The sequence below is a fragment of the Nicotiana sylvestris genome, chromosome 1 (assembly GCF_000393655.2).
Source record: "Nicotiana sylvestris chromosome 1, ASM39365v2, whole genome shotgun sequence".
In the NCBI taxonomy this organism is placed as follows: domain Eukaryota; kingdom Viridiplantae; phylum Streptophyta; class Magnoliopsida; order Solanales; family Solanaceae; genus Nicotiana; species Nicotiana sylvestris.
The window spans coordinates 76,444,227-76,516,315 of record NC_091057.1 but is presented as its reverse complement, the minus strand read 5'-3'; the positions used below and the strand labels follow the sequence as shown (position 1 = coordinate 76,516,315).

Here is a 72,089-nt window from a genome sequence, read left to right as displayed (position 1 = left end):
ATGCCAAACAGAGGGAGGTACCACCCATACGCCGTGGATAGGAGGAACGCCCCGAAACACAATCTACCTTGCAACGATCGGGAAATGGACCGAGGGCAACATCCTCGAGGAATCTTCAACAAAGCCAGATTCGATGAGGCATAGCCGGTAGGGGCGCCTCGCCCATCAGAGTACGATTTCAGCATTGCTATGCCGAACATTATGTTCACCGTAAGTGAAACCAGGAACGCCAAACGGCTCAGACCTATTCGACCGAATCCCCCTCAAAGGAACCATAACATGGCGCGGGAACTGCATGGCGCGCATGACCATGGGGTCAAAAATGGCCACCATCTCAGGTGGAAAACAGCCGTGCTACTCAATAAAAATCACTGCCGAGTACTGTCGAGCGATCATACTCGAACCCAGCCCCAAGGGAGGAAGGCGACCAGGAAGAATGAAGCAAATAAGTCGCGACGTATTGCTACGATAGTGGAGAAATGGCGGCACCCTCCAAGGACTCATAAAGCGGAAAGTAAAAATGCTCGTTACCAGGAAAAGGCGGATCCGGGGATACGTTCCAGAGGACACCCTTACATCTAGCAGAAAAGATGTTGAGACTTCGCTTCGGCCTCATACTGACGCATTGGTAACCTTCTCCCTCATTTGATCTATTTCAAATAAAACATATGCTCATAAATTTAGATGGTTCGATCAACACGTCACTGTTGTCGGCCAAGGATAATGTTGAGGATCGGACCGCTGGGTCAAAACACGACCACCTCTCGAATCTTTAACAAATTCCAGACGGCAATCGCTACAGCAAGGAGACAGACCATTCTCTCGATACCATCAAAGGAGACGCAAGGCACGGACATCTTATTCAGACGGCCACGAGCTCACCACATGAAGACAGCGCCTCCCCCACTTTGCTCGAGGGATGAAATTCCATGCAAGGGACGGAATTAAAACTGTGAGCAGAAAGCAGTACGTGGCAAGAGGAAATTCCTCATCATATGACGCATCACCGGTATCAATACCTCCACTCTCAAAATGATCAAAAGGTAAGCGAACCACATCTTCAACCAAGTCCAATTAAACAAGGTGGAGGGCTGTACTAGAATCCACGCTCCGAAACAGCAGGAACCTATCAAACCCCGGAACATCGCCTACACACCCGCGGTAAACAAAAATTACCTCCTTCTTTCGTTGTTTTTACTAACCTGTATGCAGACATCCATCCTGGGCATTCGGAAATGCTAGCTCTACCCGAGGATCCCAAGGCCTTAACAGGACCCGTCGCACTATTTCCCATCGGCCGGACTTCCGCCCCAAAGAGGGTCTCGCCATCGAGGTTCTTAGCGGAGTACCGTACCCCTTAAGGAGGACCTAGCAAGATCGTAAGCCCTCCTTCTGCAATCAAATGGTGGAGGACACCCCTTCCCCCCCCCCCCTTTCTGAAAGCTCCAACCGCTCAGAAGGGCCTGGGAACGACAGATCGAGTTTCAATAGGGAATTATGTACCAGACCAAACGATCCAAGGAGCCACGCCCGTGACGGGCCGAGCTCATAACAATGAAATGATATGTATTTATGCCAAGCAATAAAAGAATATCTTTCAGCATATCATACTCCGAAAGAGGAAATTTTAGTATACTCTCGACAAGGATCCCTCCACTAAATGCGTCCCGAAGTACTCAGAGACTTGACGTCTACAATTTGGCGCTCGCACGACCCCAGGGTCGAAACTCCAGGCTCATAAAGACCTAGCAAGGTAACTCTGAGTTCACGAATGACGACCTTTGAGCCCAAGCAAACTCGATGACACGGAGACCGTCGCCCATCGCCTTACACTAGGAAACCCGAGGCCATAAGACCCTGAGCGAGCAGACTCAGTATAACCAGATTTATTCTACATAGCAATACAAACTGTAAGACCTCAATAGGCATGACAAAACTGTAAGACCTAAACAGGCATGACAAACTGTAAGACCTCAACAGGCATCAACAATTTTGTAAGACCTTACTACAGGCATAAAACTCAAAATCCCAAAGTTTAGGCTATACGTCGCATTTGTAAGAATCCCGAAGGGCATACCCTCGGTCTAGATGCCTAAACTATCACTCGGGATAAAAAAAAAGGGTTATGGCCAAACGCATATGACTACGTCAAAATGGTTGATCCAGCCAAAATAACGTGACTCGGGGATACTTGACCGTCGCTAAACAAAAACGCAGGCCACTACTTCGAATATACTTCGAAAAGAACCGGTTAAAACAGGCTTCCCTCAACAGGAAAACGAGCTTTGACCATGTCAGCTCCAAATCACAAGGCTTTGACCTACTCATCCTACGAGCTAAAAACCTTCTGAGATGCTCGAACAACGTCGCTAACGACTTGAAATCGAGGTTCTTCTCGAACCGATGATGGGTCAGGCAAAATTATTTCAAAAAGACCGTAACGAGAGGAATACAAAGCCTACAAAATGCCTACGGGGAAAAGCATAAGAGCCATTCTCGCCAGCCAAATAAGCCTTTAGGCCGCACACTAAAAGGTCTCAATGACCGAACAGCGTAAGATCCATTGTCACCAACTTAAAAATTGACAACTTGAGGATTAAAAAGAGCTCGAGTCATAACCCGACTCGGAGACCAAATCCAAAATAGTTAACTATACAAGCCTTCGGGCCGCATATTAAAAGGTCTCAATGACCAAACAGCATAAGAGCCACTATCACCAGCTTGAAAATTGAAAAAACTTGAGGGCCAATTGAAGCTCGAGTCGCAATGTGACTCGTAGACTGGACCCAAAATAGTTGAAAAAACAAACGACCAAGGGCGAGAAATAAAAATCATCATTATCTGCCTATGCAGGCACAAAAAAACTTGAGAGTCAATCGAAGCTCGAGTCACAACTCGACTCGGAGATTGATCCCAAAATAGTGGAAACAACAAACGCCTGAGGGTGAGAAATAAAAACGATTATCATTCGCTCATGCAGGCATAATATACTGGAGGTCTGGTAAGCTTGAGTCACGGCCGGGCTCAAATATTTAGCCTAAACAGCTAGGCAAAGCACAGAGGCCCCAATGCCTAATTACGACAAAAGTCGCACTTAAAATCCTCCGGGCCTGCCTAATTAGCTCCGGACCCACAAGTTTCCTATAAAACATCGAAACCAGCCTGCCTGGCCAAAAGCAATGCAGAAAGGGAAACGAAAGAGATAAAGCTTCACGTTTTTCCTTATTTTATATATCCGAAAGGCGTGCTCTCCATCTACAAACATGTTCTGTAGATATCAAACACAAAATTGAAAAACGACGTAATCTACGCTCCGCTCTAAAAGGCTATGGCCTGCCAGCCCCAGATTCGCTCTCCGAGACGTCAGCAAGAAGTGACCGAGCATTGCGCTCGTCCGCCCTTGCACGAGCCAATTCCCCCGAGAGAACGAAGCCCCTAGCGCTAACCTCCTCGAGTACCTCTCTGTGGGATATATAATGAACATATTCGTCGATCCTCTTCTCACGATTGAGGGCTTGCTTCAACTCAGCCTAGGCATCAGCAACATCTTTCACATGAACCACCATCCTAGAATCAGACACTCCGGGAATAGCAAGCTCGGGCGATGCCCCCTCCTCGAAGGTACGGGCCCGTTGAGCCCCATTAAAAGCTCCACCACACTACTAGTACAAATCCCATTTATCACTATAGTCCCTCAGCTCGGAGGCCGACGACTCCTTCCCCTCTTTGGAATAGCACTGCCTCATCCGAAGGAACCGCCCGATACCTATAGCGGAAAAGCCGGTACAAAATAAAGGGGAAAATGTCATCTAATTTATACGAAGGCCAAGGAAAAGGCAGCGTGCGTGCATACCTTGGTATCTCGCTCCCCATCTGATATGGAAAATAGCTCGTCGCAGGTCGAATGGGTCACCAACCTCCGGACCCAGTCGGGCAGATCGAGAATTTCGCCTGGCGTCCATCAAGTTGCTGCAAAAAGGGAGAAGCACAATTACTCAACTAATTTTTCGCTATAAGCAAAATCTAAGAAAGCACCAGACACTCGACTCATGTGCATAATTCCATCCCTCAGGAAATGGCATAAGCTCCACAAGGATGATGTCAGTCATCCGGACCTGAACGGACCAACTGGCCCACTCTCGATCCCCATCTTCTTCGTCATCGACAACAAAGGGCGTGAACGAACGGCACTGCATGGTTAGCAGGCCTCTGTTATAAAAGGGCAGGTACAACTTGACAAAGTAACTGAGCGTGAATTCAAGCCCAGCCTTCTCCGCAAAGGACCTCATCATCAGCACCACTCTCCAAAACGATGGATGTATCTGCGCCAAAGAAACTTGATACTTCAAGCAAAAATCAAGCACGACCCTATCAAGGGGGACAAATGCGAGAGGATATTGGTATACGCTCAAGAATACATCAGTAGAGTCTGTATTGCTCTCATCCAAGGAAAGCACCTGCAGTGTTATGCCCTCGCTCCATCCGCAGTATCTCCTCACCATCTCCAGATGTTCCTCTTTTATCAAAGACATGATCTTCAGAGCAAACTCCCACGAATCCTAAGCGCCGAGAGTGGCACTCTCCACTCCCTGGCGGGTCGGCCCCAAAGTAGTTGCCATGGCTACGGCAGAATTGATAAACTAAAGCAAGAACGTGCGCCAATGCTTTTTGCGCCTGAAGAAATAAAGAACCCTATGCCAAGGCAGAAGGGTAGCTATCTAAAATACTGAGGCCTTTTAAAGAAGCTAAAGCCAGCCCACATATATGCGGGAAACAGCGACGATTCATCTATCCCGAGTGAGCCCCGGGAAGCCAACGATCTCAACACAGATTGATGGGGCGATACCCGACCGCAGAGGCATCTAACGACGAGAAGTCAGGTCTCAAGGAGTCAACCATATTTTCTCCAGTTTCGAGGTAGCATCAAACCTCGAGGATCTCCGCCAAAAAAGAAGTCAGGCTTTGGGAAGTGTTCAACGCCATCACCCGACTTAAGGTGGTACCCGATCTCATGGTTTCCTTTTCTAAAAGAAACATAAGCACACAAAGCTCTGATTACGAAGTCTCCAGGAAAGCTCGAGGCAGCACTTGAGTACAAGCAACCCCTCAATAGAAGTCTACCCGCTACGGTTTAAATAGCTATCTGCATCAAGTTCAAAAAAGACCCTCAGGTACCCAAAGCTAACCTTCACTCAGGTTACCACTATCGGAAGCTCCAATACTCAGCGTACTATCTCCATACAACTTGAAGGACCCGACAGCTTGAACCTATCAAGTCAATTCAGGCTCAGTCCAAGGTACGATGATGGGCTCGGAAAAGGGCCATGCCAATCAGCAGAGGATCGAAAAAACACTCGCATCCAAGTTAGATATCAGCGGTCAACAACAAAGAAAAACATTAAAAGTCCTCGAAGGGAACGGGATCATACAATAATAAGGCAAGAATCAAAATGCACAAGTCTTTGGGGCACCCCGTTTGCCACAGAAGCTCGCGCCACAGGTTGCATCATTGGTGTGACGTCACCAAAAGAAGCTTGAGGAGTTAGGTGTCAGAATCATTTCCCATCGCTTCGTTCTGGGAAATGTGGAGACTATTTGTATGTGGAAAAATCAGAGGACTTGATTTCTCGCTATCAAGCCACTTCGAAAGAATGCCTCAAGACCTCGAGGACGTAAAGCCACGACCGAGTTCCCTCCCTCGGGGATCGTCGGGGTCCAACTCGAAGAAGACGGAGGACGAGGCTAGAATAAAAGGAGAAGTTCCCTAGGCACACAGCTAAGTCTAACAGGGCCAGCCTATCTAGAGCCTACGCCGAAGTGTCGCGTCTAACCGTCACGTCTCCATACTTTACAATTAATGCTGATGTACCATAGTCGGGTTCACCTCCTATATAAAGGGAAACCACACCACCTTGTAAAGGGCTGATGTTGCTCCAACTATTCTACTCTAGTGCAATAATATCTCTCTCTCTCTCTTCTCTCTAACTTGTTCGTTCTCTCTAGCTCGGGGCCACTTTAGCATTTATGGCTTTGTTACTTGTTCTTCATCTATTACTCGATCTTGGCCATAAGGAGCCTTGTTTAATCATATCTTAATTGTTATACCATTACAGACTACCCTGATAGCTCGAGATCGAGCCCAGGTATCGACCCCGAGGCCCTTCATCGACCGGTCCGAAGCCAGGGCAGCAAGCCCCTCAGTTTGATTACTGCCTCGTTTTAGCTTGCATTTCATCATTAAACTTCATATTCTTAGCATAATCTGCTCTAACAACTAGCATAAATATAGATCACGTATTTTTAGAATCTCATTTACAAATTTACTTATTGTTACCATTTTCACGGTAAACAATGTGAAATATGGGGGAAAGGAGTTTGAGTTATGAAAGGTGGCCTAGTGCCAAGTATGATGTGATAATTGTGGCCCTAAGTGCTGATGAACTGATGTATGTGAAATAAAGATTGAAATAAGATGAATGATGAAAAATGAAAAAATGTCTTGATAAGACGGCCTAGTCGATCGGGCCGTGATCTGAAGCCATGCCGCACACATGGTGGTATTGTGCTAATATTGAAACTAGAAAGTGACAATGAAATTGTGATTGAGGTACATGTCTCAAATAAGATGGCCTAGCTGATCGAGTCAAGATCGGACTCTGTGCTAAGATTCACGGTGGAATATGTATATGTATATATTGGCACAAAAATTGTAATTGAAATTGGGAGTTGGTTATGATGTGCACATTGTGAACAATGATATTATGAACAGTGGTATTGTGAATTGTGGTGAATCAGTATTTAATATCTTCTATCCAAAAATAGTATTGTCTTCATATCCCGAGTTTCATTTTTTTACCATATGAACTTTCGTATATTGAAAAGTTGTTTTGTTTAAGTTGGACTTTGGATGTCATTGATTGTTACTTGTTGTTTACACAATTTTCTTTCCTTATATTGGCATTCTATTTTGAAATAGGACTTTTATCCATTCATACTAGTCCTATTCGACGACACTAATGTCCATTTTGCCGGGGATAATACATCTTTAAATGGACGTAGGTGGTTCCATAGCAGGCAGTGTTGGTCACAGCTAATGACGCATCTTTCTTTCAGCTGACTTGGTGAGCCCCACTTCATTTTGGGGTCTTGTATCGTTGTTTATCATGTACTTTTTATTTTGAGGTATAGCCAGACCCTTGTTGCCAGCATTTCCATATTACTCTTCAGTTGTATTTAGAGGCTCCATAGACAGGTTGTGGTACTCTTCAGTTGTATTTAGAGGCTCCATAGACAGATTGTGGGTAGTGTTTGATATTGGAAATTAAATTAAAAGTATTGGTGTTTGGCAAATATGTTTTTCATCATCATAACTATAAAAATTGTAATATTTTGGACATTATGGTTGAAACTGCTAATGGAAATAAAATGGAAGTTGTTAATGAAATATTTACAAAGTATGATTAATGGAGTTCACCTCCTCTTTATTCATGAATTAGTTTGGGTAGAATGAAACCTAATAGGCTTGTTCAGTCGAGTTTACTCGGTTGAGCGCCAGTCGCGCTCTTCGATTTTTGGGGCGTGACAAACTTGGTATCAGAGCCTAAAGTTTAAAGGTGTCCTAGGATGTCTCGGAGCAGTATCTAGTAGAGTTCTTCTTATCAGTGTGTTGTCGACCATATCTATAAGTTGGAGGCTATTCGGATATTTAGGAATTTCACCCTTCTTTGATACTCCAGATCGTACAGTAGAGCTCAAGATATGGAGCTAATTTCCTCGCTATGTCTTATTAGCAAGATGAGTAATTTTGATACCATAATCCACGAGTTTGAAGCAGAAAGGAGGGAATGACCTACCATTGAATCTGAGGGAGATTGCCCAAGAGTTTGTTAGGAGAATGGATCTAGCCATGGAGGGATTGGTAGAACTTGTTTCTAAAGGGAGTACCCTTATTCCTATTAATGTCATTGCACCACTAGATCATGTAGTATATCAGTATGTTACCAATGTATGTTACAAATGTGGAGTCTAGGGGCATCGATTAAGTTATTGCCCTATCAACCTAAAGTCACCAAGTAAGTCACTCCCTAGTACGCCATTATGAACAGCACAAACATTTTACTACTTGTATATGTACATCCATATTGAAGAGTTCTCACGGAACATGCTCTTAACAAGATGTTGAATCACAAAATATTGCATGCACCTACTCTTTGAAATAGACGCATTATTCGTGAATCCACTTTATTACAAATTCTCTTATTTACATCCTCTTGTGGAAATTAAGATCTATAATTATGTCCTTGAATAGAGTTATAACTCTCGGACTAATACTTTCCCACTTTATTTCCTAAATTCTCAACAAAGTTATATCCGATGAATTTCTTACAAAATCTTTTTATTTAAATGGACAACATCTGCTCATTTGTGCCTACGCATGCACCGTCATAAAGTTTACCTATGTGGTGTCAAGTTCCATGTAAAGCATCTCAGTGTTGCGATCCTTCTCGAGTCACTCTTTTTCTCACTAGTGTATATGGCTTCTATGGTTTGAACAATCATTCTACTCTATTGCAAGTATGATCATGAAACCTTCTCACTGTCTAGTAATATAAGAGCATACCTTGGATTTAGAACCTATCATATGAGTGCATGTCAATCGAAATGGTCACCCTGTGCATAAAGTCTCGCTGAAAATTGAGATCCTCACATCTTCTTCATAGGAAGATCTTGTGTCGCCATCTTAGTATAACTTTCGTGTCCACTTGGGACATCCCGTAGCAAGTAGCTCACTTTGTTCCTAGTATTGTGGTTGCCCATGATGTGGTCTTGTATTGCAGTTTGGAAGTTAGTATAGCAGAAGCATGTACAGCTCAAAACAAATGATTATTTTCTATTTATACCTCCACAACATGCGTTATTTGTGTTCCTTAGTTAGTGAATTCATTGTGCTAGTTTCCCAAAACTTTTTCGATAACCATGAGAGAATGTGTCCTTTTAGGTGTCACTATAACACTTCCTTTCTCATAAGGACCCTCAATAGGCTCTCCGTCAAGACCAAATGCACCTTTGGGGGTTATCATAGCACAACACATACTTCTCATGTTTTCTTGTCATTCATTAGCATCTGGGTATTTCTCAAGTCAAAATCCATGGAGGACTCATCATGAACATCTGCAAACCTTCCATGATTATTTTATACTTTCTCATTGGGTTCGATTGTCTTTACACACTCGACTTCTAGAATCATTGACTATGTCATTGTCATATGTGGGGAGTTTTGCTACCCTTGGTATTCCACCTTCCTAGATGGATAGGAGTGTTATTTGTCTTTCTCCCTAGAGCATCATGTTAACCAGTAGAACCCCTCTAACCAATACATGATTTCATCCTAATATTAAGATGTCCTAGCTATGTGGTTTCACTCGTGAAAGATTGAGATTAGATGCCTTAAGATTTTTGCACATATCATGAGCGTATTGATTTGGAAGACAAGTGGTCGTATCTTTAGTTCTCTCATATAGGATCAATTATCAGGAAGGGTTAAGCTATTTGAAATATGATAATCTCATAAGTATTCAACTTCTTTTCATCGTCATAGACTTGTGGCATATATTCCTTGTGCCAGTTAATGTTAGGAATGTAATTTAACTTCATGTGTTTTGAAACCCATATCGCATTCAAGGTGCCAGAATATTCTCATTCTTGATAACTAGATTTTCCCTACACTCCAGGAGATGACTAGGTCACGTACTTGAATATTCCTCCTTAATGATTCGCATTGCCAATGTACTAGTTACCCCTATGCCTCATTTGTCTGATAATTGATGTCGTCACCATGGTTAACCATGTCAGTATTGTTAGTAGTAATCTTCGTGTCTCTTAGCATATAACCTCATGAAATACTCTGCTCAGCACTTAAATGCATTCATGAATAATTCTAGCATGATCTTGAACTCTGTTGCTCCTCATTACATTAAATCTATTGGGTATTGAAGGTTCAAACATGTCAAAGAAGAAGAATCCTTGTGTGATCACATATATTCGATAGGTAATTTTTATGGTCAGTTTATGATAGCACATCTCAGAGTAATTGTTGAAGGTAATCAAAGGTTTAGCGTGGGTGATCGTGTAGAGATTTAGAGTTTAGGAAGTTGAATAGGTTATTCTAAATATTTTCCCCCTGAAGATATTATGTGAATTGATAATGAAGGTGATATCAGTGTATTTCACATTAGGCCGTGCTATGAGTATGATGTTTCCCCGTCGTTGTTCTCCATATATTTTGTGTTTTCATATGTCTATGTCCAAAATTATAGTTAGAAATCCCTTGTGCATCATTTCAGTGGAAATTACTGAAGGTGGAGGCAATTGATAGTTGGCCTATGAAAGGTATCAATTTGTCTTCCTTGTTAGGTAAGTTTGGGGGTGGAAATTACTTCCATGAATGTGTTATGGCGAAGTCTGTAAGTATAAGAGGCCACATTGAAGGCCGAGAGTATTGTGGAGATAAAGTATTTTCACTTGATTGTACAGAAATTGGTTTTAACGTGAAAGGTTCCTTCTAGGTATTATGATTTAGAAATGTGTAGTTCATGTCCATGTATCCTTATGGTAATGTAGTGCCTGTAATACTGAAAGTAGTATTATTGATATATACATTGTGATGCTTTGTCTAGTTGTGGATGTGTTGTTAGGACGGTTTTGATAATTCTCTGGCAGGTGGATAGGCCTAGTTATAAAGGAGACTCTGCCGAAATTTCTGAAGAATTTAGGAGTTAGTCAAAATTTAGGGGCTTGAGGTAGGTGAGAAAAGATATATATTATGTTAAGCGTTTAGGGCGGACTCTACTCCTCATTCGAGGACGAATGATCCTAACGGGGGGAGAATATAAGGCCCCGAAAAATTTTGCTAAGTAATTTAGGATTTCGTGGTGGCAGATAGGCTAATTACAATATTTTATGTGCTATTAACATGATGGACATCAATTGGATTTGGTAAATAAGTGTATAAGTCATATAATAAGTAATTTGGGATTCCAAATGAGTTGCACAAGTCCACAATTTGGACGAGCATATCTAAATATATATGAGCTTTTATGTGATGAACAACCTATCAAATGAAAGATTTTTGAGTCTAGTTTATAACTCTTCAAACCGTTCATCATTTGGACATTCCTACACAAAGTTAATGTCAAATTACCAAAGGCTGGATTTGTGATCAATTTTGCGATCGCAAAACGACTCTGTGAACCGCATACGCGTCTCATAGTGAAGCAGAGTCGGGCAAAAACTATGTTGTCGCATGTTGATTATGCTGTCTATTATGATATCACATAATGAAAATGCTACAAGTCTGCTGCCCACATATCGATTATGCTATAGCATAATTGCACCACATATTTGACTTCGGGGGTCATTTTTGGAAATTTTCATATCCGAACCCACTTTGATAAATAAGCTTTAGGGCTTCATTTGGGGCTATTTTATACTACATATAGAGAGAGGTGAGAGCATTTTAGAGAGAGAATGAGGAAGCCTAACATTATAACCATTCAATCTTTCATCAATCTTCAAGAATCAAGGAAACCAATCACGAGATCTTCATCTAAGAGGTAAGGTTCTGTACACTAGACATTAATTTCGAGTTTTGGGTATAAGATGGGTTATTGAGGTATGATTCTTGGGTGTAATAGTATTATGTATACATGCATGTACAAATTAGGTTTATGAGAAGATTGTTGAACACAAATAAGTAAACATTGGGTTGGTGAATGAAGGAAATCTTGTAGAAGATCTTTGAAATCAAGATGCACAACTAGTGTTAGATAAAATGCTCAAACATGCTGAAACCATCAATATCTTCCTAATTTGTGTTCGATTTTGTTATGTTTCAAAGGATATTGGGATTGCTAAAAATTTTGGAATGTTGTAGTAATTTAAGGAAAGCTTAAACAAGGTATGATGGCTAAACTTTCTCTCTTAGAATCGAATTCCATAAATGTTTTCATAAGTTCAAGCATGGTGGCTCAAAGTTCATAAATCTTATATTCCGAGTTATTATCCATAAACATGATTATTGCAAAATGATCATTATGAATAAATATATATATATATATATATATATATATTCACTAAGCATGAGTTGCATATTAAAATGTTACGGCTTGAGTCGTGTTTCAAATAAAAGCTAGTATACCAAATTGTGTGAGAAAACTCAATATGGTTGACACTCCTAATTTCTCTTATGTATACCAGATGTATTTGATTCATTGTGTCTAGTTGTTGGTAAGCTATAAAGATGTTTGAAATGAATTAAATGAATTTGGGAAATAGAGTGTGGCTAACGTACCGAGAACATAAATTATAAATTGTAAGGCCCAGGAAAAATTTTGCTAAGTAATTTAGGATTTCGAGGTGCCATGTAGGCTAATTATAATATTTTATGTGCTATTAATATGATGGATATCAATTGGATATAATAATAAGTGTATGAGGCACATTATAAGTCATATGGGGTCTAAGGAGAGTCATAAGTCTAATCAAGTTGGAAGATTACATGATAAGTCTAATGTTACAAATGTATACACACCAGGACAAATTTTGGACAAGCATATATAAATATACCTAAAGAGTTATGGGATGTAAAACCTATCAAATTAAAGATCTTCAAGTCTAGTTTCTAACTCTTCAAACCGTTCGTCATTCGGACACTCCTACCAGAAGTTATGACCAAATTACCAAAAGCAAAGCATAATTTTACACTACAGTGGCGCCTCATGTGGCTCGCCTGTGGGAAGGTACAGATAGCATTCAAAAACATTTTCTAAGCATATTTTTCACAACCGTGGCGCCCCACGCGGCGCGGCTGTGCAAAAAATCGGGCTTTTGTTATAAAACGACCTCATTTCGCCAAATAAATGCAATGAGTCATTTCTTTAGCTAAAACCGGATATTTTTAGAGTAAGAGAGTGCCCTAGAGTGGGAAAGTGTCCCTCGTCAATTTTTCTTCAATTCTTGCTCAAATCTTGAAAGATTAACAAGGAAAAACACACTAGATCTTCATCCTTGAGGTAAGATTCTACACCCTAACCCTTAATTTCGAATCTTAGCTAAAGATGAGTATTTATCAAGAAAGTTTGTGGGTATTGGAGTTGTTATCTTGCTTTCATGTGTTGTCAAACGATGTAGGAACATTGTTGAGCTAAAATGGTAAAGTATGGGTTGTGGGTTGATGAAATCCTCTATAAAAAGACCATAAAGATTTAACGCACACATAGTGTTTGATGAAATGCTCTAATGAGCTAGAATTATGATCATATTCCTAATTTTGCTTCAAATTGTAATATTTCCAAAATAGATTGAGGTTGCTAAGAATTCTGGAACATTGTAGAGTCTAAGGAGGCTCAATTGAGGTATGTATGGCTAAAACCCCATCTTTTAGAAATTGAGCTCCGTCGGTGTATGTGTAAATACGGTAAGATTAAAGTTGAATTGTTGTATTGATTTTTGTTTCACATGAATTTGGGGTTGCGACCTTATATGCGTGAAAGATGTATCTCAATATGATTAATGTGCTATTCTTGATAACTTGAAAAGGTGCAAGGAATATGAATCATGTATCAAAATGCTTAGACCTTAAATTGAGATTGAAGCTGAATATATTGTGCCATCTATGTATAGTCTCATCTATGCTTACAATTTTATTTGCTCTTGTGTGCACATATTATCCTAAATTACAAGTCTATCATTAAAAGTGGAAATGATGTGATAATTGTGGCCCTAAGTGCCAATGAGTTGATATGATAGATGTGAAATAAAGATTCAAATGAGATAATTAATGAGAAAGGAACAACACCTAGGTAAGGCGGCCTAGCCGATCGGGCCGTGATCGGACACCATGCCGCACACATGGTGGTAATGTGCTGATATTGAACTCCGGAAAAGGGAAATGAAATGGTGATTGAAGTATATGTCTCAAATGAGGCAACCTAGCCGATCGGGTCGTGATCGGACTCCGCTCAAGATAGCGGTGGTATTGTGAACAATGTTGAACAGTATGAAATGTTCCAAACTAAAGGCTATGGAAACATGATGTGAAAATTGTATGATTCTTTTACCTTGATAATGTTGTGATCGTTTAAAGCTTTTGAGTTATACTTGAGATTTCCTTATTTTTGTATGAAAGTTCTTTCTAACTAGATGGTGTTTAGTTATACATACTAGTACTATTTCATGGTACTAACGTCCCTTTTGCTTGGAGCGCTACATTTTTAAATGAATGTAGGTGGATTAATTGCGGATAGTGTCGATCGCGCGTAGCGGAGTACCTTTTTCTCAAAGTCTTGGTGATATCATTTCTCCTTCGAGGGATTATATTGCACATCTTTTGTTGTAGACTTCTACTTTTGAGGTATAGCCGGAGTTGCCATCACACTTGTCTTTTGTATCCTTAGAGGCTCCGTAGACGTATGTGTGGGTTATGTACGGGTGTTGGATTGGTCTATGAACTATGTTGTAATTATAACTCTTGCTTCTCTAAAGTGTAATCGTATGGAATCTTGGAAACTTAATTACGGTTTAAGGTTGTGTTATAAAATGAACCAACAATGTTGAATGTACTATCTTTACTATTGTCTAAATAAAAGGAAGCATGGTTTCCTTAATCATATCGAGTTGGGTAGAAAGTGTTCGATAAGGCTTGCTCAGTTGGGTTCACTCGATTGAGCACCGGTTGCGCCTCCCGAGGTTGGGGTGTGACAAACTTGGTATCAGAGCCTAAGGTTTTAAAGTGTCATAGGATGTCTCGGAGCCGCGTCTAGTAGAGTCCTTCTTATTGGTGTGTTGTCGATCACATCTATAAGCTGGAGGCTACACAGACATTTAGGAATTTTACCCTTCTTCAACACTCCAGATCGTGCGATAAAGCTTGACTATAAGATTGTTTTCTAACTCGTGCGTTGAGATTCAAGGTAAGTTTAAATGCTCTTTCGTATATTTCAAGTAGTGTTGTCATATGGAATGACTAATGGGAAAAAGCATGAATATTAAGGAGATGGCACATGTATCTTGTTGAACGAATGGTATGGGCATATAGGATAAGTACATTGTACCATGAGCATAATTTATTCGAGAAAAGTATTAAAAATGATTACCACCTCTAAAGAAACATTGAATTGATAAGTGATATGTAAGCTTGAATAGCACATGTGGGTAGTGTGAAAAGTATGTAAATGATCCTAAGGTGTGAAAGAAAATTAGTTATATAAGCACGTGATATATGGGAAACATGGCCAGGAGATCTGTGATGAGAGTGCAAGTCTCTCCTAGGAGACAAGAAGTTATGAAAGGAGAGTCAATTGAACCCACAATGAGAAGACCCCTGTGCTACGAACTTTATAAAAATCCAGAAGTGTACGAAGTGATATTACACTCCTAATGGATATTCACCTGAGGAATTGGAATCCCAAGCCTGTGTGGCTGAATAAGACAAGAGAACTTATGAGATTAATACCATGGCGACTTAAATCTCCCTAATAGTCGAACATATATATGAGGGATAGAGATATGAGATATATGTCTCTAAAGTTTCCAAAATTCAAGACTTGTGTCCAAATCTGGGACATTCGCCCCAAGTGGGGGAGGAAGGCCATAGTGAGGCCACTTAAATATAATGAAACAAGAGTAAAACCATGTAGCTATGATGTTTGAATATTTTGTTGAAGATATGCATAGACTAGAAAAGTGATAATGGATAACGTGATTATCTAAAAGGATATGCTAATGGTAGACCACTAGTACCCCCAAAAAGGTGGACGGTTAAGGAAGGTAAATTCTTCATACATGGCAATGTGAATGATAGGGTCAATGATCCTAGAAACTAAGAGTATGTTTGTAAAGGGATTTTATACTTGTTAGAGGGTTAGGAACAATGGAACCTAAGGAAGTACTATAGGTCAAATGTGGAAGGTTGCGATTTTTTAGAATGGGTTAATCATAGATTTGCGATTTAACCAAAGTTCCAAGACGTTAAGAAAGGCGGAACGAGTGGGAGAAATAAATGTGATGCTATAATAACCCAAGAGGGTGTTTGGGCTTGATGGAGAGCCTAAAAAAATCTAACAAGCAAATAACTGTTAAGTGACATGCGGATGAACACACTTTCCCACGGATATCCTCACAAGAGTTAAGAGGTGAGCATGATTAAATAACTAAGGGAAAAGACCACGTAACATATTGAAGAGTGCATGTCTATTCACTAGCTATGAAGAATGAGGTGAGAAGAAATGGGGAGAAAACCTATAAATTGAGATGGTCATGGTTACCATAAAATATCTTGTATTAGAATCGTGAACTCGCTTAGAGCATAAGTGTTAATAAAAGTTATAAAGGACTAACCGTAATGCAACCGACTTGGGTGATACCGAATATCAACTAAAGGATCTAGAGATAGTTCATGTCTACATACAATGGAAAGTGAGACTACTGGAGGTGAAGTTGTGGTATGATAAACCCACTAAACCAAGCACAATGATATTACAATTTCACGGGAGGTAGACAAGTGTGTGGCACAACAAGGCTATCAATTGTGCACTATGAGCAAAATAGAATGGGAATGAATGTTCAGTTAGAAAGAAAAGATGGTACCAGCATATTGTCTAGGCCAAAGGGCGATAAAAAAAATGGGAAAGACAACAAGGGTAAATGAAAGGTTCAAAATAGATTGAAAGAGGATGAACACTTGTTACAGACCAGACATGTTTAACATGGTAACTCTTAAACCACAATATCAGGGAACTCTATTGGTGGCTACAATATGGGGAAAGAGGTGAGTTACTCATCGAGGATAGAATCAGGTGGACTAAGTCTTACACTTAAGACTAAAATCAAAAGTCGTTGTTGAAGAATTGAGGAGGATCTCAAGTTTCAGAGAATGCCCTTCTCGGGCTAGTGACTCTTCCTAAATTGTATACATATAAAGGGTGTTGATATTTTTTTTTGGCGGTGTTTAACTGTAAAGAGGGATCATGAGAATATTCATAGGGGAAGTAGTGTGGTTTCTTAAATTCTATAAGGCAATATGGGAAGAAGAGGTTGGCTAAGAAAAGTTGGAGCACAATATTACCTTACATTTGATGCAATGTCGTGCAAGTTGATGTTATCAGGGTATGTGCGCAAATTAGCAGGTGTTATTCATTTGAGACAGAAGATCCTATGAAAAAAACTCATTCAGTTATGTCTTCTGTCGAGAATTTAGAAGAGTTAGTTGCAAGTATTCATATGAGATTGTAACCATATCAGGGAAATTATTTTAGAACTCAATTCGTGGGAGGTCCTATGTAAGAGAAATATGATAAAGATGTTCCACTAATGATGCAACATGTTAAGGTGATAGTTTATGCCTCTAGGCAACTCAAGAATCATGAAAAGAACTATCCAACTCATGACTTAGAGCTGGCGGCAGTGGTGTATGCGCTAAAGATTTGGCGATATTATTTGTTTGGGGTGCATGTGGATGTATTTACAGACCACAAGAGCCTTCAATATTTTTTCAAGCAGAAGGAGTTGAATCTGAGACAAAGAAGATGGCTAGAGTTACTCAAGGACTATGACATTGATATTCTCTATCACCCGGGAAAGGCTAATGTTGTAGCCAATGCTCTTAGTCGAAAATCTATGGGGAATATGGCTCATTTGGAGGCATATCAGAGGTCGTTGGCCAGGGAGGTTCACCAGTTAGCTAGTTTGGGAGTTCTCCTTGCGGACCCTAATGAAGGAGGAGTGATTGTGCAGAATAGGGCTGAATCATTGCTTGTGGCGGAAGTGAAAGAGAAGAAATTCAACGACCCATCGTTAGCACAACTGAAAGAGGGGATTCATAAACACAAGACCACAGTTTTTTCCTTTGGCATGGGTGATGGTACCCTACGATACCAAGGCCGCCTATGTGTTCCAATATTGATGGTCTTCGAGAAAGGATCATGGCAGAAGCTCACCCTTACAGGTATTCCGCGCACCCAAGACCTACAAAAATGTATCACGATATCAAGGAAGTTTATTGGTGGAACAACATGAGAAAGGGTGTGGCGGACATTATGGAAAAATGTCCGAATTGTCAGCAAGTGAATGTCGAACATCAAAGGCCTGGTGGATTGGCCCAAAGGATAGAAATTCCAATGTGGAAATGGGAGATGATTAACATGGATTCTGTGGTAGGGTTACCGCACAAGTTTGACTCAATTTGGGAAATCGTGGATCGACACACGAAATCAGTGCACTTTTTGCCAGTTAAATCTACTGACATAGCGGGATAACTTGCTTAGTTGTACATTAGGGAAATATCAAGTTGCATGGAACCCCATGTCCTATCATTTCTGATCGAGTGGCCCAGTTCACGACCAACCTTTGGAAGAAATTTTAGCAAGGTTTGGGTATGCAGGTAAATCTTAGTACACCTTTTCATCCATAAACTGACGAGCCAGCGAAGCGGACTATTCAGACGCTTGAGGACATGTTACGTGCTTGTGTTCTTGATTTTAAAGGTAGCTGGGATGATCATTTGTCACTTATAGAGTTTGCTTATAACAACAGCTTTCATGCTAGTATTCAGATGGCACCATTTGAAGCATTGTATAGTAGAGATGTAGGTCTCCCATTTGGTGGTTCGAGGTTGGAGAAGCGGAATTGATAGGGTCGGACCTTGTGCATCAGGCCATGGAGAAAGTCAAAAAGATTAAGGAAAGGTTGAAAACTGCTCAGAGTCACCAAAAGTCGTATTCGGACATTCGTCGCAGTGATTTGGAGTTCAAAGAAGATGATTGGGTATTTTTGAAGGTTTCCCCCATGAAGGGTATCATGCGGTTTGGAAAGAAAGGGAAATTGAGTCCGAGATATGTCGGGCCGTACAAAATCATTCAGAGGATTAGTCAGGTGGCATACAAGCTCGAGCTACCACCCGAGATGTCATTGGTACACTCAGTCTTCCATGTGTCCATGTTGAAGAAGGTAGTGGGAGATCCATCCACTATTGTTCCAGTTGAAACTATCGAGGTTAATGAGGAACTATCATATGAAGAAGTTCCAGTTGCCATTCTTGACAGGCAAGTCCGAAAATTGAGAAATAAGGAAATTGTCTCCGTAAAAGTGTTATGGCGGAACCAGCAGGTTGAGGAAGCCACTTGGGAATCCAAGGAAGAAATGAGAAATAAGTACCCACATTTGTTTGTATAGCCATGTAATAGCTTTTTATGCATTTGGTCCCTATGAACTCTTATCTTTTGATTTGATCTATGTAAAACTGTCTTGTTTTGGTTATGTGTTGCCTATGCGGCCATGGTTAGTGTTGTACAAGTTATGTTACGTTTATAGGATGTGTATATGCTATTAGGATATGTTTCTGGGGCTCTCTAGATGGATAGGCCCAGTTACAAGGTAAACTCTGCCGAAATTTCTAAAAAATTTGGGAGTTAGTCAATATTTGGGAGTTAAAGATGTGTGAGAAAACGGTTAGGTTATGATATGTATTTGGGGACAGACTCTACTCCTCATTCGAGGATGAATGATCCTAAGGGGGGAGAATGTAAGACCCTGGAAAAATTTTGCTAAGTAATTTAGGATTTCAAGGTGCCATGTAGGCTAATTATAATATTTTATGTGCTATTAACATGATGGGTATCAATTGGATATGATAATAAGTGTATGAGGCACATTATAAGTCATATGGGGTCTAAGGAGAGTCATAAGTCTAATCAACTTGGAAGATTACATGATAAGTCTAATGTTATAAATGTATACACACCAGGCCAAATTTTGGACAAGCATATATACATATACCTAAGGAGTTATGGGATGTAAAACCTATCAAATAAAAGATCTTCAAGTCTAGTTTCTAACTCTTCAAACTGTTCGTCATTCGGACAATCCTACTAGAAGTAATGACCAAATTACCAAAACCAGCGCAGAATTTTACACTTCCGCGGCGCCCCATGCGGCGCGCCTGTGGGGAGGTACAGAGAGCATTCAAAAACGTTTTCTAAACACATTTTTCACAACTGCGGCGCCCCACGCGGTGCGGCTGTGCAAAAAATCGGGCTTTTGTTATAAAACGACCTCATTTCGCCAAATAAATGCAGTGAGTCATTTCTTTAGCTAAAACTGGATATTTTTAGAGTGAGAGAGTGCCCTAGAGTGGGAAAGTGTCCCTCATCAATTTTTCTTCAATTCTTGCTCAAATCTTGAAAGATTAACAAGGAAAAACACACTAGGTCTTCATCCTTGAGGTAAGATTCTACACCCTAACCCTTAATTTTGATTCTTAGCTAAAGATGGGTATTTATCAAGAAAGTTTGTGGGTATTGGAGTTGTTATCACGCTTGCATGTGTTGTAAAAGGGTGTAGGAACATTGTTGAGCTAAAAATGGTAAAGTATGGGTTGTGGGTTGATAAAATCCTCTATAAAAGGACCATAAATATTTAATGCACACACAGTGTTTGATAAAATGCTCTAATGAGCTAGAATTATGATCATATTCCTAATTTTGGTTCAAATTGTTATATTTCCAAAATATATTGAGGTTACTAAGAATTCTGGAACATTGTAGAGTCTAAGGTAGCTCAATTGAGGTATGTATGGCTAAAACCCCATCTTTTAGAAATTGAGCTCCGTCGGTGTTTGTGTAAATACGGTAAGATTAAAGTTGAATTGTTGTATTGATTGTTGTTTCACATGAATTTAGGGTTGCGACCTAATATGCGTGAAAGATGTATCTCAATATGATTAATGTGATATTCTTGATAACTTGAAAAGGTGCAAAGAATATGAATCATGTATTGAAATTCTTAGACCTTAAATTGAGATTGAAGCTGCATATATTGTGTCATCTATTAAAGTCTCATCTATGCTTACAATTTTATTTGCTCTTGTGTGCACATATTATCCTAAATTACAAGCCTAACATTGAAAGTGGATGATGTGATAATTGTGGCCCTAAGTGCCAATTAGTTGACATGATAGATGTGAAATAAAGATTCAAATGAGATGATTAATGAGAAAGGAACAACACCTAGGTAAGGCGGCCTAGACGATCGGGCCATGATCGAACACTATGCCGCACACATGGTGGTAATGTGCTGATATTGAATTCCGAAAAAAGGGAAATGAAATGGTGATTGAAGTATATGTCTCAAATGAGACAACCTAGCCGATCGGGTCATGATCGGACTCCGCTCAATATGGCGGTGGTATTGTGAACAATGATGAACAGTATGAAATGTCCCAAACAAAAGGCCATGGAAACATGATGTGAAAATTATATGATTCTTTTACCTTGATAATGTTATGATCGTTTAAAGCTTTTGAGTTATACTTGTGATTTCCTTATTTTTGTATGAAACTTCTTTATAACTATATGGTGTTTAGTTATACATACTAGTACTATTCCATGGTACTAACGTCCATTTTGCCGGGGGCGCTACATCTTTAAATGAATGTAGGTGACTCTATTGCGGATAGTGCTGACCGTGCGTAGTGGTGTACCTTCTTCTCAAAGTCTTGGTGAGCCCCTTTCTCCTTCAAGGGGTTATATTGCACATCTTTTGTTGTAAACGTCCACTTTTGAGGTATAGTCGGAGCCTTGTTGCCGGCATTATTACACTTGTCTTTTGTATCCTTAGAGGCTCCATAGATGTATGTGTGGGTTATGTACGGGTGTTGGATGGATTTATAAATTATGTTGTAATTATAACTTTTGCTTCTCTAAAGTGTAATCGTATGGAATCTTGGAAACTTAACTACGGTTTAAGGTTGTGTTATTAAATGAACCTACAATGTTGAATGTACTATCTTTCCTATTATCCAAATAAACGGAAGCATGGTTTCCTTAATCATATCGAGTTGGGTAGAAAGTGTTCGATAAGGCTTGCTCAGTTGGGTTCACTTGATTGAGCGTCAGTCGCGCCTCCCGAGGTTGGGGCGTGGCATAAATTGTGCCTGCTGATGCCTATGACATGAGAAAATGTGAACAGATTATGAAATGAGACTTTACTTTACTTTCCGTAAATAACTTCAAAAATAAAGTGGCCTAAAGGCTTTGTACTCAATTTATGCCCAAAATGGCTGTTCGAGATAATGTTTTGCCTTATAAGTACATCCAATGTGATCCAAGTTGTTACATACTCCGATGTTGAAATTGTATATTGTCGTGATTGGAAAAGAGTAATTCAAGAATAATTTGTGTGATTGCTTGCTATGACTTTGATGTGTGTTTCTATTGTGGTTTGGTGTGCCCCTTCCTTTTGGAAGAATCCTTTGTGTTTAAAGTTCCATTGCTAATGAACTTGAGGTGTATGATTTCGGAAATATTATATATGACCATGATTCATGTTTCCCCTCATGTGTACTTGACATCTTGAATTGAATGGCTTGTTGTTGAAATTGATATTGATGTGAAATGTGGGGGAAATGAGTTTGAGTTATGAAAGGTGTCCTAGTGCCAAGTATGATGTGATAATTGTAGTCCCAAGTGCCGATGAACTGATGTATGTGAAATAAAGATTGGAATGAGATGAATGATGAAAAAGGAAAAAACGTCTTGGTAAGACGGCCTAGCCGATCGGGCCGTGATCGAGCGCCATGCCGCACACATGGTGGTATTGTGCTAATATTGAAACTGGAAAGTGACAATGAAATTGAGATTGAGGTACACGTCTTAAATAAGATAGCCTAGCCGATCGGGTCGAGATCGGACTCCGTGCTAAGATTTACGGTGGAATACATATATATATATATATATATATTTATTGGCACAAAAATAGTGATTGAAATTGGGAGTTGGTTATGATGTGCATATTCTGAACAATGATATTGTGAACAGTGGTATTGTAAATTGTGGTGAATCGGTATTAAATATTTTCTATCCAATAATAGTATTGTCTTCATATCCCGAGTTTCATTTTTTTACCATATGAACTTTCGTATGTTGAAAAATTGTTGTGTATAACTTGGCATGTGGATGTCATTGATTATTACTTGTTGTTTACACGATTGTCTTTCCTTATATTGGCATTCTATTTTGAAAGAGGACTTTAGCCATTCATACTAGTGCTATTCGACGGCGCTAACGTCCCTTTTGCCCGGGACGCTACATCTTTAAATGGATGTAGGTGGTTCCATAGCAGGCAGTGTTGGTCGCAGCTAGTGACGCATCTACCTTTCAGCTGACTTGGTAAAGCCCACTTCATTTCAGGGTCTTGTATCGATGTTTATCATGTACTTTTTATTTTGAGTATAGCCGAAGCCTTGTTGCCGGCATTTCCATATTACTCTTCAGTTGTATTTAGAGGCTCCGTAGATAGGTTATGGGTGGTGTTTAATATTGGAAATTAAATTAGAAGTATTGGTATTTGGAAAATATGTTTTTCATCATCATAACTTTAAATATTGTAATATTTTGGACATTATGGTTGAAACTACTAATGAAAATAAAATGGAGGTTGTTAATGAAATATTTACAAAGTATGATTAATGGAGTTCACCTCCTCTTTATTCATGAATTAGTTTGGGTAGTATATTGGTGATCCGTCTCATGTCTTGGATTTCAGCAAGGTTCGGTTAGATGGTGATTTGATATATGATGTGGAGCCAGTGGCTATTTTGGTGTGGCAGGTCTGAAAGTTAAGATCAAATGATATATAGCTTCAGTGAAAGTGCAGTAGAGAGGTTAGCCCGTGGAGGAGGCTACCTGGGAGACCGAGCGAGAGATGCGGAGCAGATATCCACACTTGTTTGAGGCTTTAGGTATGTTTCTTGTCTCATTCGAGGACGAACATTTGTTTAAGAGGGGGATGAGATAATGACATGGCCGGTCGTTTTATGAATTTCAGCCCCGTTTCCCCCATTTCTGCTTTTTATATCTTGTTCAGCTATGTTATGTGGCATCGGGTTGGTTGGTTCGGGTTCGGAGTGGTTTGGGAGAGGTATGAGGCATTTAGTCTCTTTTGAGTAAGCTTAAGATGGAAAAGTCAACCGGATGTTGACTTATATGAAATAAGTCTTGGATATGAATTCTGATGGTTCAGATAGCTTTGTTAGGTGATTTGGGACTTAGGAGCGTGATCGGAATGTATTTTGGAGGTCCGTGGAAGATTTAGGCTTGAATTGGCGAAATTAGAAATTTGGCATTTTCCGGTCGGCTGTGGAAATTTTGATATCGGGGTTGGAATGGAATTCCAGAAATTGGAGTAGGTCCGTTGCGTCATTTGTGATGTGTGTACAAAATTTCAGGTCATTCGGATGAGGTTTGATAGGTTTTTGCATCGTTTGCAAAATTTGGAAGTTTGGAAATCCTTAGGCTTGAATCCAATGGTGATTTGATGTTTTGATGTTGTTTTGAGTGTTCTGAAGGTTGGAACAATTTTGAATGATGTTATAGGATGTGCTGGCATGTTTGGTTGAGGTATCAAGGGTGTCGGGTGAGTTTCGGGTGGTTAATGGATCATTTTGGACTTTGGAAATGTAGCAAATTTCTGGTATTTTTGTTGTAGAGAAATCCTTCTTCGCGTTCGCGAGGGGGTCTCGCGTTCATGAAGGGGTGTTTAGTGAGACAGGTGAGTTGTTCTTCGTGTTCGCAATGTAGGTCCCGTATTCAAGAAGGTTCGTGAGAGTAAGGCTACGCGTTCGCGACCTGGGCATCGCGTTCGCGTAGAGTCAAGCTGTGAGGTCTTTGCGTTCGCGAAGAAAGGAATCTTGGTCTGAGTTAGTTTGTGCTTGGCGAATGTGAGGGCTCTACTGCATTCGCGATGAAGGGGAGCACCTGGGCAGAATGTATATAAAGCCATCCTCGTGATTTTTAGCCCATTTCTCACCATTTTTGAACGGCCTTGAAGCTTTTTGATAGGGATTGAAGAAGGATTCAAAGAGAAACATTTGGAGGTAAGATTTTTGAACTCAATACTCGATTCTCTGGTGATTTCTATCTAATTAGACATGAAATTAGTGGGATTTAAAGGCTAAAATTGGGGAATTAGGGCTTGGAATTGGAGAGTTTAAATTGGGGATTTGAGGGGCCATTTGAGATCCAATTTTGATGTTCTTGGTATGTATGCACTCGTGGGAGGATGAGGATACTTGTGATGTGATTTGTATCGAATTCCGAGATGTGGGCCCGGGGGTCGGGTTTGGCCAATTTTGGGATTTTGAATTAATTTGATAATTTTCGTATGGGTTTCATTCCTTTAGCGTATATTGATAGTTATATATTCATTTTGGTTAGATTCGGGGCATTTTGAGGTCGAATCGAGAGGCAAGGGCGTCGCAGGATAGAGGTTGGCTTGGCTTGACGTAATTAACGCTTCCAAACTTGGTTATGAGGGTTCGACACCCCGAACTATGTGTTCTATGATTACTATTGAGGTGACGCAAATGCCAAGTGACGGACGTGTGGGCGTGCACCATGAGAATTGTGGCTTGGATCATTCCATGGCATCACTTAGTAATTCTTTCTTGTTGATTTTCGTGTTTCTATTATGTGATTAAGTAAATGTGCTGTGAAAACAGGCTAGATATCCTGTTAGGGCTTCACGCTGGTATTGTTGAGATCCGAGTGGTCATTTCTTGCTGTCATATCATTACATTTATTGATATTCTATACTTAGCCTTGCTCATGCATATCATATCATGTCTCAGTCTCAGTTATAATTATCTGGCACATCATATCTTTGTTTCGGGCTAGTTCATGACATTGTGAGCCCGTGAGTGTGAGACTGAAGAGTAATGACTGAGTGAGGCCGAGATCCTAATTGTAAGTTGTCACACCTCCTTTTTTACCTACACCCTTGGAAGGGTGTATAATGGAGTTTTTTTCAATTTAAGTGACAATCGAAATGGGGTCATTTATTTAAAAATCAGAGTCGCCACCTGGGAGATTTATGGTATCCCAAGTCACCGGTTCAAATCCCGAATCGAGGAAAGAATGACTCTGTATTAATGTCTGCGAACACAGAAATCCGGGTAAGGAATTCTGTTAACCCGGGAGAAGGTATTAGGCATTCCCGAGTTCTGTGGTTCTAGCACGGTCGCTTTGATCATACTTGGCTTACTAAATTGTCCAATTACCCAATTTTAAAACCTATGTGCTTTTACCTTTTACAGCTTTTAATAGAGAAAAATTATCTTGAAATGAGTCACGTGTACGTGTACCCATCTGTTTGGCGCGTCAAAAATCATGTTATGTGAACGTGTCCACAATTAATAATGCTTTATTATTATTAAGAAAGTTTGGCCGAAGTTGTGCGAACGCATACTCTGGTTTTGTTTTTAAGATCATAATTATGTCACGCAGATGTGTACACAACCACGTTGGTATATTAAGTCGTTCCTAAAGCATATTAACTATGATTCAAAGATTTATAGTTTTCCTAAGGCTTGAGATTCTGGCAAAAGCATGGGTTACGAATTTATTGTACCTTTATACCGCCGGGCTTCATCTGTCTCTAGATCACCAAACTTAACCAAGGAACCTAGCAACGTGATGTAGTCCTTGTTAATTTGCTTTGTACACACAATCTTTGTATGCCACACAATATCTACATCTCTTCTTTATTGCCTAAATTTGCATAGTGGGAGATCAAATGATTGTAACCTATTGCATCTTTTTATAGCCGATCTTCTAATTTTTTTCAAGGAAGTAAGAGCCTTCTCCTTGAACTTGGATTTTATATAAAAATTAGCAATCATGGAATTCCACCGATATAAAAGGTTGGCTTTCCATTAATTCAAGAAGCTTCTCCATACTACTAAAATAAGCTCTTTCACCACAGCAATTGATGCAGATCCGAAATTGGACTACAAAAACGGAACCGTTGACAGTAAATAAACAACGATAGCAGCCTAAGGACAATGAACGCATGGGCGGAGAGAAATTTCACTTCAACCCAAACAAATACACGCATGAAGAGACAAATCAGAAGAGCTAATGGAGATGAAATTCGGATGTGCAAGCTAATCAACTTCTAATTTTGCCAAAGCAACTGAAATCTGAATGAGAGTGTTAATTATTTATGCTTAGAAACTATTACAAGCAAATCCGGCGCCTAAATTTGAACCTCCAGCAGCAAGCGAGCAAAAATACCAGTAAAAATTGATTCGAAACTAACGAACTTGAATCTCACGAGCAGTCAATAGACCTCGGCTAATCTCCATGTTTTCGGAACCAACAGTTAGAGTGAAAACTTGGAACACTTGTGTATCTTTCGAATTTGGAGCCAAACTGAAACTAAGGAGAATTGATTTTTTTTTTATTTTTTTATCTGTGAACGAAAGGACAGAGTGATAACCTTAGATAGAAACATGGTTGGTTCGTTGAAGTTCCTTAGCCATGGCTGTCCCCGGACTGTTAGCGATGAAATGGGGTAAAGAAAACAAGGAACAAGGTCGTTTTGGCCATGGCTGGTCGCCGGCGATCGGCAATGGCAGCAAGAAATGAGGGACGTTAAAGAATAAGGACTTGCTGCTGGGGATTTTTCTTCATAGGATAGGTCGTGAAGAGGATGAAATCAGGGGAGGTGGGGTCTCTTGGAGAAGACGAAGCAGGGGGGTTCTTTTTTTGGTCTACCCAGCCTTTTCCCTTTTTAGACTTTCATTTCTTCAGCCTTCTCCCCTATTTATTCTTTAGTCTTAGGCATTCTTTTATAGTATAGAGTCTAGGTTGTAGGGTTTTTGGTTAAGGGGTATGGTCCTAGGAATTATGGGCTTGGAAATTGTGGGCTAGGTCCAAAATTAGGCCTAAAAATGGGTTGCTCGAGCCCAAGTTCTATCATTTCCCTGCAAACGAGATTAAAAATACGGTCCCATTTATTAATTAATCCTACTATTCAAATAATTATTAAAATAAAACTAACCATTAAAACAAATCTATTTTGGTATTTTCAAATATCATATTAAAATAAAAATGCGATACTATTTTTTGTATATATTTTTTAAGATTAAAAATGACTACAAAACATTAAAGAACCAATTTTTTTGTAATTTTTGTTTTCTTGTAATAAAATAAAGTAAAAGAGTCAAAATTACTTAAAATATCTATATTATGCCTAAATTAAATATTTACGCGCTAAAATATAAAAAATCTTTGGGAGGGTCAAAAATCACATGTCTACAGCTGCCCCTCTTTGACTGAAAACGTGCAGAGTTTTCAGACAAAGACTGACTAGACAGGTTTTTGGCCCGACCCTTATTTGGGGAGGCTAAAACTGAGAGAGAGGGGAATGTGACCGAGCTCTGATATCTGAGCTGCCTACATATCCTTGGCTATAAAGGAATCAGGCCACGTGTAGTTCAGAGATGAGTGAAATGATGGAGTAAGCCTAGGTGGAGAGCCGGTCGAGGTGCCGTTGCGTCGAGGTTCTGGTCCGCAGTCCTGTTATTACATCAAAAATTAAAACATGAAAAAAACTAGCTAAGCCTATCAACTACGAGTTACAAGATTGCTATTTATAAGTCTTATGAAGCTTGATCTTGAGTCTTGAATGGTTCTTCATGCAGACTTTAGATTTGAACCTTGATGCTTGCTAGTTGCAGGTGCTAGTTCATCCTTCTTCAGCTTTTCGGATCAAAACCAGGTATGCAACGCTTGTGACCTCGGCCATGTCTTGAGCAACCCACATCTTTCATCAACTTCTGCATTTGGATTCACTTCTTGCCTTTCTTTTTTTTCTTTATTGTGACTAACTTCTGTTGATCATCTCGGACTGTTGACTCGCATTCTTGCCGCGAGATTCTTTGGTTGCTGACTTGAATTGCAATCTGAGATGATTTTCCTTTTCTTCAGGTGGACGCCTGACTATTGAACTCGAACTGTCTTCTCTTGTTACTTGACACTGTTTTCCCTTGCACCTTGAACCATTTTCCCCTGAAACTTGAACTGTCTTCCTTCGAAACTGCTTTCCCTAGAAACTTGAGTTGTCTCCCCTTGTTCTCCAGGTGGGCGCCTGATTACAACAAAATAGACAAAACAAAGAAATTTTTCTGCCCCAGTTTGCACTAGGAAGATTTGTGAGTTGTTAGCAAAATTGTAAACCACTTGTACTATTGATGCAATGATGAAATTAAACTAAAGAATAGACTAGGAAAACTGTAAACTAAGCTTGACTAAAGTAAAAACTGACCATATTATCCAGGCGGGGCCCCTGACTGCTAACTTGAAATGTATTCCCTGCTCTCCAGGTGGGCTCCTGACCGCTGAACTTGACATATATTCCCTGCTCTCCAGGCGAGCTCCTGACTGCTAACTTGAAATGTATTCCCTGCTCTCTAGGCGGGCTCCTGACTTCAACAAAATAGACAAAACAAAGAAAATTTTTTGCCCCGGTTTGGTGGCTGGGCACAGATGAAAGTGTAAAATGGATCACATTACCAAATATCAATAAGAACTTGAAAGCTAAAACTTGAATTGTACTCCCTTGTTCTCCAGGCGGGCTCCTGATTGCTGACTTGAAAGTATTCCCTGCTTTCCAGACGGGATCCTGATTGCTGACTTAAAAGTATTCCCTGTTTTCCAGGCGGGCTCCTGACTTCAACTTGAAAGTGCTCTCTGCTCTCCAGGCGGGCTCCTGACTTCAAGATAGACAAACAAAGAATTTGAAAGCTAAAATTTAAATTGTACTCCCTTGTTCTCCAAGCGGGCAAGTATTCCCTGCTCTCCAGGCGGGCTCCTGACTTCAACTTCAAATGTATTCCCTGCTCTCCAGGCGGCTCCTGACTTCAACATAGACAAAACAAAGAATTTGAAAGCTAAAACTTAAATTGTACTCCCTTGTTCTCCAGGCAGGCTCCTGACTACTGCGCTTGAAAGTATTCCTTGATCTCCAGGCGGGCTCCTGACTTCAACTTGAAATGTATTCCCGGCTCTCCAGGAGGGATCTTGATTGCTGACTTGAAATGTACTCCCTGCTCTCCAGGCGGGCTCCTGACTGCTGAACTTGAATGTCTTCTCCCTGTTCTCCAAGCGGGTACCTGATTTCAACAACATAGACAAGAACAAAGAAACTTTTTCTGCCCCAGTTTGGTAACTGGGCACATATGTGAGTGTTAAACTGAATCATATTACCAAATATTTCTAATAATTTGAAAACTAGGTCCCATTATACAGGGGGTCCTGACAACTCTTAACTAAACGACAATTTGAAATCTAAGTTATATCTTCTACATGTTTGACTTCTGCTAAATCTTGCTATCTAAGAGAATCTTTAAACTACTCCCCATTATCCAGGAGAGTCCTGAAAATCAAATGTCAAATTTTATCTTAAGGGTGACAACTTTCATGCCTGAATTATACTACCCTACAGCAGAGTTTACGCTAAATGTTGTTATCTAATCGAAATCTTAAAGCTAAGTGCCATTATTCAGTAGGGTCTTGGAAACTCCTAATTGAATCCTATCTCGAACATGCAAACTTCTAATCCAACTTATATTCCTTTGGGATACATTTATGCTAGATTATGCTATTTCTGAACTTTAAACTAGGTCCCATTTTCCAGGAGGGTCTTGAAAATCAAAAATCAAACCTGTTTGGTGACTGCCTTTCTCCACGGAGGGTTTCTTCGAAACAACCGAAATTTCCTGCCCCTGTTTCAATCAAAGAAAAAAAATCTTGTCAGTTTAAAATGTGGTGGTTGGTTTGTGGCCTTGACTTTGAGGGCGATTGCTCCTTCGCTTCCCATGATAACTGATTTCCATTCAAGGACCTTGCTTACTTATGGGCTAACCACTTTCTCTGTCATCCTTATCACAGAAAATACCCTTTCTCCGTTCAGACCAAATTCCCTTCATCGGTTGCATTGCTCATGAACTTACATTTACCAACCTTTGTGTTTCACCGAAAATACCTTTGATTCATTCACCCAACACCCTCCATCTGTTGCATCGTGCTCTTGTGTTGACATGTACTACACCTTTGTGTTTCTCATGAATCCCAAGGCGCGTTAATTTCCATCCACTTAGTGCGCATGCTGTTTTTTCCTTACTTAAATCACTGGCCTTGGCCTTGAAGTCCATTGTTCCCTCACTTGTCACGATAACTTTGATTTCTGCTTGGAATACCTCGCTTGTCACTGGTTAACCATTTCTTTGTTGATCTCATCACAGAGAATACCTTTGACCCATTCACCCAACATCCTCTATCTGTTGCATTGTTCAGGAATTGAAGTATACCAAACCTTTGTATTTCTTATGGATCCCAAAGCATGTTGATCGTTACCAACTCAGTGCGCTTGTTGTTCTTTCCTAACTTATGCCACTTTGATGTGCTGGCCAGATCCTGTTTTGTGCAATTGGAAAGCTGGTAGCGAATTTTGAAGTCATTTCTCACTTATTTTGACCAAACAGACTCAGGAAGAGGAAGTAAACAAGACAAATGGAACAGAGTAAAGGATAAGGGAAAGAGATGATTCCTAACAAGAAAACTACAAAGTAGAAACCTATCAGATGTGGATGCCAACTCTAATAACTATGACGTGCACTTGTAGCTTATTCTGTTGAGCAAGTCTGATGTTCAACTCCTGTTATACCCATAAACCGTGAAACTGGGCTTCAATGCTCCGATTATCCAATCCGATTCACAATCCTTATTCGACTTGTAGTGCCCGTAGGGTTTTCCCCATCAAACCTCTCTCATTTTGTTCTTTCTCTCACCTTACCGTCGCCTTACGGTGCCCGCGAGGGTTTTCACCAATAAGACTCTCTCATTTTCATTATATTTCTACTTAGACTAGAGTGTTGCCCCCGATATGAATTACCTCTCCTTGCTTGACTCGACATTTCTCGAAGACTGATCGGAAGGTCTTTCTTTGGACCGTAACGTGGGATTTTGGATAGGTTAAAAAAAAGGATATCAAAGGCTTAATACAATTCAAATGGGTTAGAATTACAACTTTCGAAATCAGGTTTCTCACAACAACCACAACTTCTGCCCCAGTTGATTGCATGGGGACTTTTGGATTCTTGTTTTGATGGGACCGAACCGTGAGGCTACCTACGTATCCTTAAAAGGAATCAGGTCGAACGTAGTTCATGTCATAGGAATTACTTTGTTTGTTGTGATTTTTCTTTTCTTTTCTCTTCTTTCCTTCTTTTTTCTTTTTGTTGTTGTTTTTCTCCTCTTTTTCCTTCTTTTTCTTTCTTTTTCTTCTCTTTCTCTTTTCTTGCTTTTTTTCTTTTCTCTTTCTTCTTCTTTTCCTTCTCTCTCTTTTCATTCTTTTTCTTTTCTCTTTTTCTTTTACTCATCTTTCACGCTTGCGTTTCTGATCTTTGCTACTGATTCCGAAAAAGGGGTATGAAAGAAAATAAATAAGGCTCAAAGGGGTAACGAAGGATAAAGTTTTTAGATAGCAGAACAAAATGTCTTCGTTATTCCAATCTCCAAAACATGCCAAGTGCAAACTATACAATTAAACAGACCAAGGAAAACATTTGTAACATCTTTTGATTGTACTAGACTTGATAACCATATCTACACATTCGCCTTCTACATCTGTTAAATACAAAGCGCCATTGGACAACACTCTCACTCTCATTACCACGAACAACCCCCTACAAATTTGGGGCAAACTTGCTGTTATCTTCACTTGACGCAGCATGATGGCTTTCAATAGTTTATTCTTATGTTCTATCTGCCCTAGTTTCACACAATTCGGCTTGAAGGGATCTCAAAATGCCTTCACTTATTTCCCTCAAATGTCCCTAAATCTTCAACATTGTTTCGTTGCTTCGTGCATAAACTGACTTTTAAAACCAGGCTGAGAATTACGCGTGCATGTCATGTCACTAGAGTCAATCAGGAAAAGAACTATAAAAAGAAAAGAGAACTAAATGAAAATGACTAGAAATTACAGAAAACAGAAAATTGCATTAAACAGATGGTGAAAGGGTTTGAACAACAAAACAAACAAACTAAACTGGAATAAACCTAAACAACACTAGACGGGCTACTATGACTAAACAAACTAGGCAAAACAAAAGGATAGAAGGGTTTGAGCCACAAGACAATGTCTAGATTACAACCCTAAAATAACCCGGACAACAGAAATGACAACAAAATAAACCACCAAAACTCCTCCCTGACTAACCAAGACAGGAGCGTCTTTCCAATTTCCAAGCTCGGCATCTTAGCCACTGAATTCCGCATCAACATTACTAGGACCTTCACAAACTTCCATCACGTTGTTCTTAACAAAATGCTTTTGGGTTCCCTTTGCTGGCTCGTTCTTAAGATCAACCTCTGATAGCACTGAAAACTTTGCAGCGCGTGGACCTTCGAGGATCTCAAAAGAATTTTCATATTCCTTTTCAAAACAAATCATACTCACCATATGCGTCTCATTACGAACAGGCGATGGACTTTGGCTAGTGTCTGCTGCATCTGGATTTTGCACGACAATGTCACCTGCATCAATAAGCTTCTGAATTGCTTTCTTCAGATTCCAACACTTCTTTATGTCATGCCCCGGGGCATCTGAGCAATATGCGCACCTTTGAGAAAAATTAAACTTCTTTGACAGAGGGTTTGGCATTTTTATATGAATCAGCTTCAACATGTCCAATTGCTTCAACTTTTGGAACAAACTGGCATATGATTCTCCAATAGGGGTGAAAGCCTTTTCTTTTTTCAGCAACCTCTCATTCTTAAATGTTTGATTGGGCCGGAAACCTGATCCAGGGGGTTTTCGGTAAGCTCGTGGGGATGGATAGGCATTTTGTGGAGCTGGGTACTAGGAAAATGATGTACGACTTTGGGAGTTCTGTGGAGAGAAGTGACATTGGGGAGGATCATCTAGTCCACAAGGATATCCACGGGGACGATGTCGAGGCTGGAAGTGTTGATCGGGAAAGCCCATCGGATCATCTTTTCTGTTTCTCTTTCTTCCACCCAAACTTACTGGGATGTTCTGAATGTCTTTCGAACAACTCATGATTTTGCCTGATTTGATTCCCTCTTCTACCATATCCCCCATTTTTAACACATCATTGAAAGGCCTTCCCAAGGCCGGGATCAAATGACTGAAGTAGGTGGGGCCCTGGTCTTTTAGGAAGAGCTCAACCATTTCTTCTTCCCCAATCGGGGTATTGACTCGAGCAGCCTGCTCCCTCCATCTGAGTCCAAATTCTCTAAAGTATTCCTCCGACTTCTTTTCCATTCTAGATAGGGAGGAGCAGTTTGGGGTAACGCCTGATCTGTACTGAAAGTATCGAACAAAATCTTGAGCCATGTCACCCAATGTAGGTTACTTACCAACATCTTGATGAATATACCAGTTCAAAGCTGCCCCAGTCAGGCTCTTACTAAAATATGTCATCAATAGGTCATCTTTCTCCCCAACGATTCTTATTTCACTACAATAGACCCTCAGGTGGGCTACCGGATCTCCACACCCATCATACAAGTTAAATTTTAGTACTTTGAACCCCGCGGGCAGGCGAACGTTAGGGGACACAGACAGCTCTTTGTAAGTCATGCTACCTTGGTCTTCCCTTCCTTGTTTGTTTTTCAAGGATTGTTCTATGCCTTTCAGCCTCCTAGGTATCCCATCTTTACTTTCTCTTCCTGTGAACCTTTCATTTTCAACATGCAACTTATCCTGAGGGCTCTGTTTGTATGAGTTGGGAACTTTGTGGGCAACCTCTGAGGGGTAATATTGGGCATCGTGAGCTTTGGGTGGGTGTTCATTGTTGGGGATGGTGGAAAAGACAGGAGGGCAATTTTTGGGAAAGGTAATTAGAAGATGATTGACGGAGCTACTAGGGTGGTTGGGAAAGCCATGGTAAGCCGGTGAATCTGGAGAGTATGGGGGATCATCTGGCACTGTGACCGGTGTTTGGGTAAGGGTAGTATTTAGGAAGCTAGGTGGTGGCGGGGGTGGTGCCTTCCCGGTCATCCAGGCCTGATACATGTCCACCATGTGTTGTCTTAACATCCTCACCTCTTCAACCAACTCATTGTCCTGTTCAACTAATTGCTTTTGAGCACCTGTATCAACCAACTCAGTTCTGTTGTTGTCTGCCATTGCCTTTTGACTTATGTTGTAGAGAAGAGTTACCACTTTAAAACCACAAACCAACCACCCCTATACTATGAATATAACAAAATGAAGCCATCACGTTAGCGTTAGGACATTTAACATAAGATAATCTCACTTTATGTGCAATGCACCTAGCCACAGTTATCGGTTCTGAAATGACTTCGAGGGTACAAAAGGTCAGTTGGCATCATCCCAATTTGTTCATTTCAATCCTCTCTATTCTTTGCTTTTCTAGCACTTGCTTGATCATTTTCCTTCCTCTTTTTCTAATTTCACTCTTTTCTTTCCTCTCATTTCTCACATCCCACAATTCCATCTCTTTTTCTCTCTCTCTTTTTCCTTTTTTCCTTTTTTCTTTTCATTTAACAGTAAAAAAAATGATTCGATCGAACTCTATGTAGGTTGCCTATGTATCATGACGCCACATGAATCAGATCTTTGCGTAGTTCGGGAAGATCGGGAATAAAGTAAACAAACTAACATTTTCATTTTCTTTTCTTTTCTTTTTTTTTTCTTTCTTTTGTAAAACAGATACTCTATGAGAAATTATCAAGGAAAAACCCTAAAAGAGAAAAAATAATTTTTTGATTTTCTTTTTTTTATGAAGGAAATCTAAGGAATAAACCACAGAAAAATATTTTGAATATTTATTTGATATCCTGACGCAAGATTTCAAAGCAAGCAATGAAAAAGATAAAACAGAATGTTTTTGGATTTCAATTTTGATTGCCTAGAGGAAAAATTCTAATGATAAACAAAAGATAAAGTATGCTTTTTTTTCTATATACAATATCCTAAAGTTCTAATGAAAATAAAAAGATTTTTTTTATTTTTCACTAATTTCCCAAACAAACACCTCAAAAGAATATCTTTTTGGATTTTGGAATTAACACCTTAACGAAAACTTTTAAAGATGTACTAAAAGAAAAATTCTCTTCTTTTTTTTTGAATTTTGGTCCTAATATACTAAAGAAAACACAAAAATAATTCATTTTAAGTCCTAGATATTAATTGCCTAATGGCAAAAACAACCTCAAATTTTTCCATTTGTAGAATTAGTATTCTAAAGAAAACTTATAACGGAAATATAAAATGCAACATTTCTTTTCTTTTGCTTTTTGATTTATAACACACTTTTTCAGATGCAAAATAGAAAATACAATGGTAATAAAAAACTCAACATTACTATACAAAACTAGAAAGTAAAAGACGACATAAAAAAAATCTCCTTAAGCAACTTCTGAATGTAGTGGCCCTGGGATATCTGTCATGCTCAAACTCTGGTAAATAAATCCACACCTGTACGAGAAAACTTTAAACCAACACTATGTGAGACAATAACATTCCCTACTAGACACATGCAAAACATGGTTGAGGCTATTTTTGCAAAATGACTCATTTGGCCAAAAGGTGGTTAGAAGTGCAAAATTTAGCTAAGACCCCGCAAAGCCAAGAACTTAAGATTTACTAGGAAGACCGGACCCTATGTGGGTTGCCTACGTATCCCGCCCCGAGAGACGAGAATCAGGTTCGCGTAGTTTGGGCAAATTGGATACGGGCGAGAATAATAAAAACCACTAATTCATAGAAATCACATTTTTCTTGCTTTTTCTTGGAAAATGACGAAACATGCAAAATCTTTTTGGATTTTCTTTTTCTCTCTTTTTTTGATTTCTGATTTTTGTAAAATGATGAAAAAGTGCAAAATCTTTTTTGAATTTTTCATTTTTTTTTTCTTTTGTCCTTTTTTCTTAAAAAAGTAACAAAAAACATAACTATACCCTACTTGCATTATTTTCACACTTCTTTCTCTTTTTTTTCTTTTCTTTCTTCTTTCTTTTTTCATTGTTTTTTTTCCTTTTTTCTTTTTTTCACTTTTTCATTTACCCTCAGTTATCATTGGTCCGCTAAATGACCCTTTTACCCTTGAATAAATGCAATATGTAGCACATAGGATGCATCAAGATGGTCTGTTATTTCGGACATACCTGTCCTAGACGGACCCAACCCTTGTATTGAGTCCTCAAAGTCAAATGCACATGATGCAAACAAACGTACCTACTAGGGATCCGGCATGAGGATGTGTTTTTTCTAGGTTTAAATCCTGGAGTTTTGGTCTAGACTTGGGGTACCCGAGCGGACAACTGGGGCCGAGGAGGGGGCGACGTACCGGGAGCACTGAAATCTACCCGGCCTTGTCGCTTGCCCAGCCTCGTTCAATTTGGTATAATTTCTACAGAAAACGCGGTCTACGCGAACGTATGCACCATTTTCAGAAGACTCAGAGGGGTGGCGTAAGAAGACAGTTATATACAACTCAAACAATATCAAAGCGGTAAACAGACAGCATTTAGCACAAAAGGTTCACATAATACAGCAATATAGACAATAAATAAAGCCAAGTAAAAATCATGTTAACAAGCTCGAATTCTTGAACCCTGAACCAGAGATTCTGGGTTCCTGTCCCCAGCAGAGTCGCCAGAGCTATCACACCTCCTTTTTACCCACACCCCTGTGAAGGGTGTATAATGGAGTTTTTTCCAATTTAAGTGACAATCGAAACGGGATCGTTTATTTAAAAATCAGAGTCGCCACCTGGGAGATTTATGGTGTCCCAAGTCACCGGTTCAAATCCCGAATTGAGGAAAGAATGACTCTGTATTAATGTCTGCGAACACAGAAATTCGGGTAAGGAATTCTGTTAACCCGGGAGAAGGTATTAGGCATTCCCGAGTTCCGTGGTTCTAGCACGATCGCTTTGATCATACTTGGCTTACTAAATTGTCCAATTACCCAATTTTAAAACCTATGTCCACAATTAATAATGCTTTATTATTATTAAGAAAGTTTGGCCAAAGTTGCGCGAACGCATACTCTGGTTTTGTTTTTAAGATCATAACTATGTCACGCGGACGTGTACACAACAACGATGGTATATTAAGTCATACCTAAAGCATATTAACTATATATCAAAGATTGATGGTTTTCCTAAAGCTTGAGATTCTAGCAAAAGCATGGGTTACGAAATTATTGTACCTTTATACCGCCGGGCTTCATCTGTCTCTAGATCACCAAACTTAACCAAGGAACCTAGCAACGTGATGTAGTCCTTGTTAATTTGCTTTGTACACGCAATCTTTGTATGCCCCACAATCTCTACATCTCTTCTTTATTGCCTAGATTTGCATAGTGGGAGATCAAATGATTGTAACCTATTGCATCTTTATGTAGCCGATCTTCTAATTTTTTTCAAGGAAGTAAGAGCCTTCTCCTTGAACTCGGATTTTATATAAAAATTAGCAATCATGGAATAAGTGATCCAGTCCACCGATATAAAAGGCTGGCTTTCCATTAATTCAAGAAGCTTCTCCATACTATTAAAATAAGCTCCTTCACCACAACAATTGATGAAGATCCGAAATTGGACTCCAAAAATGGAACCGTTGATAGTAAATAAACAACAATAGCTGCCTGAGGACAATGAACGCATGGGCGGCGACAAATTTCACTTCAACCCAAACAAATACACGTATGAATAGACAAATTAGAAGAGCTAATTGAGATGAAATCCGGATATGCAAGCTAATCAACTTCTAATTTTGCCAAAGCAACTAAAATCTGAATGAGAGTGTTAATTATTTATGCTCGGAAACTATTACAAGCAAATCCGGCGCCGGAATTCGAACCTCCAGCAGCAAGCGAGCAAAAACAGCAGTAAAAATTGATTCGAAACTAACGAACTTGAATCTCACGAGCAGTCAATAGACCTCGGCTAATCTCCATGTTTTCGGAACCAACAGTCAGAGTGAAAAATTGGAACACTTGTGTATCTTTCAAATTTGGAGCCAAACTGAAACTAAGGAGAATTGAAATTTTTTTATTTTTTTATATGTGAACGAAAGGACAGAGTGATAACCTTAGATAGAAACAAGGTTGGTTTGTCGAATTTCCTCATCCATGGCTGTCGTCGGAATGTTAGCGATGAAACGGGGTAAAGAAAACAAGGAACGAGGTCGTTTTGGCCATGGCTGGTCGCCGGCGATCAGCGATGGCAGCGAGAAATGAGGGATGTTAAAGAACAGGGACTTGCTGCTGGGGAATTTTATTCATAGGATAGGGCGTGAAGAGGATGAAATCAGGGGGTGGGGTCTCTTGGAGAAGACGAAGCGGGGGGTCCTTTTTTTGTCTACGCAACCTTTTCCCTTTTTAGCCTTTCGTTTCTTCAGCCTTCTCCCCTATTTATTATTTAGTCTTAGGCATTCTTTTATAGTGTAGATTCTAGGTTGTAGGGTTTTAGGTTAAGGGGTATGGACCTAGGAATTATGGGCTTGGAAATTGTGAGCTAGGTCCAAAATTAGGCCTAAAAATGGGTTGCTCGAGCCCAAGTTCTATCCTTTCCCTGCAAACGAAATTAAAAATACGGTCCCATTTATTAATTAATCCTACTATTCAAATAATTATTAAAATAAAACTAACCATTAAAACAAATCTATTTTTGGTATTTTGAAATATCATATTAAAATAAAAATGCGATACTATTTTTTGTATATTTGTTTTAAGAGTAAAAATGACTACAACATTAATGAACCTATTTTTTTGTAATTTTTGTTTTCTTGTAATAAAATAAAGTAAAAGAGTCAAAATTACTTAAAATATCTATATTATACCTAAATTAAATATTTATGCGCTAAAATATAAAAAATCTTGGGGAGTCAAAAATCACATGTCTACATGAGTGATAGTTGTGGGATTAGGTTGTACGTCGTAGTAGTTAAGTTGATGATTATGATAGTGCTTGGGCTGTAGGAGCCCCTCCAGAGTCTGTAACACACCCCCAGTGAGCGTAGTTGATGATATTGAGGGATGGATCTTCCCTGGACAAGGATCTTGTCCGAAGTATTTATACCTGGAGATGGATCTTCTCCATAGGGATGGAATGGCCTTCCTCGGTATTGGGTGACTACGGTCAGTGATACATATATATATATATATATATATATATTCCGGGATGGATCTTCCCAGGGCCAGAGGACCATATACAGTACCGAGTGGTTGAGCACTTGTGAGTAGAGGTACACGGAACATTGACCATGCTATCTATGCATTAGTATATAGAGATTTCCTGAGCTTTATACTTCGTACTGTTCAGACTGCATTTATTTACTATTGAGTTTTTACTTGAACTGCAAGTATGTCAACTTTTCTATACAATTTAATGGTATTACCTATTGAGGTTTGGTTCGTCGCTACCTGTCAGTCCGTAGTTTGGACTTGTTACTTACTGAGTTGGTGTACTCACATTACCCCATGTACCTTGTGTGCAGATCTAGGTATCTCGGGCCACGATAGCGGTTGCTGATCATTTCAGCGAGGTACCTGCCTGGCGATCGCAGTCCCGCCTTCGCCTTCCTTATCTTTCTCTTAGTGTATTTGTTAGCTATTCTCAGACTATGTTAGCCTTGTTTATTTTGAACAACTGTAGTATTTTGCTCATGACTTAGTGACACCTAAGGTCGAGCTTGTATTTTTTCTGTTTTGTTTTGACTTTTACTTGTACTTTTATCAGATTTCAGTTGGAAACATGGTTTTACTTAAGTTTTAAATGAAATATGGATTATTTGGAAATTAGTTGGCTAGCCTAGTTTCACGTTATGCGTCATCACGACCGGGTCGGTTTTGACTCGTGACACTTGAAGCATGATTAATAGACATAGAATGAGCGGATTTAGGGTCTATATCAGGTGGTTCAGGAGGGATTTGGTTTGATTAGCTTAAATTTGCCATGTCCACTGACTTAGGTTGGCCAGTTAAAGTTGAAGAAGAAGAAATATTTTTTTTTAGTGAGAGGTTGGAGAGAAATTTTTTACTTTCACCACATGTCATGTTTCCAACTTTCGTAGAGGCCGCTAATTCAGCTCTACCTATATTACGTCTTTATTTCTTTTGGGGTTTGCATGCCCGTCAATTAAACTTCTATTACTCTGTTAGATGCTCCATAGGGATTTTGGATTAGAGATTTACTACTTGAGTGCACATTAGATTTTATAAATTAATTATGGATTTAATTTGTTTTTATTATTAGTCCTATTTAATATGCGTTCGGATTTGTACGTATTTCTCATAGTGTTTATACAAAAGGATAAGAGTAAATGAGTTGGTTTGTAAGGCACGTTTGTTAGCTGGGTGTCAGTCACGTCTCGGGATAGTTTGGGACGTGACAAAGACCATCACGAAATCTTTGAAACTCATTTGCATATATCCATGCTTCCGAATTGAATCATTCTAAATAAATCAAGTCACACAGACTGTCAGACACAAAATTATTTCCACAAAACACGTGTAAAGCCCGATCGTACCAAGGAACCGATCGTTTCTATTACCATGCCCATCCAAACCATTACTAATATGACCCAACTCCTTCAAATTCCTCTTAACTTGTCTTTAAGATAAAACTTATCTTTCTATGTACCTTAATAAAAACACATCCCAAGTGATCCTAATATGAAACCACGTTGTCCTATGATGCATTAGCTACTTTATTTCCTTTTATGCACCCAGTAGTACCTCAAACCGATATGCTCGCTCCGAAGAGACCTTCTATGAAGTTGCTTCTTTAATCTCTATAACCCTACAATGTAGAATTAATAATAATGATATAAAAATATCGCAAGTCTCGAAACCATCGAAGGAATATTTCAGATCTTTAGCCACACCACAAAATCCGACAAATCCTTAAGTACCACATGCCGAAACTTAAACCTACAAGAACCTTTCTTGAGAGTCATCCACTCTTCTTTAATATCATATGCATAAAAAATACGCACCAAATGAGTTGTTCTCTATTAGCACATAAATACTTTAAGAAGCAATTTCACGACCCAAAACCCCATCAAGGCGTTATGGCACCTAATCTAACCCCCTAGGTAGGCCTAACAGTATAAATGTGATGACCCGATAGGTCATTTTGAGTAATAGCCTTTATTTCTATGTTCAAAGACCTCTCATAGTTTCATTTGGTGTTATATAACTTGTGTGAATGGTTCGTATCATTTTTCGGAAAGTTTTTATGTGAAATTTTAAAGAAAATGTGATTTTGACTTAAAATGTGGTTCGATTTGACCATAGTCAACATTTTGGTAAACGATCTCAGATCAATATTTTGGTGATTCTGGTAGATTTATATGACACTTTTGGAATTGAACTCATGTTCGCTTGGGGTCCCGGGTTACCCGGTGGCGTTTCGGCTCATTATGTAAAAATTGGCCAAAGTTGAGTTTCAAGTTTAAAATATTGAGTTTTGATGATCGATTCTTGATATTTGATGTTATTTTGATGATTTGAGTTAGCGAGCAAGTTTGTGTGATGTTAACACACTTGTGTGAATGTTTGGATTGGGGCCTGAAGGGATCTAATGAGTTTTGGATGTGTTTTGGATGTGTTTTGTGAAGTTTTTGAATGGTTGAGTATCAGCTGTTGCTGATGTGGGTTTGCAGATCTCGTATTTGCGAGGTCCTGCTCACAAATGTAAGCATCACTTTTGCGGTCAATGAATCACGTTTGTGAAATGGGCTGGGCTGGGCTGGGTGTCTTCGCATTTTCAAGGACAAGTTTGCTTTTATGGAAATTGTACCTTCGTATTTGCGAGCATCATGATTGCATTTGCGACCTGTGAGCGTTTAGGATAGCTTCCCAGTTGCAAAGTTTGCACTGCATTGGCGATGGTTGGGGGCTTCACAAATGCAAAGAAATTGTTGCCTTTGCGACTTCTAAGGGATTGTGGCACAGTTCGCATTATGGGCGTCGCAATTGCGAACAAGAATTCGCAATTGCGATACCTGCATCTAGGTAAAAGATGGAAAAATTGGGACATATCTCATTTTACACCATTTTCAACGCTAGACTCCATAGAGGCCATAGAGGCAATTTCTTTGGAGCTTTTCTTCCCAAATTCGTTGGTAAGAATATCTAACTAGTTTTCAATCAATTTCAACTCTTTTCATGATTTTTTAACATCAAGTCTTTGAATTCAAGTTAGAAAATAGGGGTTTTGGGTAGAATTTAGGAATTTTAAAAAATTACTATTTAGACCTTTAATTATGGTCGGATTTCGAAAGAAATCACATATTCGGGCTCGGGGATGAATGGGTAATCGAGATTTGGTCCGGATTTGACTTTTTGTTTACTTTTTCAAATATGATCAAAGTTGAACTTTTTTCATTCGTGGGTAGTTTTTCAAGCTTATTTTGAATTGTAGGCTTGTACTAACGGAAAAGTCGTGGTTGATTGTTGATTTGATTCCGAAAAGAGGTAAGTATCGTGGTTAACCTTGACTTTAAGGAATTAGGACGTCATTGGTCTATTTGCTACTTGACTTATATGTGGGCACAATGTATATGCAAGGTGACAAGTATATACGCATTGTCATGGGTTAAGCATGTGGGGCGGCTACTTAGTTGTTTGTCATAAATTACTCCATTCCTTCATTTATTCCATGTTACTACATGTTATATACTTTAATTATTACTTTCCTATACTTGTTAAATTCATTCTTTCATTCTTTATATGCCTTAATTTGCTATGTGTTTTCATGTATCTGTGTCTTCATTTATTAACCACCTTTACTTGCTTCATGTTTTTATATAATTTTAGATAGTCACTTCTACTTGTCTTATGTCTTTATATGATGACCCAGTAGGTCGTCTTGTGAATTGTAGTCACGTTCCCCTATTTATTTCTTATTTGAGGTAGCTGCTATGACGACCATAGACCTTGATTCTCTTTCCTTTTATTTTTTTCAGTACTGTTCTACTATTCAGACAGTTGTACTAAAGTTTTCTCTATGTTGAGATGTTGTAGTGCTTATGTACTCATTGAAACCAATTGTTAGGATCGTTGTAGTAGAGTTTTAATTACTTTTATCAGTGTTGAATCATACCAAACCAACTCAGATTGACCTCAAATTTTTCATGCAAGTCCAAAATAACACGATGGACCTATTCCAACTTTTAGAACCAAAATTCGAGCTCAATATCAACAAAGTCATCTCTTGACCAAACCTCTCAACCTTCCAAACCTTCAATTTTCCAACTATCACCAAAAAGCCTCCAAACCAACCTAGGGACCTCTAAATCAATATTCCGGACGTACAACTAAGTCCAAAATTACCATACAATGATATTGGAAGAATTAAAACTCCATTCTGGAGTCGTATACACAAAAGTCAAACTTTGGTAAACTCTCTCAACTTACGCCTTCAACTTTGGGACTAAGTGTCCCAATTCACTCCGAAACACCCTCGGAACCAAACCAACAACCCCACCAAGTCCCATAATATTAAATGAACATAGAAAAAGCAATAAATAGGGGAACGGGGCTACAATACACAAAACAACTAGCCGGGTCATTACATTCTCTCCCTCTTAAGCAAATATTGTCCTCGAACGGGTCTAGAATCATACCTGGAGTCTCAAATAGGTGTGGATAACTACTACGCATCTCCTACTCGGTCTCCTAAGCAGCCTCTTTGACCGGGCGACCTCTCCAACAAACTTTCACTGTTGTAATATTCTTCGACCTCAACTTTCAAACCTGCCGGTCCAAAATAGTCACCGGCTCCACATTATAAGTCAAATCTCCATCCAGTTGTACCATGCTGAAGTCCAAAATATGTGACGGATCACCACAACACTTCCAAAGTATAAAAACATGAAACACTGGGTGAACACGTGATAGACTAGGTGGAAATGCAAGCCTATAAGCCACCTCTCCCACTCTCTCAAGCAGTTTAAAAGTAACAATATGCTGAGGGCTCAACTTGATCTTCTTCCCGAACCGAATCACACCCTTCATCGGCGAAACTCTGAGCAATACCTTCTCACCCACTATGTAAGCAACATCAAGAACTTTTCTATCAGCATAACTCTTCTGCATGGACTGTGTTGTACAAAGCCCCTCCTGGATCACCTTCACATTCTCCAAGGCATCATAGACTAAATCAGTGCCCAACAACCTAGCCTCCCCAGGCTCAAACCAATCGATCGGAGAACGACATCTCCTCTCATATAAGGCTTCATAAGGAGTTATTTGAATACTCAACAGGAAGTTGTTGTTGTAGGCGAACTCTGCTAATGGAAGAAACTGATCCCATGAACCTCCAGAATTCATAACATAGGCTCATAACATACCCTCCAAGATCTGAAGAGTGAACTCGAATTGTCCATCTGTTTGAGGATGTAATATTGTATTCAACTCAATCCGAGTGCCCAACTCTCGTTGCATTGCTCTCAAAAACTACAATGTGAACTATGTGCCTTGGCCAGAAATGATGGAAATGGGCACACCATGCAAGTGGATAATCTCCTAGATGTAAATTTGAGCTAACCGCTCCACAGAGTAGGAAGTCACCACCAGAATAAAGTGTACGAACTTAGTCAACTGGTCCACAATAACCCAAACTGCGTCATATTTCTTCAATGTCTGCAGCAAACCTACCACAAAATCCATAGTGATGCACTCCCACTTCTACTCCAGTATCTCAAATCTCTGAATCAACCCTCCATATTTTTTATACTCATACTTCACCTGTTGATAATTCAAACATCGAGATATATAAGCAACAATATCTTTCTTCATTCTCCGCTACTAATAGTGTTATTTCAAGTTATAGTACATCTTTGTGACAGCTGGGTGAACGGTATAGCATGAACTGTGAGCCTCCTCAAGATTAAATCTCTCAACCCATCCATATTTGGAACAAAAATTTGGCCTTGAAGTGGCATAACACCATGATCACCAATCACAACCTCCTCAGCATCACCCCGCTACACCGTATCCTTCAACACCAACAAGTGAGGATCATCAAACTGGTGAGCATTGATACGCTCCAACAATGATGATTGTTCCACAACATAAGCAAGAACATGGCTAGGCTCTGAAGCATCTAATCTCACAAACTGATTGTCCAAGGACTGAATATCTATGGCTAGTGGCCTCTATACTACCAATAAATATGTCAAACTGCCCATACTCTCAGCCTTCCTACTCAATGCATCGGCCACCACATTGGCCTTCCCCGGATGATATAATATGGTGATATCATAGTCTTTCAGCAACTCTAACCATCCCCACTACCGCAAATTGAGGTTTTTCCGCTTGAGCAGATGTTGGAGACTTCGATAGTCAGTATAGACTTCGACGCTAGAACTCACACTTAGAAAATTTAGCATATAGCTTCTTCTCCCTCAAAGTCTGGAGCACAATCCTCAGATGCTGCTCGTGATCCTAATGGCTGCATGAGTACACCAATATATTATTACTGAATACTATGACGAAAGAATCAAGGTACGACTAGAATACATTATTCATCAGGTGCATAAAGACAATTGAGGGGTCCTGAATGCCATCTTCAGAATATCTGAATCCCAAATCTTCAATTGATGATACCCCGACATCAAATCAATCTTCAAAAATACTCTAGCACCCTGAAGCTGGTCAAATAAGTCATCAATGCGCGGTAGTGGGTACTTGTTCTTAATTGTAAATTTGCTCAGCTGCTGGTAGTTAATACACATCCTCATGGTACCATCTTTCTTCTTCACAAATAGAATAGGTGCACCCCAAGGTGACATATTGGGCCTGATGAATCCCTTATCAAGCAACTCCTAAAGTTGTTCCTTTAACTCTTTCAATTCCACTGGCGCCATGCGATATTGTGGAATAGAGATGGGCTGAGCAATTGGATCAATACCGAAACGAATGTCCTATCGGGTGGCATGCCCAACGTGTCTGCAAAAAACACATCTAGAATGTCTATCACTAGCGGAACGGGCTCAATGGTAGGAGTAACAGCACTAATATCCCTTACAAAGGCCAAATACGCTAGACATTCCTTCTCAACCATCCATCGAACCTTCAAATACGAGATCACTCTACTGGGAACATAATCTAGGAACCATTCCACCCAATCCTAGGCAACCCCGGAATCGCTAACGTCATTGTCTTAGTGTGACAATCCAGAATAGCATGTCATGGTGACAACCAATCCATGCCTAAATTATCATCAAATTAAACCATGCTAAGCAGCAAAAGATCAACTCTCGTCTCTAATCCCCCAATAGTTACCACACACGACTGATATACATGGTCCACGACAATAGAATCATTCACCGGTATAGATACATGAATAGGCATAACTAGAGAATCACGGAGCAAATCCAAATAATGAGAAACATATGATAACACATATGAATAAGTGGAACCAGGGTCAAATAATACCGAAGCCTCTATGTGTCACACTAAAACAATACTTGTGATCACAGCATCGGAAGCAACTACCTCTAGCCTGGCCAGAAATGTGTAGCAATGGGCCTGACCACCACTTGATCGACCTCCCCCTCTAGAGCGATCTCGAGATGACTGCGCCCCACCCCTAGCTGGATGTGCAGGTGGTGCAGCTGGTGGTGCTAAAATCACAAGCTGAGAGCTCTATTGTAGAACCCTACTCAATAGTCTTGGGCAATCTCTCTTGAGATGACTCAAGTCCCCGCACTCGAAACAACCTCTCCTCTAACGAAGCTGCTGACCTTGATCATCTGAATAGCTGCCTGTGGAACCTTGTGTAGATGAAGCATGGTAAGAACTCTATGTCGGCAAAGCATTGAATGATGACTGATTTGGGCATGCTAGGAACTGTGGCTAATTAAAGAACCACGAGGAACATGGTGAGCTGCCTAAACAGGTCTAGAAGGATGAACTCTACTGTAATGGGACTGGCCTCTAGATGAATCACTCCTGAAACCACCTGAACTACGAGGCATTTTGGCCTCCCGCTCCTCACAATCCAATCTACGAACCTTCTCTAAGTGTTTAGCAATCTTGACCACTTAGTCAAACCGAGAATTTGTCGTAATCACTCTATCCATACTGAAACGTAAACCATAGTTGAGGCCATCAATAAACCTCCTTATCTTTTCCCTCTGGATCAGAACCAACCATACTACATGATGAGCCAAATTTGCAAACCTCATCTCATACTGAGTCACTATCATACCCTCCTGGCATAGCTGCTCAAAATGCCTACAGAACTCCTTTTTGCGAGTTGGTGGGACAAACTTCTCTAAGAAGACAACTGAGAACTCATGTCATGTAAGTGGTTTTGCATCGGCTAGCTGTCTCAACTCCAAAGTCTTCCACCATCTGTAAGTTGCCCCTGTAAACTGAAAAGTAGTAAATGCATCCCAACTGGTGTCCAAAATACCTATTGTACGAAGAATCTGATAATACCTATTAGAAACACCTGAGCATCCCCTAACTCTGCTCTACTGAACTGTGGAGGCTTATGCCTCCCAAACTGGTCTAACCTTTTCTGATCCTCATCACTCATAAGTGGAATAACCTCGGCCCAAGCAGCAACAACCGACTAAACTGGCAATACACCTGGTGTCTAGTGACCCTGATATAGTTGCTCTAGAGTACAGGCAGCAAGAGTCTGGGTACCTCTCCCAGCCTATGAGGTGGATGGTGCAGCTGAGATCGAAACCACCTAAGCTAGGTTCGTGCACACAGTCAAAGTATAAGCTAAGGCCTCCTGAAGTCTAGGAATAACAATAGTCACTGTTGGTGCCGAAGTTGGTCCCACAATATCTGGTACATACTCCTCAACTGGAGCAACTGGTGGCTCCACAGGTGCTACTCTAGTTGTAGTATGAATGCCACCTCGGTCTCTCACAGCCCTAACTGGTAGTACTGGTGGTCGTCCGCCAGATTGGGTCGCACGTATCCTTACCATCTCTAAGAGAATAGAATAATCAAATTCAAACTTCAAAATTAACAAATATGTACGACGAGAATGCAAGAAGTGAAGTTTTCTAACAGTTTGGTAGACTCCTGAAGATAAGTACAGACGTCTCCGTACCAATCTGCAAAACTTTACTAAAATTGCTCATTACGTGTAATACCTATGATCCTAGGGCTTTGATACCAACTTGTCACGACCCAAAATCCCAACCCTTCGTGATGGTGCCTAAAACACTTGCTAGGAGAGCCGGACATTACAGTAAAAAACCAAAAGAGCGAAATTTACATAAATAACATAAGTTTGAAACCTCAATATAACAAAATAAGGCTAATATATGATAAATCTCCTAGAACTGGTAAATACAGAATCATGAACTCAAATATGGGTATACAAATCTGAAATGACCAAGTACAATATTGTCTGAAATAAAGACAATAGTACATAAGAAAATAGATGCCAAGACTGCGATCAAGAATGTAGTCCTACCTCGTCTCTCAGCAATCAACTCTGCAACTAGCCTCTATTACTAATGACTGGGTCAGACACCTAGATATGCACAACTAAGTGCAGGGTGTAGCATGAGTACCATCAACCCAATGTACTAAGCAAGTATTATAACTAACCTCGGCAAGGTAAAGAAGCAAGAATTATAAATGATACTTGTTATAACCTGTATAGTTTCACAAATTCAACAAGTACAATATAGTAATGTGATCCAGTATAAAGCACAGAAGGAATTATCTCTCTGTGTGTGTACAGTTACTCAAGTACTATGCTTACTAAATGATACGACATATAAGGATGATATGCAAATGAATCAGGTAAATAGCCATGGAAATTGCAAGTAAAGATGAAATGCAAAATCTAGAACAAACACTAGCCAGATTTTCCTCAACCTTTCCATATTCGTACCAAACCACTAATCAATTTTCCTCAATATCCGCGTGTACACCATCAAGAGCGAAACATGATAGGGTAACCCTAGGGGGATGGATCCATATCCACACGCTGCACGGACAACTCATGTGCTGCAAATAATATTAATTGCACAAACAACTCATGTGCTACACAGATAACTCACTTACTAATAATGTCAATATCTGAATGAGGAAATCGGATCTTTTCAAGGTAAGGCAGAAGGAAACGAGATGCTAAGGGAATTCGTATCTCGATTCCAAATGGAACAAATGGATTTACCAACAGTCACTGACGATTGGGTTATTCAAGTTTTCACTCAAGGTCTCAACATTCGAAGTTCGGTAGCTTCACAGTAGTTGAAGCAAAATTTGATCAAATACCCAGTTGTCACTTATGCCGATATACATAATCGGTATCAGTCAAAGATCAAGGTCGAGGATGATCAATTGGAGGCTCCAACAGGGTCCATTTATCCTATTAGGCCTATAGATAAAATCAAAAGGGATATCGACCGAGAACAAAGGTCGAATAAAGATCGATATCAACCATATAATGGGGACCGTAGAGGTAGTGGACCTGGGCAAAATTCTGCATGGAATGAGAGGAGAAATGATCGAGGTCAAAGTTCATGGGGGCTCATGAGTAAGAGTGGTTTCGACAGGGATGTCGGGCCCAAAGAAGCACTACTACTATCGGAATATAACTTCAACATTGATGCATCTTCCATCGTATCAGCCATCAGACGTATCAAAGATACTAGATGGCCTAGACCTCTACAGAACGATCCAGCCTAGATAAATCCCCACCAAATGTGCAAGTATCATGGCACTCATGGTCATAGAATAGAAGATTGTAGACAGCTAAGGGAGGAAGTAGCCTGGTTGTTCAATGAGGGTCACCTTTAGGAAATTTTAAGCGATCGAGCCAATAATCACTTCAAAAATAGATATTCAAACAGAAAAATTGAGCAAAAAGAGCCACAGCACGAGATTCACATGGTCATTGGAGGGGTCGATATTACTCAAGGACCAGTATTAAAATGCACCAAGGTGTCGATCACGAGGGAGAAGTGAACTCGGGATTACGTACCATAAGGAACCTTGTCTTCAATAATGAGTATGCAGAAGGGATTGTACAACCCCATAACAATGCACTGGTAATATCAATACTTATGAATAAGATTCAAGTTAAACATGTCTTAATTGATCCAGGTAGCTTGACCAACATCATTCAATCGAGGGTGGTAGAACAGCTCGGCCTACAGGATCAGGTTGTGCCCGCAGCTCGAGTGCTAAACGGCTTCAACATGGAATGTGAAAGCACCAAAGGCAAAATAACTTTTCCAGTAAACGTGGTTGGGACCATCCAAGAAACAAAGTTCCATGTGATCGAGGGCAATATGAGTTATAATGCCCTAATCGGGAGGCCGTGGATCCAAAACATGAGGGCAGTGCCCTCGACCCTTCACAATGATGTAAAGTTCCTAACACTAGAGGGAGTAAAAACAATCTATGGGGAGCAACCCGCCACCAAGGAAATATTTTCCAACGACGAAGTGATATCGATATCGGCTCAATGAGGGAGTCAAATTTGAAGGGAAAATAGGAGGTCAAATAGCAATCACAAACATCAGTCTCGGCCCAATTGGAGAAGCAGGGGACTGACGAAGATGATGATTATAGGGTTCCTCGATCCTTCATAGTCCCCAATGATTCTGATGCCACAAAATCAATGGTCGAAGAGCTGGAACAAATCATACTAATCGAGCACCTGCCCGATCGAAAGGTATATTAGGGCACGGTGTTAACTCCTGAGCTCAGGAAAACACTTATTTAATTCCTTATAGCTTATGGGTTGTTTTTCTTGGTCCCATCTCGATATGATAGGGATCCCACCGGAGATCACTACTTATAAATTGAGCTCGAACCCGAAGTTCCACCCGGTGAAACAAAAAAAGCGACCTCAGTCCAAGGTAAAACACATTTTCATTAAAGACAAGGTAACCAAACTTCTCAAAATAAGGTCCATCTGGGAAGTAAAATATTCTGAATGGCTAGCGAATGTGCTAGTAGTCCCTAAGAAGGGAAACAAGCTTAGGATGTGTGTAGACTAAAAACACCTAAATAAAGCATGCCCCAAGGATTCTTTTCCTTTGCCTAACATCGATCGCATGATCGATGCCACGGCCGGCCACGAGATCCTCAGTTTTCTCGATGCCTATTTCGGGTACAACCAAATACAGATAAACCCGAAAGACCGGGAAAAAACTTTATTCACAGTAAGTATGGTACCTACTGCTATAATGTAATGCCATTCGAACTAAAAAATATTGGTGCAGCCTATCAACGCCTAGTAAATCGAATGTTTGAAGAGCAAATAGGGAAATCTATGGAAGTTTATATTGATGACATGCTAGTTAAGTCCCTGCGAGCAGAGGACCATTTGAAGCATTTGCAGGAAACTTTCAGTATACTGAAAAAATACAACATGAAGCTCAACCCAGAAAAATGTGCATTCGGGGTCGGATCTGGCAAGTTTCTCGAATTCATGGTGTCAAATCGGGGAATCGAGATTAACCCCAATAAAATCAAAGCTATCGAGGATATCTCGGTGGTGGATAATGTGAAGGATGTACAAAGGCTAATCGGGCACATTGTAGCCCTAGGTCGATTCATCTCGAGATCATCTGATACAAGTCATTAATTCTTCTCGTTGCTGAAAAAGAAGAACAACTTCACATGGACCTCGGAATGTCAACGAGCTTTAAAGGAACTCAAATGGTACTTGTCGAGCTAGCTGCTTTTTCACATGCCAAGGGTAGACGAACAACTTTACTTATATCTAGCAGTATCGGAGATAGCGGTAAGTGGAGTCCTAGTCTGATAAGAACAAGGTACACAATTCCCTATCTATTATGTTAGTCGGACCCTAGGTGAGGCCGAAATTAGATATCCTCATCTAGAAAAATTGGCGCTTGCCTTGATAAGCGCCTCTAGGAAACTAAAACCATACTTTCAATGTCATCCTATATGTGTTGTAGCAACCTACCCTTTACAAAATATAATGCATAATCCCAAACTCTCGGGACGATTGGCCAAATAGGCCGTCGAAATCAGCTGGTATGATATCGAGTATCAACCTTGAACAGCCATTAAATCCCAAATTTTGGTAGACTTTGTAGCTGACTTCACATCGCCCTTGATACCCAAAGTCGAAAGGGAGATGTTGGTAAAATTAGGAAAATCTTCGGGAATCTGGACCCTCTTTACGGACGGTGCTTCGAAAATAAAAGGGTCCGGACTTGGCATCGTACTAAAACCGCCTGCAGGTAATGTTGTTAAACAATCTATTAAAACTGTAAAATTGACTAACAACGAGGCCGAATATAAGTCCATGATTGCAGGTTTCAAACTATCCAAAGGCTTGGGAGCAGAGGTGATCGAAGCCAAATGCGACTCCCTCCTTATTGTAAATCAGGTTAACGGAACCTTTGAAGTTCAAGAGGAAAGAATGCAAAGATACCTAGATAAGCTATAGGTAAGTATGCACTGTTCAAGAAATAGGCTTTGGAACATGTGCCTCGAGATCAAAATAGCGAAGTCGATGCCCTCGCAAACCTAGGGTCATCGATCGAAGAAAACGAACTCAATTCGAGAACTGTCGTACAACTCATGAGGTCAGTGTTCAAAGAATCCCACGCCGAGATAAACTCCATAAGCTTGACCTAGGATTGGAGAAACAAATACATAGAGTATTTGAAGAACGGAAAACTTCCCTTAAATCCAAAGGAATCAAGAGCCCTACGCACAAAAGCAGCCCGATTTAGTTTGTCCGAAGATGGAACCTTACTTAGGAGAGCATTCCTTGGTCCGCTAGCAATATGTTTGGAACTGGGAGATACCGAATATGTTTTGAGGGAAGTCCTTGAAGGCACATGCGAGAACAACTCAGGCGCCGAATCATTGGTTTGAAATATGATTAGAGTCGGCTATTACTGGGTTGATATGGAAAAACATGTGAAGGAGTTCATGAAAAAATGTGATAAATATCAAAGACATGCTCCAATGATTAATCAACCCATGGAGCTACTGCATTCGGTTCTATCGCCATGGCCATTTATGAAATAGGGGATGGACATCGTCGACCCTCTTCCAACAGCACCAAGTAAGGCTCAATTTGTTTTATTTATGACTAACTATTTCTCTAAATGGGTTGAAGCACAGGCATACCAAAAGGTCAGGGAGAAGGAAGTCATCGAATTTATTTGTGACCACGTCACATGTCCATTCGGAATACTATCTGAAATTGCACGCAACAACGGAAAACAGTTTGTTGGCAGCAAAGTGACCAAATTTCTCGAAGACCACAACATCAAAAGGATCTAATCAACACCTTATCACCCAGTGGAAATGGACAAGCTGAATCGACCAACAAAACCATAATCCAAAAACTTAAGAAAAGGTTGACCGACAACAAGGGAAAATGGAGAGAAATTTTGCCTGAAGTCCTTTTGGCATATCGCACAACTTCAAAGTCTAGTACCAAAGCCATGCCGTTCTCTTTGGTTTATGGTGCTGAAGCTTTAATATCGGTCCAAGTCTGGGATCCAAGCATCAGATTCTGATATGCGACAAATGAATCGAATGACGAGGCCATTAATACGAGCCTGGAACTATTAGATAAACGGCGTGAAACTACCTATGTTTGATTGGCTGCCTAGAAGCAAAGGATCGAAAGGTATTACAATCAAAAGGCCAACCTTCGATATTTTAATATCGGGGACTTACTACTGAGGAAGGTCACATTAAATACCCAACATCCAAATGAAGGGAAATTGGGTCCAAACTGGGAAGGGCCATACCAGATTCTAGAGATCACAGGGAAAGGGTCCTATAAGCTCGGAACGATGAAAGGAGAACAGTTACCAAATAATTGGAACGTAACCCATCTCAAATGATAGTACTACTAAGGAACGACCTCATTTCAATTCTTTCTATTTTTTGACTAACACTTGCAGGTTATCGACAAGGAGCGGCACGAAGCTTTTAGGTCTGACAGCATACGTTGCACTTTTTTTCCCTTGAACCATTTTTGTCGCAATTGGGTTTTTCTACAAGGTTTTTAACGAGGCAACAATGGATCGTGCTAACTTAGAATCGAAGGCCAAAGAAAGCATTAACAGTATCCGAGGTTCCTCTACAATCAACCTCAAATACTGGGGGCATTACCCTCAGATATTGAATTGTCCTAGCAAGGAAATTATTTCGAAATAGAAGGGTCTCAATAGGCAAGATTTATTGTAAGTGCCAAACGGTCAAAACGAACCGTGCCCACATAGACTGCTCGAGCCCTAACATAAAATATGTACGCATGTATGACTATATTTGCCAAGAATAAAGAAGTAACAGGATCAAGGGCCGATTATAACCAGAGTTTGGATAATCACCCCCACACTCGGGAACTCCCTTAGATCGAACAATTAAGAATCAAGGGCATAAGACCTTTTAGGCAACCCTCGACTTTTAAGGTCCACGGCCTTACCCACTCGGGGACTGTTGTCTTAGTCAAGCTTGGATAACTCGGGAAAGCAAGCTCACTGGGCTATACCCGAACTAAAAGGCTACAGCTAGTTTAACACGATTTGAATATGTCCAAAATCCGTATAAAAAATAGGCTTTCAAAAAAGAAAGATTCTTTCACAACTAGTTCTAAAGGCTACCCTTGGCAGAATCCTAAACTTAAGATATTTTCTGGAGAAAACTTTGGTAACATCAAACCTTGATGACGCCTTAACTATAAGGCCCCGTAAAAATTCACCTAAAACCCGGAATTACGTGGTGCTGAGTTAGGCTTATGTGCTAAAGATTGTAGAGAAGCTCACTACGGTACGGATTTTTTGGGATGAACAATACACTGAGGAATTAAAGGAAATGTTGGGTGAAAAAGGCATTTCTGCGGCCCACTATGCAGCCGCAGAATCACTCTACGGGCCGTAAAATGGCCGCAGAGTGAGGTAGTCACTTGGGCCATTTTTGGTGTCATTTCCGCGACCCATTATGTGATAGTAGAACCTTTTTTTTTGCCTCACACCTATCGCAGATCCATCACGGAAGAATTGTCAGAGGGAAGTTTTGTTGCGCATTATGCGGCCGCAGAATAAGTCTACGGATATAGACTGGTCGCAGACTAAAGCAGAGAATATTTGCTTCGGAGGGCCAGTTACGCGGCCCATTTTTGCGGACCGCAGAAGCATTATGCGGCCGCATATGCGACCACAGATCTATTTCGGGGCTCCTATTTTTCTAATTTTTAAACCCGACCCTATTTTATTAAAACATATGCCATAGTCCATTTTGAGCATATTTTGATACTTTTAGAGTGAGAAAGAGTTATTAAAGAAAGGGAGTAACCTTCAACCTATTATCCAACAATTCTTGCTTAGTCCTAGAAGATTATCAAGAAAAGTCCTCATACTAAGTGTAAGAATCTATACCCTAGCCCTCAATTTCGAAAATCAACTAGAAGTGGGTAATTAGTAAGATGGTTCATGTGTATGAGAGTTATTTATTTTTCATGCACATGTGATAAAAGAGTGTAGGAAGATTTGGGTTAAAATGGAAAAAATGAGTTGTGGCATGATGGAATCCTCCATAGAAAGTGTCCTGAAACCTTAATTCAAACTTAGTGTTTGACAAAATGCTCAAGTGAGTTAGAACCATGATCGTTTTCCTAATTTTTGGTTTAATTTGTTATATTGCTAAAATGGATTGAAGTTACTAAGAGTTCCGGAACATTGTAGAGTTTAAGGAAGCTCAATTGAGGTATGTATGGCTAAACCCCCTCTTCTTAGAATTAAATCCCATGGTGTTCAAGCAATCAGTGTAATTCCAAAATTAATCATTATAGAAATTGCTATCCCGGATGTACTTCCGTTGAAAAATATTTGCGCAATATGTATTGCCATGCTTTCATCATGTTATCTTATCACTTGAGGATGTGTTAAAAAAGTGGAATATGTGCTAAAAATGCCTATACATCAAGTCAAATTCAAATAAAGATTGTTATGCCAAATTGTGTGAAAGGACTTTATGTGTATTGGATTCTAAATTGCTCATGTGTGAAACAAAAGACTTAGATGAAAGGCCTTGTTGTTGCTGATGATGATAATAATATGGAATGTGGAAAAGAACTTGAATTATGAAATGCGACCAAGTGCCAAAGTATAATGTTACAATTGGGGCCACTAATGCCGATGAAACTGAAAAGATATGAAAGAATAATAAAGAGATATAGTTGATAGAAAACGATAATGTATCGGGTGAGGAGGCCTAGCCTATCGGGCCGTGATCGGATGCCATGTGGCACACATGATGGTGACTGTGCTAGAAATTGAAACTGGAAATCAAAAGTTGAATTGTGATTGTGGTGGATGTTTCAAGTGAGACGACCTAGCCGATCGGGTCGTTATCGGACTCCTTCGTATAAAAGTATGGTGGTATTGTGAATGATGGCATATCAGTAATAAAGATGTCCCAACCTAAAATTATGGAAACTTACTTGAAAACTTATATGATTCCTAATTTGATGTTATGGTATTGGTTATGGCTTCTATTGATTTCATGATTATTCCTTCTTGTATTATTGTTTATTCTAATGAGATCTTGTTTAGCTATACATATTAGTACCATTCGACGGTACTAATGTCCTTTTTGCCGGGGGTGCTGCACCTTTAAATGGATGCAGGTGGTTCCCTAGCAGGCAGTGTTGACTAGTGTTATCGGTACATCCTCCTCCTAGCAGTCTTGGTGAGCCCCGTTTCATTTTGGGGTCATGCATCTTTTGTTCCTTATGTATTGTACTTGAGGTATCGTCGGGGCCTTGTTGCCAACACTTTTGTAGTACTCTTTTGTATCTATTTAGAGGCTCTGTAGACATAGTGTGGGTTATTTGTATATGGGTGCTGAGGAAAGTCAAACGAGTTATGTTGTGTTTTGGATCATCTATTCCACTTAAAACTTTGAAAAATTGTATGTATTTTTTAGACTTAAAAAATGAAGTAACTAATGGAAATGATTTAGTATTGTATTCCTGATCTTCATATCGCTTAATTAAAGAGAATACGTCTTCTCTTTATTCATGAGTGAGTTCGGGTAGAAAGAATCTAACAGGCTTGCTCGGTCGGGTTCACTCGGTTGAGCGCCGGTCGCGCTCCCCGAGTTTAGGGCATGAAAAACTTGGTATTAGAGCCTAAGGTTTTATAGTTTTCTCGGATGTCTTGGAGCTTTGTATTATAGGGTCCTTCTTATTGGTGTGTTGTCAACCGTATGTATAAGCCGGAGGCTACTTGGACATTTAGGAATAATACCCTTCTTTGATGTTCTATATCGTGCGATAGAGCTAAATGCCAGACTGTTCCTCCTCTAACTTGTGCATTGCTCTAACATTTAGTACATGGCACCTAAGAATAAAGCAAGAATTGGCCAAGGAGCCAATGCTACCCTAGAAGTTTCTATTGATTCTTTACATGATGATGCGGGTGAGTACCCAAGGAGTGAGGACAGTCCCTGACTATCACACTGCCTGATTCCACAACACCAGTGTCCAGCTGATATTCCGATTCCACCTCCAACCCTAGCTTCTGGTTCCATTGTTTCTGATGGGGATCTTAGGGGAGCCATACAGATGTTGGCTCAGATAGTGGCTTCCCAGGCCTAAAGATCGAATGTTGTACCTACTTCTTCTAGTCAGCAAGGAATTCTGCTAGTTCCAAGATAAACAGGTTCCTTCAGTTAGATCCTCCAGTGTTCACAGTTGCTAACCCCAAGGAGGACCCATAAGATTTCATTAATGAGATGCACAAGACTCTTAGATTTATGTGTGCTATTGAGATAAAAGGAGTGGAGTTGGCTACCTGCCGCCTGAAAGGGGTGGCCTATTCTTGGTTTGAGTTGTGAGAGCATTCCCATGAGGAGGGGAGCCCTCAGTGAGGTGGAGTGACTTTGCTGAAGCCTTCGTGGATCATTTCCTACTTGCTGAGACAAAGGCAGCTCGTGCAGCTGAGTTTGAGAATCTAAATCAAGTTAGTAAGAGTATGTGGGAGTACCACATGGAGTTCGCACGCCTATCCAAGTATATTATTCATATGTTGCCCACTATGGAGGCTAGGGTGTGCCAGTTTGTTCAGAGACTTAGTTCTTTGGTTATTAATGATGCTTCTACAGTTGCCTTGAATTCTGATATGAACTATGGTAAGATGGTGGGATATGCTCGTGCTAGAGAGAACCAAAAGCTGAAAAATAGAATGGAGAGTGAGGGTAGCAGTAAGGCCCGGTCCGCGGGCAACCTTGGAGATTTATTTGGTGGTGGTAGGTCATCATTCAGAGGAGGGTCATCAGGGCCATCCCAATCATTTTCTCAATCTTTAGCCAGTGCACTGTCATCATGGCCCAGTTAGCAACAGTAGTGGAGTCCTTTTAGGACTAGTCAGGGCAGTAGGGGACCCCGCCTGCAGGGTCGGTCAGGAGGGAGAATCCAGCAGCAACAGAGGCCCTCATGCCCCAGGTGTAGGAAGATGCACTTGGGTATCTTCTACATGGACTTGCCCATATGCTACGGGTGCTGATTGAGGGGTCAAATTCAGAGAGAGTGTCATTCATCCCTCCAGGGTTCGGGCAGGGGCACAGCACAACCATCGAGTTCAGCAGCTGCTACATCTTCATCAGCCCCTCCAGCTCGAGCACTCCAGTACCCGCAGGACGTGGTGCAGCTAGGGGTGGTGCTTGGAGTTCGGGAGGACCAAACCTTTTCTATGCTATGAGTGTGTCGCTAGAGTGCAGAGGCTTCTCCAGATGTTGTCACAGGTATATTGACTATCTAATCTCATGTTGTGTATGCTCTTATTGATCTCGACTCCACTTTGTCCTATGTTACTCCATATGTTGCTATGGGATTTGGGATAGAACCGGAACAGCTTCATGAGCCGTTCTCTGTATCTACTACAGTCGGTGAGCCTATTACGGCCGCATTGGTTTATAAAGATTGTGTTGTCACGGTACGTGATCGAGATACCATGGCCGATCTCATTGAATTGGGGATGGTTGATTTTGATGTAATAATTGGAATGGATTGTCTTTATTCATGTTTTCCCAAGTTCAATGGCCGAACTAGAACTATGAGGCTTGAATTTCCTAATGAACCAGTTGTTGAGTGGAAGAGGGATAATGTGGTGCCAAGGAGTAGGTTTATTTATTACCTTAAGGCCACGAAGATGATCAATAAGGGATGTATCTACCATTTAGTCCGAGTTATGGACACCGATGCTGAGGCATCTATACAAGTCTGTGTCTGTTGTGAATGAATTTTCGGATGTCTTTCCAGATGAGCTCCTTAGGATCCCACCAGACAGGGAGATTGATTTTGGGATTGATGTGATGCCAAGCACGCAGCCTATATATATTCCACCTTATAGAATGGCACCGGCAGAATTGAAGGAGCTAAAGAAATAGTTGAAGGATTTGTTAGAGAAGGGTTTCATCTGACCGAGTGTGTCACCTTGAGGCGCACCAGTTCTCTTTGTAAGAAAGAAAGATTGGTCGTTGCGGATGTGTATTGACTACCGACAACTCAACAAAGTCACAATCAAAAATAAGTACCCACTACCAAGTATAGACAATTTGTTTGATCAATTACAGGGTGCTAGAAACTTCTTCAAAATTAATTTACGGTCCGAGTATCACAAATTGAAGATAAGGGAGCAGGATATTCCGAATATAGCTTTCAGGACTCGGTATAGGCACTTTGAATTTCTAGTAATGTTTTTTGGGCTAACGAATTCCCTGACAACTTTCATAGATCTTATGAATCGAGTCTTCAAGACTTTTCTTGACTCCTTTGTGAGTTCATTGATGATATTCTTGTATATTCACGGAGTCGGGAGGACCACACCAATTATCTCAGGGCAGTTTTGTGGACTCTTCATCAGCACCAATTGTATGCGAAGTATTCGAAAAGTGAATTTTGGCTTGAATCTCTCACGTTCTTGGGTCATGTCATCTCCAGAGAAGGAATTATGGTGGATCCTCAAAAGATTGCAGTAATAAAGAATTGGCCTAAACCTACAACTCTAACAGAGATTCGCAGTTTCTTGGGCTTAGCAGGGTATTACAAGAAGTTTGTGAAGGGGTTCTCTACTCTTGTCTCTTCATTGACTAAATTTACATAGAAAGCGGTTAAGTTCCAATGATCCAATGCTTGTGAATGGAGTTCCAAGAGTTGAAATCAAGATTAACTACGGCGCCGGCATTGACCCTGCTAGAGGGCACAGATGGGTTTGTGGTATATTGTGATGCTTCAAGGATCGGGCTTGGGTGTGTACTAATGCAACATAGCAAGGTTATAGTTTATGCTTCTAGGCAACTCAAGAATCACGAAAAGAACTATCCAACACATGACTTAGAACTTGCGGCGGTGGTTTTCACATTGAAGATTTGGCATCACTACTTGTATGGGGTCCATGTTGATGTATTCACGGACCACAGGAGCCTTCAATATATTTTTAAATAGAAGGAATTTAATTTGAGGCAGAGAAGATGGCTGGAGTTACTCAAAGACTACGACATCGATATTTTATATCATCCGAGGAAGGCTAATGTTGTGGCGAATGCTATTAGCCGGAAATCTATGGGAAGTTTGGCTCACTTGGAGGCATATCAAAGGTCGTTGGCCAGGGAGGTTCATTGGTTGGCTATTTGGGAGTTCGTCTTGCGTACTCTAGTGATGGTGGGGTGATTGTGCAAAATAGGGTTGAATCATTGCTTGTGGTGGAGGTCAAAGAAAAGCAGTGCAACGATGCATTGTTGGTACACTTAAAGGAGGGAATTCATAAACATAAGACCACAACTTTTTCTCTTGGCATGGATGATGGTACACTACGGTACCAAAGGCGACTATGTGTTCTAAATGTAGATGGTCTTCGGGAAAGAATCATGGCTGAAGTTCACATTTCTAGGTATTTCGTGCACCTAGGTTCTACGAAAATGTATCATGATCTCAAGGAAGTCTATTGGTGGAATGACATGAAAAGGAATGCGGTGGACTTTGTGGCTAAATGTCAGAATTATCAACAAGTGAAGGCCGAGCATCAAAGGACTGGTGGGTTGGCACAGAATATAGAAATTCCAATGTAGAAGTGGGAAATGTTTAATATTGACTTTGTGGTAGGACTACCGCGCACTCCGCACAAGTTTGACTCAATTTGGGTGATTGTGGACTGACTCAAAAAATCAACATACTTCTTGCCATTTAAATCTATGGACACAGTGGAACAGTATGCTCAGTTGTATATCAATTAAATAGTCACCTTGCATGGCACTCCAGTTTCTATCATTTTGGATCGAGGAGCACAGTTCACAGCTAACTTTTGGAAGAAATTTCAGCAAGGATTGGGTACACAGGTGAATCTTAGTACAGACTTTCATCTACAGACTGACGGGCAGGCAGAGAAGACTATTCAGACGCTTGAGGATATGTTATATTCTTGTTTCCTTGACTTCAAAGGTAGCTGGGATGACCATTTACCACTCATAGAATTTTCTTACAACAACAGCTATCATGCTAGTATTCAAATGGCACCATTCGAGGCGTTATATGGTAGGAGATGTAGTTCTCCCATTGGGTGGCTCGAGATTGGGGAAACTGAATTGGTAGGACCAGACCTCGTGCACCAAGCTATGGAAAAGGTTAAGATCATTAAGGGCGGTTGAAAACTGCTTAGAGTCGTCAAAAGTCCTATTCGGGTATTCATCGTAGAGATTTGGAATTCATAGAAGATGATTGGGTATCCTTGAAGGTTTCTCCCCATAAAGGGTATAATGCGGTTTGGAAAGAAAGGGAAATTAAGTCCGAGGTATGTCGGGCCGTATAGAATCATTCAAAGGATTGGACAGGTAGCGTACAAGCTTGAGCTACTACCTGAGATGTCATTAGTGCACCCGGTTTTCCATGTGTCTATGTTGAAAGTAGTTGGAGATCCGTCGTTTATCGTGCTAGTTGAGGCTATTGAGGCGAATGAAGAACTGTCATATGAAGAAATTCCAGTTGCCATTCTTGATAGGCAAGTCCGAAAGCTGAGAAATAAAGAGATTGCCTCCGTGAAAGTGTAATGGCAAAACCAGCAGGTTGAAGAGGCTACTAGGGAGGCCAAGGAAGAAATGAAGAAAAAGTATCCTTACTTGTTTGAATAACTATGTAATCCTTTTATGAAATTGGCACATATGAATTTTGTATCACTTGATCACTTAATGTAAAGGTGTTCCTTTTTTATTATATGTTGCTTATGAGGTTGTGGTTAGTGTTGTTTTGATGTTATGCTACGTTATTGGATCATGAGTATGTTGTAAGGTTATGTTTCTTGGGCTCTCTGACAGGTGGGTAGGCCCAGTTACAAAGGAAACTCTTGCGAAATATTTGGAAATTTTGGGAGTTAGTCAAAATTTGGGACTGCTGGTGTGTAGTATGGTAGTTGTGTTGCATCGGATGCTAATAGTGAACCTTGACCCTCATTAGAGGACTAATGATCTTAAGTGGGGGAGGATGTAAGGCCTTGTAAAATTTCACCTAAAACCCGGGATTTTGTGGTGCCGAGTTAGGCTTATGTGTTAAAGGAAATGTTGGTAGAAAAAGGTTTTGGTGCCATTCTCGCAACCCATTATGAGACCGTAGAACCATTTCGCAAACCGCACACTTATCGCAGATCCAGCATGGAAGAAGTGTCAGAGGGAGGTTCTGTAGTGCAATATGCGGTCGTAGAACAGGTCTGCGAACAACAGACTGGTCGCAGACTGAAGCAGAGAATACTTGTTCCGGAGGGCTAATTACGCGGCCCATTTTGTGGACCGCAGAAGCATTATGTGGTTACATATGCGACCGTAGATCTGTGTCAAGGCTCCTATTTTTTTAATTTTTAAACCCGACCCTATTTCATTAAAATATATGTTATGTCCATTTTGAACATATTTCTGATACTTTTAGAGTGAGAAAGAGTTCGTAGAGTGAGGGAGTAACCGTCAATTTATTATCCAACAATTCTTGCTTAGTTCATGAAGATTATCAAGAAAAGTTCCCATCCTAAAGGTAAGAATCTATACCCTAGCTCTTAATTTCGAAAATCAACCAGAAGTGGGTAATTAGTAAGATGGTTCATGTGTATGAGAGTTGTTTATTTTGCATGCATGTGTGATAAAAGAGTGTAGGAAGATTGTTGGCTAAGAATGGTAAAAGATGGGTTGTGGGATGATAGAATCCTCCATAGAAAGAGTCTTGAAACCTTAAGTCACACTTAGTGTTTGATAAAATGCTCAAGTGAGTTAGAACCATGATCGTTTTCCTAATTTTTAGTTCAATTTGTTATATTGCTAAAATAAATTGAAGTTTCTAAGAGTTTCGGAATATTGTAGAGCTTAAGAAGCTCAATTGAGGTATATATGGCTAAAAAACCCTCTTCTTAGAATTGAATCCCATGGTGTTCATGCAATCGGTGTAAGTCCCAAATTAATCATTATAGAAATTGTTATCCCGAATGTGCTTGCATTGAAAAATATTTGTGCAATATGTATTCCCATTCTTTCATAATATTATCTCACTTGAGGATGTGTTAAAAATATGGAATATGTGCTAAAAATGCCTAGACATCAAGTCAAATTCTAATAAAGATTGTTACGCCAAATTGTGTGAAAGGACTCTATGTGTCTTGGATTCTAAATTGCTCATGTGTGAAACCAGAGTCTTGGATGAAAGGACTTGTTGTTGATGATTATGATAATAATGTGGAATGTGGAAAAGAACTTGAATTATGAAATGCGGCCAAGTGCCAAAGTATAATGTTAAAATTATGGCCACTAGCGCCGATGAAACTGAAAAGATATGAAAGAAGAATAAAGCGAGATAATTGATAGAAACAGTAATGTCTCGGGTGAGGTGGCCTAGCCGATCGAGCCATGATCGGATGCCATGTCACACACATAGTGGTGACTGTGCTGGAAATAAAAATTGGAAATCAAAACTTGAATTATGATTGTGGTGGATGTCTCAAGTGAGACGACCTAGCCGATCAGGTCATGATCGGACTCCGTATAAAAGTACGGTGGTATTGTGAATGATGGTATATCGGTACTAAAGATGTCCCAACCTAAAGTTGTGGAAACTTACTTGAAAATTTATGTGATTTCTAATTTGATGTTATGGTATTGGTTATGGCTTCTATTGATTTCATGATTATTCCTTCTTGTACTATTGTTCATTCTAATGAGATGGTGTTTAGTTATATATAGTAGTACCATTCAACTATACTAACGTCCCTTTTTGCCGGGGGTGCTGCACCTTTAAATGGATGCAGGTAGTTCCCTAGCATGCAGTGTTGATCAGCGCTAGCGGTACATCCTCCTCCTAGCGGTCTTGGTGAGCCCCATTTCATTCTGGGGTCATGTATCTTTTGTTCCTTATGTATTGTACATGAGGTATAGCTGGGACCTTGTCGCCAGCACTTTTGTAGTACTCTTTTATATCTATTTAGAGGGTCCGTTGACATAGTGTGGGTTATTTGTATATGGGTGCTGGGAAAGTCAAACAGGTTATGTTGTGTTTTGGATTATCTATTCCACTTAAAACTATGAAAAATGTATGTATTTTGGAGACTAAAAAAAATGAAGTAACTAATGGAAATGATTTAGTATTGTATTCATGATCTCTATATCGCTTAAATTCATGAGAATACGTCTTCTCTTTATTCATGAGTGAGTTCAGGTAGAAAGAATCTAACAGGCTTGCTCGGCCGGGTTCACTCGGTTGAGCGCCGGTCGCACTCCCCGAGTTTGGGGCGTAACATTAACCTAGAAAGGCAATAAAGGCAAGGTTTTGTTCAAACCCTCGAACACAACCTCATTATTTCATGCTAAAGCATTACAACATTTGTGAACACGAATGATAAAACCAAGGAAAAAATTTGAAAGCCGAAAAGGGTAGAAAGCCTTATATATATGTATAAACGATCGTTTTACAAAGTCCAAATTGGCTGAGTACAAAATTTACAACAACCAAAACGACCTCAAAACAGATACAAAAGAAAGCAAAAATACAAAGGCCTAAGGCTACTTTTACTTCAAGTTCAAGAGATCATCCTCGATCGCAAAGGCTAAAAGCTACTTTGATTTGGGTTCGAACAAATCATCTCATTTTGTATCTACATATAAAGCCTAAGGGCTACCGTATTTCAAGCTTGAGCAGGTCCTCACTCGATCATTAAGGGCAACCTCAACTCTAGTTCGAGTAATCACTCAGGGTCTATCGATTAGAAATGGTCGAGGACAGTACTTGTTATCGGTCTTTACCATCTCAAACCTTGGACCTTTGAATACAACTTCATAATTTTACGATAAGGCACTTTGACCCTTACATAAATAAAAAAAGGACAATAGATTTAGAAGCCATAAAAGGGAAAAAGGTTTATATATTCATCAAAGTCCTTTTTCAAGGGCCATATGGCCCGATTAAGAGTTCTTGCCAATCGGCCTCAATTGCCACGCCCCGAACTTGGGGAGCGATACCGACACTCGGTGCCTCACCTATCCTTACGTACCAACTTGCAACTAAGGGACTCTGAACATATCATGTCATACTTTGGCCATGGGCCACATTGCAAGACAATTTGCGAAGAAAAATATAAAATTGAACTAAAACTAATGCTGACTAAATATCAATATAAAGTTTGGCCGACAAGGTCGTTATAACTACTACAGCTGACAAACTAACCAAAATATACATACAAGGCCTACAAGCCCAACATACTACACTAACAGGATATGTCCACAAGCCTCTACTGATGGATGTACTATGATCGGAACAGGGCCTCGACCTACTCATAACATATATACATATATACACAAGATGTACACAAAACTCTAGACCCGACAACTCTAAAGGACGTGGAGCTTACCGATCAAGCTAAACTAGGGCAACACTTGCTAAGGAGGTCTACTTGTTGGTCTATCTGAATCTGCACGCATGAAACGCAGCGTCCCCAGAAAAGGGACGTCAGTACGAAATGACGTGCTGATTATGTAAGGCAATAAAATAACTGAAAGCTAAAACTAAACTGATAATATAATAACTGAAAGTAACTGGGAGTCAAATATGATCTGGAGATATACTTACCAACTGATACTGACTCTAACTCTCTCAATATAGTAAGTAAAACAAATGTTTGTCCCTATAAGGCTTGGAACGTGTAACTGCTCTGCCGTAGTAGGCTCGCTCATAGGCGCTCGGCCATACTAGGCTCTGTATCTCGGCCATTTTGGGCTCGTTCATAGGTGCTTGGCCATAGTAGGCTCGGTATATAACTTATCATTTGATCAGAGGTTTCCCAATAGGGGCCTACCTACTAATTATAGCACTATGGTGGTGAAAATACTGTAATATTGTATATATATATAGATATAGACCCTCTGCTCTCTTGACTAGAATAAGACAATACTCAATTGAATATAAAGTCCCTATAAGGGAGAATACTATAACTTATGAGACTAGGATAATGTATATAAATTCGGGAGTATGAACTTCTCTTTATGCCTCGTTATCAAACTCATGTAGTTACGAGATCATTCCAAAATGAAGGAAGGTCTTAGCCTTAACATGCCTGAATCGATTCTCTTGACAATCCCTCTAACACACGTTAATTGCGACAAAACACGTGACAGCAAGATCGGACTAGGGAAAAATCCATACGATATTCTTGAGAAAGATTGCACAGTACTCCCTTAAAATTGCAAAATCTCACGTTGCTAAAATGCTAGGAAATCTGTTTGAAATTTTGTTTCAAGATCATCACTTCACAACCATATGAATCCATCTATGAAATAGCTGAAGCTTTAATCCCTCATATTGTAGAGATATCAATTTCCTTAAGTGATTTAGTGGGATTATTTTAATCCTTGGTGGGTGTGGGCCCCATTAGGTGATGACCTAGGCATCAAACTGTCTCAAATGTGCCACCTTGCAATTTAATTAAAGAGTCACTAATTTGAATGGTGGGCTGCCACGTGGGAGGCTTTGTCCCCACCTGCTAATTATCCACAAATCCTTAATTACATGGTTAATTTTCCATTAAACCAATAATTAACCAATTACCCACATAATTAATAATTATCTCAACTTATTTAAAATATTACTCACTTTTAACTCACTTTATACATCATACTATCATGGTCATGTGGTATCTTGTATAGAACTAGTCCATAAATACCGGGTATTATAGCTTGGACCACATTTTATCCCAAAAATTCAAACGTCGACGAAACTTATTTTCTTCGATTTGCTTACCCTTTCACTTTCACGAATTTACTTATCACTTGTTTGAAATAGCATAGTGCTTATAATCTCAAAATAATCTCATTCCCGAACTTATGTCGATTAACTTACACCAAAACTTTAACGTATGAAAATGCAGGATGTAACATCTCATTTCCGAGCTTTCATTAATTTACTTATGGCGTACTCTCACGTACAAAAATATGGGTGTAACATCATTCCCCCCTTTGGAACATTCATCCTCGATTGTTGACTGATGCACTTATCATTTTCATAACCTATGTCTTCCGAATACTTTAGTACTCTTCTTGCCATCTAGGCAACTATTCTGTAAATAAATCCAAAGGCCAGGGCATTCCAACCTTTAGGACTCTTTTTCACACCACGACTTATAGTTGGAATCCTTCCAATCTCGTAATTGTTGCTACCTTATATCGTGCAGCTTGTACGAGACTGACCTTGTAAGTGCGCATATGCGACTCTTCTCTCCTTTTTGCTCTAGTTTCTAACTAATCTTTAGGCCTCACTTTGTAAACATATATAGATCTTGCTAAAATGTCCCTCTGGGCATCTGTAGGTATACTGAAGTTCTTCGCTCGGTACTTTGTCGAACTTACCAGTATTGTTATACCTTATTTCATAGATCTGTTTATCCATCCATATGATATTACTGCATCTAGAAAGGTCATACTATACCATAACTCTTACTTTGATTTATCGTTACTGAGGTCTGCTACGAAACTCCAGGTTACTCTCGTTGCTTATCCTTAAGACTGATGGCCTAATATCATCTCATACTTTGTAACTTTTATCCATCCATTGTTGATTCACCTCAATATAGATCTATAATCTACCACTGATAACTTGAATCTTCTTACGTAATCACTAGGGCTGATGTCTCATTGGGGAACATCTAAAATGATTAGATTGATTCACCTGGGGGCGATACGATACTATACTTTCATAATCGTATTTAATAGCATCCTAACGTGATTCATTTTATGGGGGTATTCTAATCCCGTGTCGTCCATGAAATCTTTTCTTCTTCTATTTTTTTCCCTTTTTTATCTTTAAATCATTACTCAATCGAAAGCCCAAACATCATTATTTATCTATCACAATTACACCCTTATTCTATTACCAGGGCAGCAATCCATCTCTTTTAAATGCTACTAGTCTTAGACTCCTTTGAGTTCATTCAGGCTATACCTAGCTTTCTATAACTTAGAGAAACCATCAACTCTCTTTTTTTCATGGGCTTAATCCTGAGGACTTATCCATTCTCGTCACCTTCTCACTCGCCCTTTCTTATCCTTACTCCTGTCTTCCTAAAACCTTGTCGCAACCTTCCTTCAACTTGCTTGCATCGTAGATTTCCTTGTGTTATTCTAGAACATCAAGCGAGACATCATATTGGCTCTAACTCTTCTTTACTCTCTTGGCTAGATCTCTCGGTACCTAGAAACCATAGGCTGGAAGATATACCATTGACGATGCCTCTCATTCCTGGATACTGAATCCCAATGCTTTGTTACGCCCTGCAATATTACGTCGATATTTTGTCCCCCAGTATTATATTATGATGATGTTAGACCTTGCAGTATTGCATTACGATGATGTTACGCTTCGTGGTATTAAATTACTACGATGTTGCACCCTGTAGTATTGCACGTTGAATTTGTCGTAAGGTAATTGACATCAGTCCAAGGAAATGATTATTTGGAGATTATAAGGATTATGCTATTTTACAAGTGATGAGTAAATTCATAAAGGTGAAGGGGAAACAATTCAAAGAAAATAAATTTTTGTCCAAGTTTGGCATGTTGGGATAAAATTTGGGCAGAGCTTTAATACCCGATATTTATGAACTAGTACCATACAAGGTACCATATGACCGTGATAGTATGATGTATAAAGTGTATCAAAAATAAGTAGAATTTTAAGTAATTCGAGACAATTCCTAATTATGCGAGTAATTGGTTAATTATTGGGTAACGAGACACTAACTAATTACCTAATAAATGGATAAAGGTTGACATTTCCCACCTTACCCCCACGTGGCAGCAAGGAGCTAACCAAACAAATGACTAAGGGTCATTTGTGGTTAGGTGAAAACATAATATAATGATGTCAAGACACCTTATTCTAGAATTTTAAACAAAAAAACACATTTCCCCTTCTAACATTTTCAAAACAAAATCTGACATGAAGATCTTGCAAAATTAGTATGTGACTTTTTACAAAATTCATACCGTTTTCCTAAAAATTCCCACAATAACATTAAGCAACGTGATTCCTACAAGTTTCAACAATTCTAGTGTGAATTATTTACACATTACCAAAGTAAGATTTTGCGATTCTAAGGAAGTACGGTGCTACCTTTTCCAAGAATATCATATGGAGTTTTCCCTACTCCAGGTATATTAAGGCTAAGCCCTTCCTTCATTTTTCATGATCTCGTAATTACACAAGTTTGATAACGAGGCATAAAGAAAAATTCATGTCCCGGAATTTACGTATATTTTTCCTAGTCTTGTAAGTACAATATTCAATTGAGTATTTTCTTCTTCCAGCCAAGAGAGCAGAGAGTCTATATATATAGTATTACAGTATTTTCATTACCATCAAGCTATAATCGATGGGCAGGCCCCTATTGGGCAACCTCTGATTAGATGGTAAGTTATATACCGAGCCTACTGTGGCCGAGCGCCTATGAGCGAGCCCAATTGACCGAGATACAGAGCCTAGTATGGTTGAGCACCTATGAGCAAGCCTACTACGGCAGAGCATATATATATACCGAGCCTTATAAAGCCGGACAGCTATTTTATTTACTATATTGAGAGAGTTGAGTCAATATCAACAAGTAAGCATATCTTCAGATTATAATTGACTTCTGGTTACTTGTAGTTATTATATTATCAGTTCAGTTTTAGCTTTCAGTATATTTCCTTACATACTCGGTACATTATTTTATACTAACGTCCCTTTTCTAGGGGTGCTGCATTTCATGTGTGCAGGTTCATACAGACAGACATGTAGACCTCCTCATTAGATATTGCCCGAGTTCAGCTTGATCGTTAAGCTAGATACCCTTCGGAGTTGCCGGGTCTATAGCTTTACGTACATCTTTGTATATATGTTATGAGTAAGTCGGGGCCCTGTTCCGATCATAGTATATCCATCAGTAGAGACTTGAAGACACATCCTGTCAGTTAATGTAGTATGATGGGCTTGTAGGTCTTCTATGTACATTTTGTTGGTTAGTCAGTTGTAGTAGTTATGACGGCCTTGTCGGCCTAGCTTTATATTTATATTTAGTCAGCATTTGCATTTGTCTTGCAATGTGGCCCATGGCTAAAGTACGACATCATATGTCCAGAGTCCCTTAGTTGCAAGTTGGTACGCAAGGATAGGTGAGGCACTAGGTGCCAGTATCGCCCCCAGGTTCGGGGCGTGACACGCTTCTAGCCTTTTGTCTGAAGCATGGCCAATTCACAATATTCTGCATTTGAGTATCTCGTACGTTGTTCACCCTTAACTTACTTACCATAAAAATTTTGCATCACATCTTCTATCTCTTTCATGATCTCCCTTTCACATAGGTATAATTCATATCCATAATTTGGAGCTCTATTATAACAATTGCACCTCTGGTGCATATACAATCCGGTGGGAGCTTTATATTGACTTCTTATAAGGCTGGTACTCTTTTAACTGGCTTTATCGTAGGGTCGTTGTAGAATATTGCTACTATACTATCTCTCTTGTACCTCTGATATTAAGAGTGATCCTGCAATGTTCTTAATCACGATTTCTATAATTTTCTGGGTCCAATAATCAGACTCCTGATTTATTTGGTTAATGTAACTCTTTACTTTCCTCTTCTTTCTGATTAGCCTTTATGTAGGCTTAAGCTATCTTCCGATCTACGGCTCCTGGTTTTAGTTAT

General features: G+C 39.9%; 3 protein-coding genes across 3 annotated transcripts; 2 read left to right on the top strand and 1 right to left on the bottom strand.

Annotated features, from left to right (window-relative positions):
* The first annotated feature begins 18,711 nt into the window (after positions 1-18,711).
* On the top strand, positions 18,712-30,008 carry LOC138871656 (uncharacterized). The gene is made up of 2 exons (XM_070149551.1): positions 18,712-19,097; positions 29,861-30,008. The coding sequence occupies exons 1-2, from the start codon at positions 18,712-18,714 to the stop codon at positions 30,006-30,008; spliced, it is 534 nt and encodes a 177-aa protein (XP_070005652.1).
* A 14,638-nt stretch (positions 30,009-44,646) lies between these two features.
* LOC104224602 (uncharacterized) lies at positions 44,647-45,228 on the bottom strand. Its single transcript, XM_009776285.2, has one exon. The coding sequence runs from the start codon at positions 45,226-45,228 to the stop codon at positions 44,647-44,649; it is 582 nt and encodes a 193-aa protein (XP_009774587.2).
* Positions 45,229-59,720: 14,492 nt separating this feature from the next.
* LOC138871649 (uncharacterized) lies at positions 59,721-60,282 on the top strand. The gene is made up of 2 exons (XM_070149543.1): positions 59,721-60,060; positions 60,155-60,282. Exons 1-2 carry the CDS (start codon positions 59,721-59,723, stop codon positions 60,280-60,282), a joined length of 468 nt encoding a protein of 155 aa, XP_070005644.1.
* The last annotated feature ends 11,807 nt before the right edge of the window (positions 60,283-72,089 follow it).

Excerpts from the sequence above, each read along its gene's own strand:
- LOC138871656 (XM_070149551.1), top strand. The coding sequence starts at position 18,712 with ATGGAGAAAGTCAAAAAGATTAAGGAAAGGTTGAAAACTGCTCAGAGT. Across the intron at positions 19,098-29,860 it reads CCAGTTGCCATTCTTGACAG|GCGGGCTCCTGACTTCAACT; the intron begins GCAAGTCCGAAA and ends CTTGATCTCCAG.
- LOC104224602 (XM_009776285.2), bottom strand. The coding sequence starts at position 45,228 with ATGAATTCTGGAGGTTCATGGGATCAGTTTCTTCCATTAGCAGAGTTC.
- LOC138871649 (XM_070149543.1), top strand. The coding sequence starts at position 59,721 with ATGGGATTTGGGATAGAACCGGAACAGCTTCATGAGCCGTTCTCTGTA. Across the intron at positions 60,061-60,154 it reads GAAGATGATCAATAAGGGAT|ATGAGCTCCTTAGGATCCCA; the intron begins GTATCTACCATT and ends ATGTCTTTCCAG.